Source organism: Bidens hawaiensis, unplaced genomic scaffold (genome assembly GCF_021521415.1).
Source record: "Bidens hawaiensis isolate Kalapana, Puna unplaced genomic scaffold, B.hawaiensis_p1.1 tig00031526_1, whole genome shotgun sequence".
NCBI lineage: Eukaryota > Viridiplantae > Streptophyta > Magnoliopsida > Asterales > Asteraceae > Bidens > Bidens hawaiensis.
This window is the reverse complement of record NW_027495335.1, coordinates 13,093-85,181: the sequence shown is the minus strand read 5'-3', so window position 1 is coordinate 85,181 and position 72,089 is coordinate 13,093. Positions and strand designations below refer to the sequence as shown.

The following is a 72,089-nucleotide window of genomic DNA, read 5'->3' as shown; positions in this document are numbered from 1 at the left end:
TTCTTTTGATGCGTTCGGTTGTCAAGAAATTGGAATTGGAATTGGAATTAGAATTCAATTCCTTCAAATTCCTTTAAATGAAGGAAGAGATTCTAAATCCTTCCGAAATGTGGAGGATTTCTCAAGTGAATTCGTTGGAATCTTTTCTCAAGTGGTTTTTTTTAACGAGAACAACGAATAAAATATTTTGGTTTTTTTTATCTTTTTTGTTTTCGATTTATATTTTAAGTGATGAATTTTTTATTATTATTTTTGAATATTATTTTGAGGGGTTTTTTATCTTAATAGAAAACCCCTAAATAAATTTAAAAAAATAATAAAAAAATCATAACAAAAAATATAAATAAAAAACAAAAAAGCTAAAATGTTTCCACCGTTATCCTCGTTAAAAAAAAAAACTTGATTCCAATTCATTTGTCAAACGAACACATCAAGAATGGAATTGGATTTCACTTCCTTCAAATTCCAATTCCTATTGGAATGTTCAGATTCCAAATCCAATTTCTTTTCAAATTCCAAATCCTAGGCAAATTCCAATTTCAATTACATTCTGTGAAACGAACACACCCTAAGTGTAAATAATCTAGAATTCTAGACATGAGATTTTAGGAACTAATATAAGATGGCTTAGTTAGCATTAACTTGAAATATTATAGCCTCTAGTACTCTTTAACTTCTTACACAACGCTGGTTATCATACAACTTCTTCTAAACTAATATATTAATAATAGGGATTTTTACGTATATCCCCTCCTTAAATATTTAAATTACATATATTTCCTCTTATAATATCTAATTACTTCTATTACAACACCTACATCCAAACTCTAGAAAAACCATCCGTTCCGCCTGAACTTCATTAACCCAAACGAGAATGACAGCCTCCTTGGTGTTTGATTCTTCTCCGGTTACTGTTCCATACTTCTCTATATGTTTGATCTAACTGTGGGCTAGGAAACCTTTGAAGATTGAAGATATATAAATATAATACAATGGCAGAAATATGATTTATATCAATATAAAGATTATGAAAATGATGAGAGGAAGGTGGTGAATATGAAGAAGATGAGGAAGAGGAACGAATGGCTACACAGGAAGAGATGGACTATCTTGAATCCAAGCTTTGACCTATGAAATTCACAGCAAAAAAAAGGAATAAATCCCTATGACAAGTTAGTATGATCATCGTTTTTCTTTTTGATATTTACATGGATAATTATGATCAATTACTCACTCCTGGTATATGACTAGTTAGCATATGAAAACTCAATATATGTTTGCAGTAACTTAACTGATTGAGCATATTGAGGTTTATAGTGTTTACCATTATATGAATACATAATTGTTTGTGTTGGTATATATAGGTATTGCTAATTAATTCAAATATAAGATAATGTGACCACATGAATTTAGTACAAAAGGAAGCTGATGTGCAGTTGTGCACCATGGCCAGAACCAAACGCAATTGCCTAGATAATGTACGTCTCATGTGAAAGTTGAAGCTTGGCCAACCTCCTACTACTTTGAAAGTTGCAGCGAAGACTTTAGTTATTAAGCAAAGAGGACGGAAAGAGACGAAAAGTAAAAGAGGATGAAAAGAGGAAGATTTAACAAGCAAAAGACGACGATAAGAGATTACAAGTAAAAGAGAAAGAAAAGATCATGGAAGTAATTAATCAAAGTGGAGGAATTGATTTTTTTTATATTGTTAGTGTTTAAAACTTTGGCAATTACGTTTTTATATCTGGAGATGTAACTTCGATTATCGGTTTGAAATGAAGTTTAACACTTTAATCATCGGTCGACAAGGAGGCATGCTTGATCATTTTAGCGTCATTGCTCGTTACTTTAGGTTCAACATATACATGACAAAAGAAACATGGTAGATTGATCATGAATAAATTAATTTTAATTAAACGGATATAAATATGTAATATATATAAGTTTTAAAATGGGGAAATATGTAAAAAAAACAACTTTAGTAAAGATAAGGGTAAAATTGTCATTTATTAAGTTAATTTTAATGAAATGGGAATATATGTAATACATATAGTTTAAGAATGGGATATATGTAATTAATTTTAAAGGCTGGGTAAATATGTAATAAACAATCTTAGTAAGGGGATATATGTAAATGCCTCTTAAAACTAAAAGCGATTACAATAAAGTGGCAGACAAACGCGCAACAAGCTACGCCACAACTCCCTTTTGAATAGCAAAATCAATCATACTAAAAACGAGACGTTAGGACTTAGGAGCCGAAAAAGTACCATGTACAACTCGTCGAACCCTGCTTAGAAAATTCACAGCCTCCGAGGCCAGAAACCCAGATGTATCAAAAGTCAAAGGGAGAAACACATGTTGATTCTTTAAACAGGCTTTCTCGTAACTTTGTCCAATTCGACCTTCAACACAGCCTGACCCACAACAAACTCACGGTCCCTAAGTTGTTATCTTCTATTAAAGAGTTTCAAAAGGTAACAATGGTGTAATGAGTCATGGAGGTTTTCCCTAACGGTTACCTCAGGGTAGTCATGTATTCGAGTCCCGTGACTAGGAGTGTTTGTTGTTCAAAAAGAAAAAAGCAAAGCAAATGGTGTAATGATTGCTTAGAGTTCAAACCATTGATGACCTAAATCCTGCAATGAATAGATGCCCGAAATCTCCCTCTTCATAGCCATATGTTGTATAAAGCTAGTACACATAGGGACCCTATTAAGTAGTCCCCAGCTACAACCAAATAAAGGCCAAACATCATAAAGTTCCCAATTAAGATAACATGTCCAAAAAAGTTAATACGTCGGTCCGCGAAACCTACCTAGGTCGATCGGGAACTTATTCCTTTAGTTGAGGACTTAAGGGTACTGCCGTTTAAACCGCGCTCGATGCTTGAACTTGCTCACCGCTCGCTCGGCAAATGCTCGCTCGTTTGTTCGCTAGGTTGTAAACGAGCCGCTCTGCTCGGTTCGGTTTGTAAACGAGCCAAGCAATGAGCAATGTCTGCTCGGTTCAGTCGGCTTGAATATCTTTAATTTATTTTATATATGAACAAATATATAAATATATAGACAACACACATCAATATAAGTATTCAATTTTTAAACCCTTTCAAATTTTTCCTATTCCGTCAATTTTATAGTTTTATTAATTTGATTCAAGTTTTTAGAATACTAAAAGTTTGTTTACATGTTCATTATATCTCATTTCAAACTTATTTCTCCTAAAAAATTACAACCTATTATACGTTTATCTAAAAACTACTAATTTAATTGTTTACAAAATATATTATTTACAGCCTTTAAACTTGTTTCTTATTGAAAATTTTAAAGTGAAAAAGATATAAAAAAATACTCAAAATCGCTTGATGTTCGATCAAAAAATGCCTGGTTCAATTTTGGCTCGTTTCGTTTTTCGCTCAGTTCGAATTTCAGCTGTTCGATTCAGTTCGTTTGTAAACGAGCCAAGCAACGAACAAGGATTCGCTCGGTTCGGCTTGGCTCGTGAGCAGCCCTACTTAAGGGTATATATTATTAAACGAGGCTAATTTCCTGACTTTTCTACGAGTCATCAACCACATTTCTCATTTTTGAAAATAGTATGAGGGAAACATGATTAGTAGAATTATGTTTTCAAGTTCTTTGGATATTTAGTACCTAATTTACCGAAGATATTAATACCATAGAGTAGATTGCCTTGTGTTTATAAATTGACAAATGCTTAAATTAAATTATATTAAAGATTGGATTGATAACAAAATCAATGCATACACGTACATATAGATGCATCATGCATCTTTTGTAAAAAGAAAAAATGAAGAAAAAAATACAGTAATATGAAAAAAACAAACTATTTTCTTTACTAACGACTCAAACCTATTTACTTCTTACTCCTAAAGACCTAAAGTACCGCATGAAATTATTCTACATCCATGTCAGGATGTAACATGATCTTCTTCCTAAAAGACAAGAGTCGTTACCCAATAACCAAGGCTAGAATGTCAACTAAACCAAGCTTAATGACGATTATAACTCAAAAGTGAAATGTGACTATTTTGGTGAAAACATGTAACTATTTAAGTCATATGGTGACTTTCCTGTAATAGCAGCGCATGCATAGTAAGGTTACAAAGTTAAATGTTGACCTAACAAATTTATTCCATCCCATCCATAAAAAATGTTAAATGTTTTGACCAAACGACCAGGAAACAAGAACAGAAAATTAGTACATCTAGTAGTAAATATAATCAGGACACTCCTACCTATCAGTTTCATTACGAAGGGTAATCACAATTATATCACTACAAAACAAATGAGTATCACTGACATCTGTCGTTGAAAGGTGTCGACAGAAATCTGTCAGTTAAGGACAATCGTAGGGTAATCTCACTTGCGACAGATAGTGGCAAACATACACCACAGAGGGATCATTGACTGAATACCATGCCGATGGATCACCAACAACTTTTATAAGATTATCCAAATAAAACTAGCTAGTCTTTTCCGACTGATTCAGTGATGAACAATCCATATGCCAACGGGATATTAAAATGCTACCGATGGAATCTCCCTCGATAAAATCATAAGTAAAATTTTTAGCCATATAGCAACATTGTTTAAATGAGATTATCACCGCATGTAAAATGGTATGCGTGACAATGTTCGCATAATACGTAAGATTTGAAAAAAAAAAAACTCATTTAAATTTAAAAAAAAAATAAATTATGTATATATATATATATTATATGCCGAATTTCATTAAACATTAAAGAGAAAAAATACTCAATTTTATGGTATATTGAAATGTTGAAGCACATAAATGTTACTTGAGTTTAAAATTTGATGAATTGGCACTTAAAAAAAAAGTCAAGACTATTTTTTACCATTTCTTCAGTAACTTTCAACTAATTACAAAGTGTCACAAAATGTAGCATCTTAAAAATTTCGGTTCAAATTTAACAATTTAGAAATATAAAAAACTAAAAATAATTCTAAAATATATTATGGAAAATATGATATAAAAAATAGGAATATCCCACTTTGAAGAAATAAGAATATGGGTTTGTCCCAAATCGGTGAAAGAAGAAAATGGAGTTATCCACATGGGTATAAATAAGAAAAGAGAACTTTTCCCACGTTGTTAGAAAGAAAACTTGTAAGCTCTTTGTAAGGAATATAGCTCACATAAAACTCAATGGCCTTAGCGAGGGTGCGTAGCACCCAACGCGCAGGGGAACAAGCGAAGTGTGATGGGCGCAATGTGGCTCTTTGATGACGAATGCTTGCATCGCAGCGAGCTGCTTGAGAGCCCCCTTAGTATTTTTGGTGGAAAACAAAATTTTTATTCCCATTACACTAGGCGATGGATGGAGATAGACCTCGTGGTGATATGCGAAGAGTTATAGATATCCGGAAAATTTTGGTATTCATCACGCTACGCGACGAACATTTTGATGACCCATTGCTATACGCAGCGTGGAGGCTACTCAGCCGTGACACGTGGCATATCTAGAGCTAACTCAGTAGACCTATATGGTCGTCGTGCTACGCGATGACCTTATGTTAAGGCCGTCATGATACGCAACAGATCTAAAAAAATCAACTATAAAAGGGAGGTGATCTAGCTTTCATTCTTCGCTCATTTCCATTTGTTCTCTCACACTTTCTTTATAGTATAAGTGTTGGTATAATACCTTGAGTAGCTACAACAATACCTTGTTCGATTGATCGAGACTTTAGTACACGAATCCAAATCTCGGCCTTGACAAGGTGAGACTTTGTGCCATCGTGTAAAGTTTTTAATCTCGTGATTATCGTTAAAACTTTTCGATTTATACTAATATATATGTACTACACTAGGTGCTTAATACCAGAAAGCTAATAAACAGTAAACTAGCTAGCAAGGTGAGACATTCGAGTTTTTGTACAACTTATATTTGTGTGAGACAACAAGTTTTCCAATACTGTCATGGTAGATAATCCAATGCTTTCAAAAATTTTAATTACATTACAGTGATTAAGTGTTTGTAGACTTACGGGATGGTTAATACTGGTATTGTGGGATTTTGTATACAAGGCTTTCCTAATGAACTATTACACATTACTTGTTGGATAAGTGTTAACCAATAATATAATATGACCATAGTCACTGATACGGTCGAGTGAGAAGTACCTTTCAGTAATTTGTAAGCAGACATGTGTAAAAATATCTTAATGATGTAACTGTAAAAATGTGTCATTTACAAATGAATGTATTACCAGTATTTCTTGCTGATCAAATATTTTTTTAAATATGTTTCAATTGACTTGTTAAAGATAAAGGAATGATGTCTGCGGGTTTTTTGTCACACCCCGACTAGCACAATGTGGAAGCATAAAACGGGAATGTAACAGACACCTCTGATATCAACACATTGTTTATAAAGAAACATTACAAACCAATTTACAATATATTACATTTCCTTGTTCTATCATTGTTTAACAGTCTAGGCGATACAAACAAAACTAGTTCGTTAATTATACACTCTTACTACTATCGCCCTTGCTTCTATTCACGTAGCATCAACCACACACTTCAGGCAAGTAACAGGTCACCAAATCATTCCAATTTAGGTACACCTGAAAAGCAGTTTAAGACGGGTCAACTACTAGAGTTGGTGAGTTTCACGAGTTTCAAGAAATCAGTAATGAGTATTCACAAGTCAACACTTGTAATCATGAAACAAGTATGTATGTATGTAAATGATGTATGTGATGTAATTATGCTAAGCTACAGTGAAGCCTGGACTATTCGTGCTGCGTGCCTCCATTTCCCACGCTCAATCAACCACTGTGGCTCCCCTTCCGCCCACTACATGCCCCGGCAGCTATGTCTAACACCACATAGCCTGTTTGTTTAAATATGGTCATGTGCAAACGGCGCTATGTGACACGGCAACCAGGCCGATTCCGTTTGGGTTTGTCAAACCAATAGTACTATTCACAAGCCACCGGCTCGAAGTTAATCACTGTGATTGTGGGGACTTTCGTGTGTTAGCACTTAGATAATTCACATCAGTACATGTTTTCAGGTATGTATATGTAATCTAACATGCTTTTCACCCCAAAAGTTCGTAAAACAGTTTAAAAGTGGGGATCATGAAACTCACGGTTTTGTAGATATTTCGTATTGTATCAACTCGTGGTTTGTTCAGTCCGCTATCAGTAGTTCCTATAATCAATATTATAATAATATTAATATTTTAATATTATTATAATCTCAATACTAAAATGGGCTGTATAACTAATCTGGGTGTAGCTGGAACGCCTAGAAAGTGGCAATAGGCTTAGGTTGTGATGTTGTTCAATGTCTAATACTTAAAATCGAACTTGGCTCATACTCCCGTTTTCCCAGATGGGCAAAGTTGCTCGTTTACGCGTTCAGAAAACAGTTATGGGAAAATAAGCTTGGGTAAATGTATTGGTTAACAAAATGATTAAGTTATAAAGAAAGATCACATATTGGGGTCCCGGATTAGCCACGGGGCCCGTTTCCGTTTATTCAGTTTGATTTGAGAAGAAACGCGCACAATCCACCCGGATTGTCCAGGTTTCTCATAGAAAAGTTCGTTTTTACTTAATTAGTCCAAAAATATCATTTTTGATCACTCTTGGTGTTTTGATACTCCCGCGGATTCACTAGTCGCGAACTTGCCGGTTGTTGTAAAAACTGAATTTGTTTAATATTCAGATTAGCATAATTAATTAACCGTTAATCATTAAACTATGAAAATTTGACCACTTATCAATTAAAATATGTATATTTTTATAAAAATATTTCTGGAATTTATTTACTGATTTATTAATTTATAAAAATTCATTTTTTCAGCTATATTTCGCCTGAAAATCGTCCGTTTACCCCAAACAATTTCCAAAAATTCACCAAAAATTCCTGAATACTCAAATCATGTCCCAAAATAACCTATATCAATTCCAGAATGTAAAAAGCTCATGCAATATTCTTTTCGGCCCAAATTCGGCTGTAAAAATTCACACGAACGCAAATAAACAAAACACCTTTAAACTTCTCAAAATGATCCCAAAATTCATATGTGATCAAAATATATCAAATATGAGTTCCCAGAAAAATTTCATAATTTTTGAAGTACTTTAGCCATTTTTCCCAAATAAACGTCCCAATTCGGTAATAAATTCGCCAAATATTCTCGGATGGTCGAAAAATTACCAACTTTGAACAGGGACTTATTGACATGGTCCCTGATTTTCCTGCAAAATTTCAAGTCCTAACAATATGCACATCATAACCTTAACCTAAATAGCCCGTAAGCGAGTGTTTCGGCATTACCTTAGCGGGTTTGGCTCGTTTCCGACCTTTTAATCAAGTTTTCAGGTTCTTGTGCTTCTAATCAAGCTAGGTACAAGTCCTATATCACAAACCAAGCAATATTTCATCAACATAACAGCCCTTAAGTTAGGGTTTCGGCTAGTGCACAAAAACGAACTTTTGAACCGTAAAAACGTCGTTTCAACCCTTTAATCCGTGTTTATGGCCAAAAAATTATCAAAACAGGTTCCTTACCATGTGTATGATCAAAACATGTTTATGGACCATTTTTAGGATTTTTACACGGCTAGGAATGATTTTTAGTAACCAAGACATGTTTTTATGGTATTAAACAAGTTTAAACAAGTTCCAAAGCTACTTATTTAAGCTCTTACCTTAGGGTTTTGGAAGTTTTCTGGCTGAAACAGAAGTGGTGTCCAGAGTTTTCCAAGAAATGATGTTAAAAATGGCTTGAACCTAGTTTAAATATGAAAGAATAAACAAGGGGGTGGCGGCTGCGATCGGACCATCATGGGCCCCCTTTGGGCCCATTTTGGCCCAAGTTTCTGATTTCTCAAGCCCAAATACGAAAATCCCGGTCCAAATTTAGTTCGGGTTCGGTTTTTGACGCGAAAAACTTATCGGGTGCGTTAAACAACGCGAAAACGAGTGTTTTTCGGCTAGTTTTGTGTGAAATTATAAAAACATACTATATGTTTGTAAAAATCAAAAATATTTTCACGGATCGCCTAAAACATTTCAAATAAGTGTTTGGTAAGTCTTTTTCGGCTTAACGGATGATACAATGCTTGGTTTGTAACTATCTTTCGCGTTTAAATCTATAGCGGGTAGTTAAACGAGCATGTTTTCGTTTAACTTGTTTGCTATTAAACTAAGGCCATATTTCTAATATTTTAGCTTATATAGATCGTATATATCTTATAAATGGCCCCCCGAGATATCTGGGTCATAACCCGACCCGTTCGGTTAATCGTTCGTTTGTTACGCAAAAGGCGTTTATTTACTTAAACGGTAAATACGAGCTGAGGTGTACCTCGTTTTGGCTCAAATGTCACATTTTTCAACTTAAATAAGTGGCTCATTATCAGAATAAAGAAACATGCTTTGTAAATTAGTGTTTCCCTACAAACCTTAGTACACATAAATGTGGATTTTATCCCGGTTTATAAAACAAAAATTAGGGTGTTTTACACTCTGATAAATTTTTTTAACTACGGTTTTAATGAATTTTCCGCTGTCAAATATTTTAATAAACACTGATACTACTATTTGCGTTCACGGCTCCCCTCCCGAGATATAGGGTCGGGGTTTGTGACACAAAATCAGTTTTAACCATTAAACTAATTTGAATACGGGTCTAGATTGTTTCTTTTTATGAAGTTACAAAACTAAAGTTGATAGAAGTTCTCTAGTTGATTTTTATCTATTTGGAAGTGACCATGGATTGGAATTTGATGATGAGAGGGAGAGGCGAAAGAAAGAAAGCATTATTGATAGGTAGGAATATTCCATGTGATAGGCTCCATATAAACTTGGACTACTGAACCAACAGGACAAAAGAGTATAACCAGACGGCAATTCATCTTACAGCCTATGACCCAACCTGTTCACTTTAAACTAGGCCATGTAATAATAATATCATGGAATGGAAATAAAAACTAATAATAATAAATTAATTAATTAACTTTAAAATCAAATCACGAAAGTAACATTTGAATTTTATTTAAACCATTGACTGGCCTGGCCTTAAAAGACCTTATAGAAGAGCTTTTAGAGCATCGTTTGTAAATAGATCAAAAAGAGAAGAGAGAGAGAAAGAGGAGAGAAGGCATGGCTCAAAATCCACCGATTTTGCCATTCCCCGTTGCTCATTCTCTTAGATTGCAACATACATGATGCGGACACTCTATAAGACGTACAACTTCCTTATCATATGTATTGGCGAAGTCATGTCAAATGTCACACCCCAACCTAAGGCGGAAATGTCGGAGCGTGATCTGATTGATCACAGCTCGAAGATACTATCATATATATAAATAACAATATCTAATTAATTATTTCATTCAAATAATACACACAATATCCAAATATAACAAAACAATTCAAATACACAAATATGAGCTCAAATAACGATTACCTTGATTATATCATAAGGTCTTGTCTACATGTCCAAACTTCAATCTTCAAATACAAGCAACCTGCATATGCGTAGAAAATGGAGTTTGTCAACAACACATGTTGAGTGAGATGATCACCAATTTTGACACAACAAATAATAATATATATAAATAGATAATTGATAAACGATAAGTGATAAATACGCAAATCAACCATGTGATAATAATCAATCAAATCATAACAAAACATGTATATAACCAAATCGCGCTAGTTTGCCAATGAATCATTGCCATGCGTATCGGGCATTGATTACAATGACTAAAATAGTCGGTTTACCTTTGCCAAGCTGACGTAGGTCGTCGCGGTCTACTCAAAAACAATTAATTAAATACTTAAATACCTATAACTACTACGGATAAGTAAGGTCGTCTCCACAGGAACTCAAGGAAAGTGCTAATTTAATATTACTAAATTAATTATTAAACTAAGGCGGACAGACGATGTCAAGCGGTTTTTAGAAAAAAGATTAAAACTAACAATTACTTAAAAACGATTTGTAAACAATATTAATTAAAAGTATTCATTCTAGGTTCGGGTTATGTGTTCCATACGTCAATCACATATTCTCTAGTCTTTGGTTTTGTAATAATTGTTAGTCCTATGGTTTGATTTATGATGACAAACGATACCCTAACCGAATTGTTGACACAAATGAACCCGGACTTCACAATTGCCAAATCTATGTCTAGGACAACTAACTCAATGATAAGGTTTGATGATTCTAGTTCAATGACACAAGAGCTTAAACCCTAAATGTTGATGAACAACCAAACAAACGTTACACAGATCAATAATCGCAAACACAAACTTTAATCAACCAAACAATCAACTAAGCAAGACAAATTCATATAAAATCAATCAAGCTATATTCATAAAGCACAAGAATCTGATCATAACAGTATATTACACAAAACCTTAGCCTAGAATGAACACACATGACTAGCTGGACATCGACATAATCGTTAAAGCACTTATCTTGATGAACATACGATCGTAGGACAAACCGGAAGCTTAGGGATGGCTGAAAGTCGCCTAGAACACCTCTTCTGCCTCTGGAAGTCGATATATGCCGAAAAGGGTCGAAAAATCGTTTATATAGTGAAAAACCCTAATTTTTGCCGACATTGAGCATCTTCGCGTATCGCGAAGTTGCATGTTCTGCATCTTCGCGATATGCCAATATGCAACTGACTTCAAATTCAGATTCCTCTTGTTGAGAAACATGAAATTCATATATTATGAATTCCGTAACTCATTTTCTAGGCCGAGATATGCCCGTTTTACTAAAAGACACTTTCCTGGTAACCCATCTTGTTCAGTTTTCACGTTGACTTCAGGTTTTTCATCCAATCCTTTCCCGAATCCTTCTTAACCCTCAATATATGTTTCCCAATCCTTCCATCTTCTCGAGGCTTGCTTAATCTTCATTTGGATGGCTCTGAATTAGCTCGTTTAAGCTCCTTAACTTCCAATGTCCTAAAAACACATAACAATGCTTGAAGTTCCAATGTTCATTCGTTTATTAACCTAAATATAACTAATTAATATATAATAATAACTAACTTTTACCCAACCATCACATCCCCACACTTATCCTTTTTCATTCCAAAAAAGACTTTGCAATGGAATCAGAATCAGGGATTATCTTTACAAAATACTTCATAGATTATCTTAATTAAGCACAAAGAACACAAAAAACCACGATTGCGACCCACGCCTTAATACTTACCGGGAAAAATAAGGTGCGACGGTTTTATTAATTTATATCATTAAAATGGAACCCACACCTCAAAGCCCTGAAGCCGTCTTACCATGCTTCATTATAGTTTTACCTAACAGACCACCCCAACTTGACTTAAACCTTAAGACTAGACGATCAAAATTTTGCACATTTGTACAATTTTTCAAGCCCATATGTAATAGCTAAGACAATCTTGGATATTTTATCGAAACCAAAACCCAAACTTAAATATTAAAGTCTACCAAAATGGCCATTAGATACGATTAAGGTGCAATTAGGTAACCAACTAGTAAATAGCACCCACTACATGACATACCCCCATTATCAAACAATACCCCGAAGTCCATCACCATACGTGAGTAGGCACGAATTCATCTATAAGGCTTACATATGACGTGTCCCATGTGGTCCGTTTCTTAATGGTAATGAGACGCGAGCACTGGGACCCCATATGACTAACAGCGTGGATGATCAAGTCAGTAGTGAATTTTTACTTTTAAAGCACTTTTTGTGATCATGTTTATTGACTTATAAATTGGCAGATAAACTGCGGGTTTGCTCTTTTTAAGCTTTTTTAATATGAATAAATCCACTTAGGATTTATGCATACCAGATGATAAACCGCATACCGACCCATGGTCTCCGTTCCCCATGGCATCCCATCAATACAGGATTTAAGACCATAAAACCATACGCCTATGAAGTGTTAGCCACTTAACTAGCAGTTTTTTCATTTATGTTTATATCACAAGCCATTTAGCATACTCTAATGTTAAGCCTATCCAACCATTGTACTATAGACTATTCATATTAAAATATACTTTTGGTGATCAAATCTAATAGTAAGGCTTGAGTATGGCCTAATCTTTCATTCCAGTCCTTACACAGGCTTGGCTAAACAAACAAAACCCTGAAGGCGTTTCTCACTAAAAATCAAGCATTTAAAGTTCAATTAAGTCAACAACCAAATTATCCTTTAATTCTCAAAGCTGAGCCTACCAATACATCTCAAATTACGTGTGCTCCCATTTTATTTATCTCTTATTATATAATAATTTTGAAAAATAACCCCCGATTTTCCGATCATTTCCCATTATTGTGCAAAAATATTAATTCAAGGAACATTAAAAACTTTTATATTTTCAATTTCTCCCCCATCCCTACACTTAAGGCAAACATTGTCCTCAATGTTTAAAACTATGACAACTAAAATAGGGACGGGGTTAAAATTTACTTTGACAATTTTAAAACTGGGCTACGGCGCCATTTTGACGTTGGTTGTCGCGGTCTACTCAAAAACAATTAATTAAAGACTTAAATACCTATAACTAGTACGGGTAAGTAAGGTCGTCTCCACAGGAACTCAAGGAAAGTGCTAATTTAATATTACTAAATTAATTATTAAACTAAGGCTGACAGACGATGTCAAGTGGTTTTTAAAAAAAGATTAAAACTAACAATTACTTAAAAACGATTTGTAAACAATATTAATTAAAAGTATTCATTCTAGATTCGGGTTATGTGTTCCATACGTCAATCACAGATTCTCTAGCCTTTGGTTTTGTAATAATTGCTAGTCCTATGGTTTGATTTATGATGACAAACGATACCCTAACCGAATTGTTGACACAAATGAACCCGGACTCCACAATTGTCAAATCTATGTCTAGGACAACTAACTCAATGATAAGGTTTGATGATTCTAGTTCAATGACACAAGAGCTTAAACCCTAAATGTTGATGAACAACCAAACAAACGTTACACAAATCAATAATCGCTAACACAAACTGTAATCAACAAACAATCAACTAAGCAAGACAAATTCCTATAAAATCAATCAAGCTATATTCATGAAGCACAAGAATCTGATCATAACAGTATATTACACAAAACCTTAGGCTAGAACGAACACACACGACTAGCCGGACATCGACATAATCGTTAAAGCACTTATCTTGATGAACATACGATCGTAGGACAAACCGAATGCTTCGGGATGGCTGAAATTCGCCCTAGAACACCTCTTCTGCCTCTGGAAGTCAATATATGCCGAAAAGGGTCGAAAAATCGTTTACATAATGAAAAACCCTAATTTTTGCCGACATTGAGCATCTTCGTGTATCACGAAGTTGCATGTGCTGCATCTTCGCGATATGCCAATATGCAACTGACTTCAAATTCAGATTCCTCTCGTTGAGAAAAATGAAATTCATATATTATGGATTCCGTAACTCATTTTCTAGGCCGAGATATGCCCGTTTTACTAAAAGACACTTTCCTGGTAACCCATCTTGTTCAGTTTTCACTTTGACTTTAGGTTTTTCATCCAATCCTTTCCCGAATCCTTCTTAACCCTCAATATATGTTTCCCAATCCTTCCATCTTCTCGAGGCTTGCTTAATCTTCATCTGGATGGCTCTGAATTAGCTCGTTTAAGCTCCTTAATTTCCAATGTCCTGAAAACACATAGCAATGCTTGAAGTTCCAATGTTCATTCATTTATTAACCTAAATATAACTAATTAATATATAATAATAACTAACTTTTACCCAACCATCACAAGCGAATCGGGTTCCGGTTACTAAGACGGTCGTATGATCATACTAATGAGAATCTCCAAATGTTGTCAAGTAAACAATTAAACATGTAGCAATTAGCAAATAGCATTCAATTGATATTCACAAAATGATTATGTTTGCGATTTTGTGTATATATATATAGGATAGAAAATATGAGTAAGTACGCATATGTCCCAAAAACATTTGAAAATAGTGTATAAAAAAGGAAATGATCAAACTCACCTTAGATCAATGATAAGTGATTAATAAATGTGATTAAACGAGCTATGGAATAAGCGAGTTGTCCACTACAGGTCAAATGTTATAAATGATCAGAATATGAATCTGTGAGATATGATAATACAATTAAAAACAAACTCGTGGCCGCTGGAATCAATCCAAACGGACATTTAGAACTCAAGTTATGTTATATTTAAGATTTAAGCGAGCCGGTACTGACTAGAATCCGAACAACGAGTAGGGAGTCGGGTTTTGGTCAATAGCCTTAAATTTCGTTTCGAGAATAAAAATATTCTGGATCGAACGTTGAATCCGACTAGAAGTGTGAGAAAACGATAAGTCAAAGTTGTTGACTATTTTACCCTTTATCTGGTTTTAAAGCAATTGACAAGTCAATACCCTTCAATCTTAGAAATTGATTGAAGGTTATCGACTAGGGAATGTTTATGAATGAAAACTCAGTTTACAACTTACCCAGAAAATGAACGAACAAAGAGATATATCGAGTCAACGGTCCTTAGACTTGCAAAGTCAACCGTTTTATGAACGGTTCTTCAACAAAACACCAAAAACCGAGAGGATTCGAGATGGCAGAGGTTAATGACGGCTGAGGACTGCTCGTTAGGGTTTATGTAAAGTTTTATGGCAGAGGTTTAAGGGTTGTTTATATAAGAAAAGCTAAATTGAACTATTTATGGCTTTTTGGCCCGTTTAAGCAAGTAAATATGTATTTTATGACAAAATCAACGAAATAAACACAAAGATTCATTCTTGGGCAGTAAATAACGAATTAGGACTTGTATCTTGACTATAATACGTTTACTTGGTCCTTACTTCTCGCGATTCATGCTTAAAATAACCGATTTTATGCCAAAACGAGCTAATAAACGAAAACGAACTAGGATTCTGCCAAGCTAGGCCCAACAGGTGGACTAGCCACCGCGCGGCACCGCGGGTGTCCAAGAGACAGGTTTCACAAATTTACAACTTTAGTCCCTTTAGTTTGTATCTTGATCTTTTAATGAACTTTTGTTGAGATAATTGAGAATAAACACTATATAAAACATGAGGCACTTAAATTGAACATATGAAAACTTGATCATTCATAAATACAAAGCATCATTATGGTTTAGGATTCGAATAAAGCTCGTAACATGATAAAATGAAACCGATACGACAACGGTAAAACCCGAAATATTACATCAAAGAGTGAAAACCAAACTAATGGATGATTACAATGACATATATATACAACTTCTTTGTTTTTTTCTTCCTTTTGTTTATTTAATTGTTTTCAAGTCCAATTTAAGTTTTATGATTAGTGAAAGCGAGTATGGACATGACTTCCTCATTTGCATGATTGGTAACTCTATATAGTAGCCCCCCAAAAGCTTCCTTTGCATCCTTACCAGACATAGAAAAATATGTTTGGTGAATGATGTGTTGGAATCAACACACGTTTTTATAAGTAATTAATCTCATATTTTACTATGTTTTGCTGTAAATCTTATATAAATAAGTAATGTTTTATTTTGAGTAATTTATGTGTATTGATGGAAAAGAAAGTGAATTGGGCTACGAACATCAAGAATAAAATGATCGAGTTGAACCGAAGAAGTAGACCAAGTTTTAGACATATAAGGTCCTTGCACAAATGTGTAAGGCTCATGCCTTAATTGATGATAACGTGACAAGAAAGTTTTTGGTGGGCCCTTGGATTTGTACATTCCATGCACAGTAAAGCTCTCACTAACCGTGCAAACAAAAAAAAAAATAGGGAAAGCTCCTTTTAAACCGTAAGTCATCGTGGTGAAGAGGAGAGACCGAAAGACTTTTGAGGAGACTGTGCAGGCGAAATACGACTTCTAAACCTGAATGTTATAGATATCCTTGAACTGCTATTTTTCCTTTTTTTTTTTTTTGCTTTTATTTAGGATGTTAGGCTAAAAGCCATAGTAACTATCTAGACGAGATGATTCATGGTTGATTCGATTATTATGGATGTTTGATTTATCTATGTAGGCTTGATTTCAATGGTTTGTTATGATAATCTTGTGATGTGTATGATTGCATGATATTAGAGTTTGTTCTATTGAGTTATGTGAATTAGATATGTCTTTCAACGAACTTATGCTAGTTAGATTCGATCTATTTATCTCTAGGTTATATTGACGTATGTTAATCTAGGGCTTAAAACATAACTCGTAACATACAACACGGTAAAATAATCGGTAAAACATTTGAGCTACCTATAGAAAATATCTAAATAAAATGATTTGGAAACCCGTTAGTGTTTTCTTTTAGCTAATCTTATATAGGTCTTAAGCCGCGTCTGGTTAAAAGACTTAAGCCGTTGATATGCATGAGGATAGTTTGATAAATTCTAAATCACAAGCGTTCATGTTCTAAATCTTAAGTTTTTGTAACAAACCTAGTACAATTCAAGATATAAAAAACCTATCTTGTTGCTCGTTTGCTTTCCGATTCAACGTGACGACTACCTTTAAATCTACCTATACTATTAATGCAACACAATATTTCCACGTGTCATTCAATTAGACTCTCCATATAGGCTGCTAAGTGTACAAGTTTCTATTTTTACAATTTTCCCTTCATGAATGATAAAATGAAAAATATGTTGTTGGTTGGAATCAAACTCACAGCCTTGCTTTTAAAATGTTTGTGGCTTACCAACTCAACTAGAATGAACTGATGTTAACCTTCTCTTTTTCTTAATCATTATAGATTCACAACATTCCATTTTACTTTATTTTTTTAATCACCCGTATATCACACGGACCCCGTCTTAGTAAAGATATATTATAGGTATATAAGGTTTTGGATCCCCATATATTTAAGTAACAAATTTAAATCAGATCTCTATACACCCCAACAAAGAGATAAATCTTAAAGCTGCAAAAAAGCATATACATTTCATCATCTTCTCAATTCCCAATGTGTGAGTTTCCGTGTAATCAAAATATTAAATAATAATTATTATTATTATCCAATCGGAGTATGGGAAGAAGAGAGTGGTTGTCCAAGGCTTCCGGCGGCGTAGACGGTGGTACTGGTGGTCGGAGATCACCATCGGCACCGGCTACTAAACCCATGAACAGAAAAACGATTAAAGATAAAAACACTTCTGGTTGCATGAGTGTTATCTTCAACATGTTTGATGTTCAACACCACCAGTTTCGGTTTCATCATCCATCTTTCTTGTCATCAAAAGTTAAAGAAGAAACTGACTTAAACTTACCAGTAAGTTGATTTTTATTTTTATTTTTTGAATATTAGATCTTTTATCGAATTATAGTAAGATTGGTTGGTGTGTGATGGTTTTCAAAAAGTTAATATTTTTGAGAAAAAAGGTTAAATTTTTAGACAAATGTGTATATAATATTTTTTTAAGTGGTTGCATATTTAAGTCTCATGATAGATTGATAGATATGGCATTGTAAGATTTAATTAGTTGGTGTGTGATGTGATCATTTTCAAAAAGAAAAGAGAAAACACACTTGGAGCAAAAAATTTAAAATTTTAGACATGTGTATGTAGTGGTGTTTAAGTGGTTGTGGATTTAAATCTTACCATAATTAAAGACATAAAAATATAAATATGATAGTAAGATTAGTTGGTGTTTGATCAATTTTTTAAAAAAAGGGATTTTTTTTAAACGAAAGGTTTAAATTTTTAGATAAAAGTGAATGATGTTTATTTTTAAGTGACGGAGGGTTTTAGTTTTACGATAATTTTGACGTGAAAATCTTAATATAGATGGGTAAAATCCAAATCAAGACGAAACGAATGACTTTCACCGACGAATTATCAGAAAGTAGCAGCTCACCGGGTACTAAAACACCTAATCTCGTCGCAAGATTAATGGGACTCGATATTCTCCCGGAATATTCCTCCCCAAGACTATCCACTCCCGCGACTACCCACCACCACACTCGTTCATTACCCACGACTCCCAGAATGTCAGCTGTCAGCCGGCGGTCGACAGACAACACCGATCACCACCACCACCGGCTTTCTCTCCAAATCAACAAAGAGAACCGAAACAACAACAACAATAACAGCAACAATAGCAATAATAATATGATGCAACGTCGGTCGGATAATATGGTCAACCGACAAGTTGACCATTTGAAAACTCAATATGCAAAGGAGATTACAAACCAAGTGAGGGAAAGAATCAGCCGGAGATTAGATACGGACATTACAAACACATTGTCACCGATGACAAGTAATAATGATCGGAGAAGAGACTCCGATCTTGTTTTGCTTAAACCGAATAAATCTCCAACAGTAAAACTATCAAAACCGGTTAAAGATGAAAAGATTAAGAGAATCGCAAGTGAAATTAGATATGATTTGAGGTTAAAGAACACAACAAAGAAGAAGTCAACGGCATTGCCTAAACATGTGAAGAACACAACAAAGGTTGGTTGTTACAAAAGAGAGATGACATCATCTAGTTCAACAAGATCATCTCAGTTGAAGGTACTTTAATTTGGTTGTACATTAGTTCTGTTAGTTCTGATGTCATTCGTTATATTCCTAATACTGTTAGGGTTGGGATAAGTACCTAAATGTGTTAGAAATATGTATTTGACCAATCAATTTTTAAACGTATATTTAAAAACTCATTGACTCGGTTACCTTTTAATAATTACATGTGATTTTTAAACGATCAGGTTCTGTGACTTCTGTCATGTGTCATAAAATAGTCGGTCGCTGGTTTATTTAGATAAAATCGTCGAAGCCGACGAGATTTATTTTGACGCTTGACAAGATTTAATTTGGCATCCTATATGAGATTTACATACTTTGGCTTCTGACGAGATTTTATGGCTTCTACGAAGTTTTTCTTTTTCTTCTTTTTATTTATTTATTTTCTTTGCTTCCGACGAACGAGAACTTTTGAACAAATGGCAGAAGCTTGCTGGTTAAAATTCTGGTTAATTTAAAAACGATCAAGTCGACAAATTTTAGAGAGGAAATTATAATAATTAACAAGATAAATAGACATTTTTTCTCCATATTTGCGGTAAATGGATATTTTGGTTATTGTTTCAAGTCTTACGGCCGTTAACAAACTGAGTTATACGGCGGGGACCGACACTATTGGTTTAATTTAAGTTTGTGGGAATATTTGATTTTTTTGCAGGTGTCCTTACCTAGTAAACTAAACTCATCGTACAAAGATGTCACTCACAAGCCCACAACATCCACCGTCACCACCACCACCTCCTTCGCTAAAGGCGTTTCAATCTTACAACGATTGATCGAGGGAGATATGGAGAGGAGTACACGTAGGTTGTTGGCGACGGCGTTTGCGGCCGAGGCGGAGGATATAGTGAAAGAGGTGGAGAATGAGATCATGGAGAGTTTGGTGCATGAGATTGCGACGGAAACGGTGGTGTGACATGTTGAGGTGTTCATGTGATCAAATGCTAAATTATTTGGCACAAATGGCACGTATGGAAAGTCACCTTTCATCATGTGACAAAGTGAACAACATTGGGTTGTACAAGCACATGATTATCATAGTTATTTAGTTGTTTTTTTTGTTAAATATTTTCTTGTATAAATATATGTGTATGTTAATTGATATATGGAGAATATAATATGTTTAAATATATTTTAAACAAAAATGGTATCAATAGTCTTTTGTGTAAAGTCATGTGTGCTACAACATGCATGTTTATGTGTATATGTGATGTTTATGCATTTAGGAAAGAGGAAATGAAATTAAGAAAAACAGTGAATTAAGTTAAAAGAATATGAATTATATTTTATTTTTTTAATTTAACCGTTGCGTAAACATGGTTATGCCGTATGCGACTCTCGTGGTTCTCTATACAACATTGATTGTGAATAATTTAACAAGCTTGCATCAATAATATAAGTAGCTTAGATTGAAATCTTCCGGCTAAGGGCACGTCGCACATCTATCTAGACGTCACGCATCATGTTGTCCCCACCAACCATAAAATAAAAGTAGTTTAGGTTACTTGTCATGAAGATATTTCTAAGACTTGTATTTTCAAATTTATAACCTACCAAAGTAAAAGCTTGAAAGGTGGTGTTTCCAATTTAAATAAGAGAGCCATCTTCTCCATTTACCTTTCATGATTCAACTAAAATGGAAGCCTATTAATGCCTACAGATGAAAGTGGATGTCTAATAGCATACAAATAACTTGCATCATTATTATTTTTCAAATTGAAATAGTATGGCTCTCTTTCAACTTCTAATTTTCCCAAAGTAATACAGCACAACCACACATAGAGGTATATATATGCATAACCTTTTAAATATATAAGTTAACATTTTTTTCCATAAGTTTATAGTGACATGATTTTGTTTCGTTTTTATTTTTATAGTTTTGGATTTAGTAATTTGATAACTTACTTTTAATTTAATATACTATATATATTTCCTTTGAATTTTAATTAACTTTTTACAAAAATTCTTTGTTCATATCATATGTAATTTTTATGTATTTAGAAAAAAAAGCTAAGCGGAAATGAAATCAAAGAAACAGTTATGGTAACGGAAATGTATTAAAGTTTATCTTTTTCATTTAACCGAGGCATAAACGTCTTTATATGACTCATGCTATTCTCAATGTAATATTGATTGTGAATAATTCAATAAATTTGTATCAACAATACAAGTAGTTTAGGCTCATTGTCGAAAATAACTTTCTAGGATTTGTATTTTCAAATTTAAAAAATACAAAAGTAAAAACAAACTTGAGAGGTGTTGTTACCATTTTTCTTTTCGAACTGTAAACTTTTAAACTAATGGAGAAAACCGAACAAGACCCCCAACCCCCTCCACAACCCGGAAAGACCTAAACACATTAGATTTGAGTCAGCTTCTCCCTTTACCTTTTATAAATATTCAGCAAAAATAGAAGCCTATTAATGTCTACAGATGAAAGTGGATGTTAATAGCATTACAAATAACTTTTTCAACTTTTAAATTTTCCCAAAATAAAACAGCCCACCCACTGGCCACTCACACATAGAGGTATATCATATATATCATATATGTATAACCTTTCAAACAATATTATTTAACAGTCTCTCTATTTTTTTACATAAGTTTTAAAATAAATGTTTGTTTTAATTTTCATTTTATAGTTTTGGATTTAGTAATTTTCATAGCTTTTAAATATAATATATAAGAGTTCCTTAAAAAAAAAAAAAAACTCTTTGTCCAAATGTCACCTGAAATGATTATCAAGGAGCGTGATTCCATAGGCTGATTCACTACCACAGCAAGAATTCAAAAACTCAAGAATCTAATTCAGAGAGGGACAGTGATGACCTGACCCCATGATGAAAGCCCACTTCAACAAAACCCATGTGGGTAATGAAATACATGTATGCATAATTTAGGGCCGATCAAACTCGCTCGCTGCTTGTTCGGAAATTGCTCGGAAAATGCTCACTCGTTTTTTCACTCGATTGTAAACGAGCCACTCTGCTCAGTTCGGTTTGTAAACGAGCCAAGCAACGAGCAAATGTATGCTCGGTTCGGTTCTGCTTGAATATTTTTAATTTATTTTATATATAATTATATATGAACAAATATATAAAAATATGTAGACAAACACATAAAATATAAGTATACATTTTTTAAACACTTTAAAATTTTTCCTATTCCGTCAATATTATGGTATCATTAGTTCGATTCAAGTTTTCATAATACTAAAAGTCTGTTTACATGTTCATTATATCTCACTTTAAACTTCTTTCATCTAAAAAATTAAAACATGTTACACGTTTGTCTAAAAACTACTAATTTGTTTACAAAATATATTATTTACAGCCTTCAAACTTGTTTCTTATTGAAATTTTTAAAGTGAAAAAGAAATAAATAATACTTGAAAATCGTTTGACGTTCGATCGAAAAATGCTCGATTCGATTTTGGCTCGTTTCGATTTTCGCTCGGTTCAAATTTCAGCCATTCGGTTCGGTTCGGTTGTAAACGAGCCAAGAAACGAGCAAGCCTTCACTCGGTTCGGCTCGGCTCGTGAACAGCCCTAGCATAATTTCATCATGTTATGTTTATGGTCTAATAAGTGTGACGAAAAAGTGTTGTCACGTATGCGTCACTTAGGCAAGATTTGAGATCAGAATCACAGTCACTAAAGTATATAATGGTAATTAACGAGCGTGGCGATTTTTCTAATAATCTCATGATGAGCGGATTGCGAAGATAAGCGAGCAAATAAGACGGCCATGGACATGAGAATAAGTTTATGGCCTTTTAAATGAGTGTTTTGTTTGTCTTAGGTTTTATACTTGGGACCCTAGTTTTAAATTACTTGGATTACGATAATGTCCATGCATGCATCAACAAGGGTTTTTGAGTCGTAGTCTATCTAGAAGCAGCCTCTCTAATTGTCATGATATAGAAAAGGTTTGCTCTAATCCCACTCTCCCGAACTGGTAAGCTTTGTTATGAGTAAAGATTTATGTTTGTTTGTAATCTATGAGAAACAAGCGAAGCTTCTTAGCTACAAATATTTAGGCAGACTGGCAAAATGGATCTCTCTAACAATTCCATGAAGCAAATATTTTCATTCAAAGGGGATCGACTTGATTATCGGTGGATTGGTGGAATGGTCAGCTATTTCATCATCAGTTACGAATATGATTAAACGCAACGATGAGACAACAAGTGATGGTGGTCGTCGTACGATTGAGTAAAGGGCGTGCTATTGGTCGTCTGAAATCATCATCATGCCTAAATCTGGGTCGGGTGGTCGCCGATTTTATCATCAATTTGAGAGGAAAATAACATGGAAGATTTTAACATTTTTTTTTTTAATTTTAAAATCAAGGGTCAACCCAATGATCAAATGCATGATGACTTAACAAACAATAGAGACGATATACATAACGTGTTACACCTAAAGACGAAAATTGAATTTCCAACAGACGACAACTATAAAAGCTATAAAATTATCTCTTTCGACTCACCTATTTTTATCCTTTGATCTAAGTATCAGGCTTAACTGATCTGACCTGACCCGACCCGACCCAAATCATACACCACTCGAAAACCGCAAAATAATATCTAAATGGTCCAACTAAATAAATGAATATTAAGGGCCCAACCCTGTGATCCTATGTTTCAAGCGCCAATTTTTCAATTCAAATAATATCCTCTCACTCAAAATCATTCATGAAATCATCCCAAAACTTATTACACAACGCAAACAATCAAAACTTGCCTACAAAGAGCAAAACAAAGCATCAAAACAATATATGTTTTCATTACCAACAGTGTTGATATATCGGAAAATAGTACAAATTCGATTTATGTCTAGAAAACGTCATACAAATCACCAAAACAGACCCCCCCCCCTTCAACGTACAACTAAAACCGCCACCGACGCAGATACCACTTGTACATTGCAGGGTTTGAACTTTGATTCAAATAAAACCTTTTTTTACCGCTCACTTTATTAACATCACCCCGACTTATTCCTCAACCGTCACATTTCAAGATTTTGTAAACTTCGTCGCGTGTAGGCATTGCTGGAATCGCTCCTTTTTTTGTCACGGTTATGGCCCCACACGCGTTTGCAAATAGAAGTGCTTCTCTTAGTTTCGTTTCATCCTACATTTACAATAATAAAATATATTATTGTGGGCCCCAAGAACTTATAAAACAGTTAATATTGTACCTTATAAAACAGTTAATATTGTACCTTGTAAAGATTTGTATCTGAAGCTAAAACGCTTAGTATTCCACCGACAAACGCATCTCCCGCACCAGTGGTGTCAACGGGCTTTACTTTCACACCCGGCACTCTTCCCTTAAATTGCTGCACAAAACATAAATAACACCCGTTTAATATGTCACTTCGTGGGTCCCAAAAATTACAGGTGGTAACGGGTCGTGTTTGCGGGTTGATGGGTCCAAACTGGCACGAACCAGAAAATCGTGTGACCCAAACATGACACGAACACAATCCGTTTACCTGAAGTTGTTTTATTTTTCATTATGTTCACCTGTTAATACCTTAAAATTACAATTTTTACAGCAAAAAACTACACATGTATATAAAAAATTATTTTTTTATAATATCTTGTTTTTTAATTTTAAGTTTTAGATTTATTCAACCAATATTAACTTATGATGTAAAACACATTTAAAAATAGTAAAACAAAAATTAAAATGGGTTAAACGGGTCAATCTGCGAACCTGTCGGGTAAACAGGTTTGCAGGTTCTACCCGAACCCATTTATACTAAGCCCAGCCCCATAAAATAAATATAAAACTATAAAAAAAATACAAACAAAACCTTAAAAAAACAAGAATCCTTGCCTGCGTATAATATCTACACCCATCGGGCCCTTCACTTACAAGCAAAAGCTTAAGATTGGGACGAAAAAGCTTATTCAACACCACATTATCATCATAAGGATCGTCACCTCGGGTCAAAAACGTAATTTCATCCTCGCTTACCTGATAATATACACATACAGATTCACCATTAGTTTGATTAAAAAAAGGGGTTAACTCGTGTATTTACATTTATGCCCTCGGTACCTTGATGACATCAGCTTGATCCCAAATGCTCATTATACCATCTCGAGCTGCATCTTCTGAGGGCCATAATGGTAATCTTAAATTCACATCATACGAGAGAATGCTACCCGATTTCTTTGCGATCACCATTGCAGCTAAATGTGTTGATTTGCACGGTTCTTCTATTAAACTAATAGAACCATAGTGGAATATACTTGCCTGTTAAAAAATATCATACATTAGATCATTATCTGATTATTATATGAAATGTGTAAAAGAATCATATTAATTAGAGTGAAATAATATGTTCACAAGAATGACTATTTTCTGTATTTATGTATATATCTTAAATATTATGATTTTCCGAACACTTACACAATTAATTATCTGATTAGTACAAACTTAAATATCAAACTTAAATATCAAAGTTACCTGTTTAATAAGATTGACATCAAGTTCTGATTCATGAAGAAGCATGTCAGCACTTGGATTACGAAAAAACATAAATTCTCGTTCGCCATCGGATCTAAGAGTAACGAAAGCAAGAGCGGTTCTTGCTTTTTGGTCAAATCGCATGCCCGAGTTGTTGACTTTGTTTTCCTTTAAAATGTCAGCTAACATATGTCCAAACTCATCATCACCCACCTAAAAAAATATAAATATTAATCAAAAGTAATATATTTTATTTTAAATTTTTTTTTTGAATCATTATACCTTGCCTATGAAAGCAGATGAACCACCTAATCTTGAAATACCAACAGCCACATTAGCAGGGGCCCCACCGGGGGCTTTTTGGAAGGCGGGTGCTTCTGCAAGTGACACCCCGGAAACTGAAGGCACGAAATCGATTAACATTTCCCCAAAACATACAACGAGTGAACCGTTTGTTTCCGGGCTTCCGTTTGAATACACAGGTAAGTGTTTTGAACCATCTGAGTACACGAAAGTTTGTCCCGATTAGTACAAGCAGAAAACTTTTGGCCCGTTTACTTGTGGTTGGGTCAAATGGGGTCATCACTTTATTTATAACGGATCAAAAGGGTTGAAACTAGACCAAAGTTTTTTTTTTATTAAAGTGCTATAGTTATATTGCCATTTTATTTGACACACTAAACAGCTATGAAAAAATTTAAATTTTGACAAAAACTGGCGAGTGTCATCCAGCCTGCCCTGAATGGTACCAAAATATAAAAAATTACTCATTTTTGACCCATTAAGGTTATGTTAAAAGAGATGCCAATTTTGGCCCGTTTACTTATGACTAGATCAATCAGCTTCATCATTTATATTTCTAATGGGTCAAATAGGTTGACTAGTCAAACAGATCAAAACTAGACCAAAGTGTATTTTTATAAAGTATTATGGTTATTATCATTCAACATGACACTAAATATTTATGAAAAAAGTAACTTTTAGACAAAAACCGACACGGGTCATCCCAATCCGCCCCGAATGGTACAAAAAACCAAATATAACTCCCGTTACGCAACCCGTTTAGCCCGTCATATCGCCACATTTTGATTAGTTGCTTAAAAGGGTCAATCCTGATTCTTGAAGCAAATATTAAGATCATGTTATAAGAGATGGAAATTTGGTTCAATATTTTATTTCTAACAGGCCAAATGGGTTGACTCGTCAAACGGGTCAAAAGTTCATTTTTATAGAAATAGGTTATACTTATTCCGTTATTGTCATTCTACTTGGCACACTAAACATTTATGAAAAAATGAAAAAAAAATAATTTTTAGACAAAAACTAACACGGGTCATCCCGATCCACCCCAAACGGTACCAAAAATGACTTGTTTTGACGCGAGCCAATTTTGACCTGTTACACAACCCGTTTAGACCGCCATATCGCCAAATCTAGCTAGGCTTGACAATTGCTACACATACAACTATATACACAAAATCAATAACCGAATCTACCGATCTACTTAGTTAAACAAATTATTTTCTTGAAAAAATTACTAAAAAGCCGAAACCAATCCAAATCATAACAAGAATTACACAAGCTGTTAACTGAATTCACAACAAAAAACAACCATTAACAATCACCTATCCATAACTAATTTCAATCAGCATGAATGAAACAGGATGTGTGTTCAGTTTTAACCAAGAAATTAGATCATACACTCACACACGCAATCAAGAACAGATCTGATCCAGAAACAAAAGACACCCAAATAGAAAAGACCAATAAATGATGAAACAAAAAGGCAAACAGTACATAACCTGAAGTGGGTGTGTCGGCCATGTGGGTGTGAGTACCTGAAAACAGAGTAATATTGAAATTAATGAATTGGGTAATTACAGTTAAGGGTAATGAATATGATCTTGATCTTGATTTGAAGAATAATAATAATAATAATATGTACCAAAATAGTGGAGAAGAAGAGGGTTTGTAATTGTAAGTGTGAAAATGAAGAGAAAATGTCTGCGGGTAATAATATTGAAATGGAAATGTGTCAAAGATGATGATGGTGGTGGTCTTAGATTGACTCGCTTGATTCGATTTTTCCTCTAGATTTCAGTTGTATTACGGAGACTACGAGCACATAGATCGCACGCTTGCTTGCTTGCTTGCTTGCATACATACATATAATACATACACCCCTTGTTTTTCTCTTTTATTATTATTTTTAAATTAGTTTTCTACCCGGCAGAGCAGCTAACAAAATCCCAGCATTGAAGCATGTGCCTTGGTAAAATCCAAGCGTTACGACGATGTGTTGACACGAATTTGGTCAGTACCAACTTAAGGTACCATAATTAAAACAAAAGGGTCAGTAAAACTCGGGAGTCGCGGCGTGAGTTGTTAAAACCTTAGCGTTGTTGGTCTCGGGATTTGTGACACTAAGTCGACACAAATTTAATTTGTTTCAATTGCGTTTATTACGATACCAAAACTATGAAACAAAAGAAAATATACAAAAAAAAAACTTTGTTTAATGTCGGTCCGCCACGTGGACCAATAAGGTGCTAGCAGCACCAAACTTTCAATTTATATATATTAGCTAATTACTCATAATTTTTTTTATTTTTATTTTTATAACGGCGACTTTCTTGTATTTATCTCACTCTGGCTGGACTATGTTGTCTTAACCGGGTTTATGCTGGCTTTGTAGTTTGGTTTGGGTGTTCCCCCGAGAAACCATACCGCCGACTGCCACTTAACAATCGTTGTGCCATCATAAGAGTAGAGCTCTCTGATGTAACATGTGGTGGGATGAAAACCCGGGTGGGCTTAGGGTTCGAACTAACAACCGTTACACAAGGTCTGGCTTAAATCCTTTATTGACAGTATCCACCTGAAAGTGACACAAATGGGATTCGAACTCGAGGCTCCATGGGAGAACCCAACTCATAAGTCATATCACATGTTTTGATGTTAGATATTTTTTTTTTTTTTTTTTTTTTGAGATCTTAGCGCTTCCGTTATCTCATAGTCATGTAAGTTGTAACCTTCATGTGAGGGGTATTACTGTCTTTTCAAGTATAAAAAATAATCTATGTCATTGTTTTGGTGTGCACCCTCGGCTAAGTCATAACATTAGCCGTTAAATTCAGCTAAGTAACTCCACAGCTTCGGACGCGAGGAAATCAAAAGTGTCAAAAACAAAAGGTAAAAATACTTGTTGGTTGTCAAGATACGTCTTTTCATGTTTAGTCCCATTGCAAGAAATAGCTTTAAATCATATCACATGTTTGATTTTTCTTTTCTTTGTAATGTTTTGAGTCATCATCATATCACGTGTTTGACTAAATCATATCACATTTTCTTGATAGTGTTTTGGGTCATCAATATATCATTTTTTTTAACATTTTTCGTTTTTAATTATTCTGTTATCTCACAGTCATGTAAGTTGTAACCTACTAACCCTCCATGTGAGGGGTATTGTTGTCTTTTTAAGTCTAAAAATCATCTCTGTCTGTGTTCTAGTCTAAGAAGTAAGAACCGTAATTGTTCATCCCAAAACGGTCGCGCTTCATCTTCGTCGGTGTGTTTAGTCAGGGTGTTCTTGATTTCACTATGAGGGTACCAAACCTTGATTGTCGCTGCCACAATTGAAACTTAGATCAGAAGAGATCAGCTAACTTCCATCTTTCAAGAAGGACGGAAAGGGTTAAAAGGTTGTTCCCCTTTTTCATGGGTCTAGTTAGCTAGTTAGTAGATGTGTCGATCCTTTTGTAGGGCAAAAGGGAGATCGATATCCCATTAACCTAAGTGGTTTGTTTGTTAGTTTGTATGACTTGATATACATGACCCAACTAAGTTTCCCGCAACAAATGAAAGCTTGAAATAACAATGTTTCACGAGAGGGTGGGTATAAACGAAATGCTTACCAATAGATGACATCGTTTTTTAAAAAGTCAATTTAGTTATTTCACACACATACATACATACATATTTTCAATTTACACACACATAAAACTTTATATTGAAAAGTCGAAAAGCGACATAAAACTATTATAATATCTTTGTATACTTTAAACTTATATTTGTCTAAAACTAGCGCGTCGTCGTGAATTATCACTAGCTAGGTTTTCTGTAACTTGAGAGACAACTATCCATCAAAATACTAGTTTTGAAAAGAGTTTTGAGACAACATACCATCTATTAAAAATCCATTAAAAAAGAAAAAAGTAGTAAACAAATATGACACGAGACAAACAAATACTTGAAATAATAGTACAAAAATTCTATATTAAATACATGTAAACACTAGAAGCCAAAAAGGGCAATGGAATTTGCTATGGAAGGCACCATGGTGAGAACCGACCTTAAAGATGGCATGACTTTTGGATGGTCTCAAATAATAATTATAGCTATTATATTAAATCTAATTTTGTTTGATACTTTTGAGGTTAATTTTTTTTATAGTTTTTAAGCCTATTTTTTGTTTGATACTTTAATGCTAATTGCTTTGTAGTTTTCAAAAAACCTTGTTTTATTGTTTTAAATCATATTTTGGCATGTCTTCACATGTAATTATTTTGTTATCGTTGTGTCGTATAACCATTTTAAAGAGGTAGAAAAAGGCATGTCACCATACGTGTTCATGAGAGGCAGAACAAGGGTTCGAGTCAAGGGTCCGCTAACCCTAGCCACCTGAATTCGTCATTTTGTTTTTTACACTACACATCCATGCATGACATAATCGTGCGTAGGGGTGTGGATCCATGCATTTACTTGACCCTAAGTGGTCTTATTCATTTTCGAACCTTATTGGGGGGTTAAGCAAATCGAACGTTATAATCTGAATAGGTTGTCAGTGGTACGCAGTGGAGCTTATGGAGGTTTACCAGCTGGATGTGAGTTGAGTGTACAAAATTTTATTGAACGAGCGAACACATCAACATATTTTTTAACAAGTTTTATTATTGTTGTTTATGGTTAAAGTGGTTAATTATACATGCTTTTATTGAAACATATTAGCATGTTTTTTAGTAGTATGTTAATATTTCTAATTAGTATTAACGAGTGATGTGGAATAACATGCATCCTGTCTTCTATGATAGTTAATTAGCATGTATCCAAAATGTTATTGTGTTTGTTATTTTATATAAAATAGATGTCTTACTTTTTATGATATCTAGTCACGCTAAGTGTGTGTTGTTTGTTAGTTAAAGTTGTTAAAAATTGGATAATTAACTATGTTTACTCCTACTTTTAACTTTTAATATCTGTTTTTGTCAATAGCCAGGTGGGTAGAACTTTTTTCTTACCTGTCATACTAGTACTATATATGTACTGATGTGTAAATTTGATAATTTTAGAAGGAGATTCAACGAATACATTGATAAGAGACATGAAGGAAAAAATCATATGAAGATGGCAACAAGATTTGATTATAGTCTTGTTCATTTATGGATTTTCACAGATGAAAAGTTAGGACTAAGGTTAGGCTATCGATGCAGTTTGATGTCCGTTTGTCTTCTATTTTGATGTTTGATGTAAACGTTATACTCCTTAATGAATGAATATTTGTTACACCTAAAAAAAATAGACCAATGTTAATTAAATAGTAAGTTGCATAATGGTTGTTTTGTTAATAAAAGCATAGGAGTCCTCCCAAATTATCCCATTTTTTATCATTTTATCTAGCATGTTACGTCACGTTTGCTCTTTTTTCTTTCTATTTTTCCCTAGACATCACGGTGTCGTCCCACATTCCTCAATTTCTTCCAAAAGCCCAAAAATCACTCAAAATAGAACTGAGATAAACCGGCTTATACAACCTAGATTTCGTGGAAAAATATCGGGGAGAACCCAGGGGGATGGGGTTCCCGTTCGGAATTCCTTTTCTGCTCCACGAGTCCACTCTATATGCTCTAATAGTATAATCACATGAAGTCTAGTATTTTATTTTGCATACTTAATGAATAAAGAGTGGCTTGATTTCTTCCTTCCATCACTCTAAATTCCAAACTTGCTATAATGTTTTTTATGTTCTCATTCCTTGATTAACAAGCACATGTTTCAGGAATGTTGTTTTAGCGTTTGCTATCTAGACGACCTAGTTGCATCGTTTGTAATATCTTTTGCCATAATGAAAGTTATTTAATAAAAACTTCTTATAGATTCATTCTCCATTGTTACGTAATTCTTTTATCATCATAAATTTACATAATAAAACTGAACTATTAATTTTATAAAATTATTTTATGAATTGTTGCTTAAGTGTCTTGTTCCTTAAGCACATGTAAAATTATCTATTAATGTTTTAATCTTGCACAAGTAAAAGTTTGTTGAATGTTTCTATCCTGCACAAGTGAAAATTTGTTGGATTATATGCATTGTGCACACTAATGTGGTGACAGTTGTGACATATTGCCTATGCCATAAGACTAAAGTGTTACACATGAACACTTATCATGTGACTATAGCTCCCGACACTTATCATGTGACAATAGCTTTCTCTTTTGGGAGTATTTATTAAAATAGGTTAGTATTTTTTTTATGTTATTAAGATGATAGTTAGGCCAGTACGAATGTATTTACTTATGAGATGAATGCCGAAATCGTTTTAGTAGCAAATTTGGTGTATAGACAAACTCGAGAATGCCAAAAGTATCCTGTTTCGGTTGGATCTATGGATTAATGAAATATCTCTATCTACAAAACTTCCATAACATTTAAGTTTGAAAAGAAAAAAAAAAATAAACGTTGCATGATTGAGGTTAGGATTAATAATACAAGTACTCGAAATGGTGGGTTTTGTTGGTTTCAGAAAAGGGAAATGCTAGTTTTGGTGGAACAAAAGGAAATCTTGATTGTATTTCGATTCTTGGACATGGCTTGGTAGTGTAGGCAACCGGTCGGTTAACATCTTTAGTTTCAGGCGATCAAGAGATTCAGTGGAACAAATGTGTCCCCCTAAAAATGAATGTTTTTGCTTAGAGAGCGGAAATGGGGCATATTATTACCACCGATGTGTTAGGGCGCAAAAATTTATCTGTTGGAGGAATGCTATGCCTACTGGGTTGGTTGCCATTATTTGACACGCAATGAGTCATTGGTGTAGAATTTCTCAAAGCTATACTTTCTCGTTCAAGGATGTGAAGATTACACACAACGGTGAGTAATTGAAATACAAGAAGGAGAAAGATGACCCATGTGGTTATTCTGATGGCTTGTTGGTGTACTTGGAAGCCAAGAAATGATAGCATTTAAAAAAAAAAAAAAAACCACATCCTAATAGAATTATTGAAGATATATTGATATAATGAGTTCATGTTCTACGTGGACCAAACACAGGGCTAATCAGGATTTTTTGTAATGGAAGGATTTGCGCGCTTTTAAACTGTAATTCTTTGCACGAGGGACAAGCGGATAACAAAGCCAATCCTTGCCGATACTTTTTGGAACTGAAATTTATGAAAAGTCAGAGGAACCCACGTTCTGATCAACCATTACTCGACACATGTCCCAAACAAGCTAAATTTAGCTTACAACTCCAATTTATTAGCCATTTGCATATAGGCTAAAATGAGTCAAGCCGGCGTCCTTTCTTTTTAGCCTACTTTAAGTTGGCTAAAAAGCTAGATTTGTAAGCTAAATCTAGCCTGTCAGGGACACGTGTCGAGCAATGGTCAGTCAGAAGGTGGGTTTCACTGACTTTTTATCAATTTCAGCGTCTAAAAAGTAAAAAGTGACGGCTAAGATTGACTTTCTCTGGCCGCTACACCTACGTAGCGAATCATAATTTTTTTTGAACAACCAACAAATATAAAATGCCTAGGCATTCCGTACCAGATGACCAAATAGCAAAAGACCACCACCAGCTGAGTCAACTCATTCCGTACACTCCAAGTTATCTTCAGGTCCAGGAAAGCGTGATCTCCTCAAAAGACATACTCTTTGATGACACGCATGCTTCCCACGTGAACAGCCCAGTCCAGTCCAATTACCGAACCGTGATCTCGGCGCCAGCAAACCCATTCCACCTATCACATCCCGCCATGTAACCTCACGTCAACACCCGATAAGCTTTTCGTCGAACATGTGGCAGGCATCCCATTTTCAAATCCAAAACACTTCACTCCACTCCACTCACTCCACCGGACCAATGGCGCACACGGCCGCCGGAGCAACCGCCTCTCTCCTCTCTCTCCACCGCCTCACTACCGCCGGTTCAACCGCCAATTCATTCTCATCTCTCCGTCGTTGCCGTCACTCTTCTCCACACGATTGCGCTCCGTAATCCGACCGGAATTGACATCGATTAGAGCTTCTTCGTCTACGACGTTCACCGAGTCTCAGGATCTGAAGGTACGGTCCGTACGGATAATTAGGCTTTTGAAATTATGATTTAGTAACATCATGTAGTGAAACTGTGCTCAGTTTTGAATTTATGAACGTTTTTTTATGTATAATCAGGTTTTTGAAATTGTAATTTATTAACATTATGAACGTTATGTAGTGAAACTGTGCTTCTGATTTGCGCTTATGAACGTTTTATGTGTAATTAGGTACGGATAATTAGCTCTGAATTTATAAATATTATGTAGTGCAGCTGTGCTTCAGATTTGAATTTATGAACGTTTTATGTATAATTAGGTACGGATAATTTTTGAACTGATGATTTATAAACATTATGTAGTGAAGCTGTGCTCAGTTTTGAATTTATGAACGTTTTTTTGTATAATTAGGACTGAATTTAATCAATTTATAATTATTATGTTGTGAAAACCTGCTCAGATTTTAGTTTATGAACGTTTTATGTATTATTAGGTATGGATAATTAGGTTTTTGAAATTATGATTTTATATACATTTATGTAGTGAAACTGTGCTCAGATTTGAATTTATGAACGTTTTTTTTGTATAATTAGGTCTGAATTTAATCAATTTATAAATATTATGTAGTGAAAACGTGCTCAGATTTGAGTTTATGAACGCTTTATGTTTAATTAGGTACGGATAATTAGGTTTTTTAAATTATGATTTATAAACATTATGTAGTGAAAACGTGCTCAGTTTTGAATTTATGAACGTTTTATGTATAATCAGGTATGGATAATAGGTCCGTATTTAACCAATTTATAAATATTAATTAGTGAAAACGTGTCCAGATTTGAGTTTATGAATGTTTTATGTGTAATCAGGTACGGATAATTAGGTTCGAATTTAATCAATTTATAAATATAATGTAGTGAAACTGTGCTTCAGATTTGAGTTTATGAACGTTTTTTTTGTATAATTAGGTTCGGATAATTAGGTTTGAATTTAATCAATTTATAAATATAATATAGTGAAAACGTGCTTCAGATTTGAGTTTATGAACGTTTATGTGTAATTAGGTACGAATAATTAGGCCTGAGTTTAATCAATTTATAAATATAATGTAGTGAAAATGTGCTCAGATTTGAGTTTATGAACGTGTTTTGTGTAATTAGGTTAATACGATTCCTACGAAGCCGATTGAAGGTCAGAAAACCGGAACGAGTGGTCTCTGGAAGAAGGTTTGTGTTCTGTTTCGTTTTGTTATGATTTTGTGTTATTATTCGATGTGAATTGATGTTTTCGTGTTGATTTTGGTTAGGTTAAAGTGTTTATGCAAGAGAATTATCTTGCAAACTGGATTCAGGTTTGAATTTATGTGGCTTAAACCGGTGAAACTGATCAATTTGTTAGGGTTTTGTGATTTAAGTGTGATTGATTATGTGTTTGTGATTAGGCGTTGTTTAATTCGTTACCCGCCGGAGGATTATAAGGATGCGTTGCTAGTGTTAGGAGGTGATGGTAGATATTTTAATAAAGAAGCTGCACAGGTATTTAACATTATGCTTCATGAACTGAATCGCTGATTAGTATGCCTGATTTTGCTAGTTGATTAACTGATTGTAAATATGTAGTTGATTATCAAAATTGCAGCTGGGAATGGAGTTGGTAAAATTTTGGTTGGCAAGTGAGTTTGTTGATACTTTATTAAAGTTATGTTTTATTGTTGATGAATCATGATTCATGATCTTATAATACTGTCATTGAAGGGAAGGTATTTTGTCAACACCTGCTGTATCTGCAATTATAAGGAAGAGAAAGGCAAGTTTCCATTTATGGTTATGGTTTTTGTATAATAGGAACTGAAGTTAAACGACATTCATAAGTTCCATTGCATTTTGCAGGCAAATGGTGGTTTTATAATGAGTGCAAGTCATAATCCTGGTGGTCCTGAATATGACTGGGGCATCAAGGTGAATATTTAGTGTTTTATTCCTCATATTTATACAGTTGGCATCACTTTTGAAGTTCATGGTTGATTGGTTTCATTCATATGGTGTTTGAATTTGGTATATTAACTTAATATGACTGATTGTTCTAGCTTCATTAGTAAGTATTTTCTGACAAAGGCTGTTGACTTTTGGGATGATGACCAGGGTTCAAATCCTGGCATGGGGTAAATTATTTCGCTTGGTGTAAATTGTAATTTGGGAGTAGGAAATAGATGGGTGTGTGAGTCTCCGTTCAAAAAAAGTATTTTCTGACACAAATTGTTGTTACTTATGCAGTTCAATTACAGCAGTGGGCAACCTGCTCCCGAGTCCATCACTGATAAGATTTATGGAAACACACTTTCGGTATGTTCTCTCTTTCCTCTATACGTATTCATTTTGTTTATGATTTGTGTTTTTGAGTATAAGCATGTAGTTGTGTAGTATATGGCTTGGCGTAGTGTGCTAGATTGGACAATTTTTTGTGGCATTAGGTAAAAAAGAAAGTTTGTTAGGATTGATGAGAAAGGTTGTTTTAAGTTTGATAAATCCAAATTTTGGAATATGAGTTATTATGATCTTAAACAAATCCGTGACAACTTTGATATCATTGCTTTATTATATGAGGATGAGGATAATCAAACTGTAAAAATTTTTATCTTTTACTCCATTTTGTCCAAAGGATGTTTGATTTCTTACTTTATAGAAGCACATTTAACTCTGGTCAACCTAGCAAAGAAAAGAAGAGAGAAAAAGGGGGGGGGGGGTATGATACCTGTATGCAATTATATGGATTTTTCAGTGATACATCTCAACCATAATTTAATGAAACAAAAATTGCCCAGATGAATCCTAAAGCCTCACATATTATAATCAACAAACAGTGCACACATCTATTGTTGTCACTCTCTTGTCTTTATTTGCTCAAATCTTCTCTTGAAAGAGGTTTAATAGAGTTTCTCGAATCCAACTCCCAAAATTGAGAAATTTGACTGAGAACACGAACAACTAATGATTGGTAGGATGAGAAAAAAAATCACTTTTTTAGACGAGAAAAAATGGAAAATCTTTTATGTGACGGCCAACAAAAAAAAAAGAAGCTTAGGCTAATGTGATAAGAAGACAGGTAAAATTAAGCCAAGCTTGTTCTTAAGAAAATAAGCACGACAAGGATAGAAATTAATATAGGAAGAGAAATTTGCAAGCTTTCCAAATTCTAAACCCTTCGTTCTCTTATATTTCTTTTATGGAATGAATTTCTCAAATTTGTTTTCCCCCTTTTGGTGTTTCTCTATGTTATGTGGGTGTATCACTACGTTTTAGAAGTTTTCAAAATACATACTCTATCTCATTGGATATACTAACCGAGCCTAGGGGTAAGGGGTTGTACTCGTAGTCGACTAGTCGTACACGAGACAGACTGAAAACTGTGCTACACACGTGAACCTGAACACGACATGAATTTTTGCGGGTTGCCACGTACACTACCCTTTTAACTCGAAATGTTTTTTTGGCATATTAATACTCTACAATTACATTTCACAACCAAAAATAAAATTATTACGTTGAGACTATAATACCTAGTACTCATTTCTCTTTTAAATTTTGGCATAAATTACCCAATCTGTGTAAGTTAAGACATAAAATACACATGTATTTATATACAATTAAGCAGGTTAAACGCAGCCACGAGGGCGATCTCAACACGATCTGTTCAGCTAAATGTGTTTGCGGATCAACCAGAACCTGACCCGAACCTGTTTGGCTAATCCTAAACCCACAAATCTTGTGTTATGTCTGTATTGTGTCAGAATATCACATCTCTAATAGGGCCCAAACAAGGATGTTGGTATTCCAAATCGATTTCTTTTATATCCATAGCGGTCTTTTAAAACACTCGAGCTGCATGCATGATTCTCAACTACTTTAGAATTGGTTTAACATTTAGGGTTGTGAGCATGCGGATTGATCTGCATATCCAATTTGTACCTTTGATATTGAATTCATATCAATATCCATAACCGGCAGATGTATATCCATAATCATTCATACATCAGAATTGATTGCACATTTATGATTGGAATATCTTTCTTATCTTGGATTTTCAACAGTCACAAAAGTTTCTGCTAAACAAATTTTCGTTGAACAGTTTGTTGTGCCCATACTTACATTTCTGCTCAATTTACCACGTGGACTTTTAATATTATGATAATATTAAGTTTGTATTGCATTGGCTCTTAAAGAATTTAATTCTCATACTTCCGCAACTAGATATTAATTTCTATACCTGCTCTGCAGATATCTGAGATAAAGTTAGCTGATATTCCAGATGTGGATCTTTCTAGTGTTGGCGTTACACAATATGGAAACTTCAGTGTGGAAATAGTTGACCCCGTCTCTGATTATTTAAATCTAATGGAGGTAATAAAATTTTTTAACTATAATAGTTTAATAAATACAATATTCACCATTCAATTTTGCTTCATTTATCTTTTGTGCTTTTGCAGGAGGTCTTTGATTTTTCACTAATCAAAAGTCTAGTTTCTCGTCCAGACTTCAGGTTAAAACAATAATGTTATCCTCTAGCATGTGAAATTTTTTACTCTATATACATATATTTTTAATTTAATGTTTATTTTTATTTTTTATTTTTTCAGGCTCACATTTGATGCAATGCATGCGGTTACAGGTGCTTATGCAAGTCCAATTTTTGTAGATAAGCTTGGAGCTAGTCCGGTATGTTACAAAAGTGTAATATCATATAATTATGTAATAGCATATATTATAAAAGTCAGTATCTTATAGATTGTAAACATAGGATTCAATATGTAATGGAGTGCCTCTAGAAGATTTTGGTCATGGTCATCCCGATCCTAATCTAACGTAAGGGATTTATATATTTAAGACATTAGAACTTTATATATATATTAGAAAGTAAGCTTTTGTATTTTATAGATATGCAAAGGATTTGGTCAACATTATGTATAGTGACAATGGGCCTGATTTTGGAGCTGCAAGTGACGGTTAGCTTACAGTGATAAATCTTATATTAATAACAGTATTCGTTGACTTAATTCTACAATTTTCATTTCAAATTATATTTTCTGGAGATGGTGATAGAAATATGATTCTTGGTAGACAATTTTTTGTGACACCTTCAGATTCTGTTGCTATTATTGCAGCAAATGCACAAGAATCTATTCCGTATTTTAAAAGTGGGCCAAAGGTAAATGGTTTTACAGTTTCATTGATCTTCATGTGATTCTTTAAATACTTTTAGCTGTAATATAGCCTGTAAATGAATCTTACGGTCAGTGAACCGTTCGACGGGAATTTAATAAAGAAATGAACATTTTGTTCATTTAGTTGAATGAACAAACATGAACATCTGTCTCTTTCGTTCATTTATGTTTGTGAACATACGTTCATTTAAATTTGTTTGTGTTCATTCTTCATTCACTAATATATTCATTTAAGTTTTTAGGCCTATTACAATTTAGTCTAGTTTTAGTAAGTTTTTAGGCCCAACACATTGTTGTTTACTTGTTCACATTTACTTTTAATGATTCTAGCTCAGTTATGTTCGATCATCTATGTTCAGTTATGTTTGTTTGCTTACGTTAGCGAACCATTCATTTATAGTGTTAACGAACATACATAAATGAAAATGAGCACGTTCACTCTCTTAATGAACGGGCACGAACAAGAAAACTTCGTTCGTTTAATTGCTTGTGTCCGATTGTTTATGAACATGATCCCTTTGTGTTTGTTTGGTTCATTTACATGCGTAGCTGTAATATATGTAGGGTTTAGCTCGATCTATGCCAACAAGCGGTGCTCTTGATTGTGTAGCTGAGAAACTGAATCTCCCTTTCTTTGAGGTTCTTTCTATATTCATTTTCTTTTTATATATTTTAAACATATTTGTGACTTCAACTAATTATTTTTTAGAAAAATTCGGGTTTTACTGTTTTCAGGTTCCTACTGGATGGAAATTCTTTGGAAACTTAATGGATGCTGGAACCTTATCAATTTGTGGGGAAGAAAGTTTTGGAACGGGTTCTGATCACATTCGTGAGAAGGATGGTATATGGTATGCGTTTTACTTAATTTAACTCATTTATTAATTATTTTAAAGCTAATTAAATTGTATTATATATTGCGATTTACAGGGCTGTGTTAGCATGGTTGCCCATAATTGCATACAGAAATAAAGACAAGAAACCAGGAGAGAAGTTAGTCTCGGTTTCCGATATTGTAGAAGAGCACTGGGCTACTTATGGCAGAAACTACTTCTCTAGATATGATTATGAAGTAATCATCATTATTATTAATTTCGGAAAACATTTGTTTTCATGTTACATGCTGACATTCTCAATGGTGGGCCCAGGAATGCGAGTCGGAAGGAGCTAATGAAATGATTGATTATCTTAGAGACTTGATTTCTAAAAGCAAGCAAGGAGACAAATACGGTTAATTTAACTTTTTAATTTTCTCATTTTTGTAAAATTTTGAAATTCGCGTTTGATCTAAGTAGTGATATACTATTACAGGCGATTATACTCTTCAACTTGCTGATGACTTCAAATATACCGATCCAGTAAGTTGGTGTCTTTATAAATTTAAAAATTTTGTAAATTCACACTAGTTGATTTTTTTTAAAGATCTTGAAATATATTAGGTAGACGGGAGCGTAGCTACAAAACAAGGTGTTCGCTTTGTCTTCACAGACGGTTCAAGAATCATATTCCGTTTATCGGTATGCACCCACCCACCCACCCAGGCTTGTACGCGAACTGAACGTTCGGTGAACCGGAGTTTGTTTGTGTTTGTTTTCTAATAAACAATCGAGCATGAATAAAAGGTTGTGTTCATTAGATTTAAACGAACAAACATGAACACATGTCTCGTTCGTTCATTTATGTTGATGAACTGTTTGTTTAGATATTAATGAACGATTATAGACAAACATGAACACAAAAACGTTCATTTTTTCAATGAACGAACATGAACTAGACGATATGTTCGTGTTTGTTTGTTTGATCGGCTGAAGTTAGAACGGACGAACATGAACAAGCCTCATTCTTGTTCTTGTTCACTTGTGTTCTTTTTTTGATAAGCAAATGAACAGGAACAAAAATTTGTGTTCATTAATTTAAACAAACGAACATGAACAAAAAGTGTGTTTGTAAATTTAAACGAACAAACATGAACACATGTCTTGTTCGTTCATCTATGTTTGTGAACGTTCGCTTATGTTAGCTCGTTTACGTTCGTGAACCGTTCGTTTTGATATTAATGACCGAGTATAGACGGACACGAAATCGAAAACAGACAAGTTCATTTTCTAAATGAACGAACATGAACAAGAAAATGTGTTCACGTTTGTTTGGCTAAAGTTAAACGAGCAAACACGATCAAGCCTCATTCGTGATTGTTCTTTTATGTTCTCTTTTTTATAAACTGATGAACATGAACAAACATTTGTGTTCATAAATTTAAGCAAACAAAAACATGAACAAATGTTTTGCTCGTTCATTTATGTTTGTGAACGTTTGCTCAATTTATGTTAACCTTGATATTAATGAATTAACATAAACGGACATGAACAAGAACACACTCATTTTCTCACCGAATGGACATGAACAAGAAAATGTGTCCGTGTTCTTTCGTTTATTCAGATAAAGTCAAACGAACGAACACGAACATGGACCTACCGACCAACGTACTAATTTCTTTTTACACATCTTCATGCCTTTTTATTTGCCAAAAAAAATAATTTAGTAAATTTATCATAAACTAGGGGACTGGATCGGCGGGTGCAACAGTTAGAATCTACATAGAACAGTTTGAACCAGATGTTTCAAAACATGACTTGGATGCCCAAGCGGCACTGAAACCCTTGATAGGTTTGTAACTTTGTATAGTCTGTTCATATCTAGTTACTTTGATTATGTTGTGTTGTCTTGCTCCTATTGGTTCATTACTTTATGTTGTCATGTTGTCAGATCTGGCACTAACTGTCTCCAAGTTGAAGGATTTCACTGGTAGGGAAAAGCCTACAGTAATCACATAAGTTCAGATCTTCCAAGGTTAAAAAGACTCTTCCTTGCACTTCCTCATACATTATTATCCTATTTATATATTTTTTTGTTGAGCTTTTTATTCAATAAATAAGAATCTAGTTATACTACACTATGACTACAACGAGGACGATGCATATTGTAAATTTCTATTTAATAATTTTTAGCTAGTGCCATAGAAGGTTTACGTGACGAGCGATGAGAATAAGCTCCTGCCGTTTACCTAGCCATGCTGGTTAGACTGCTATAGGGGTGTACTCATTTCGCTTCCCTCTACTCTTTGCCATGTTTTCGTTACGTCGTCACACTGTATTCTCTCCACCGTATTAAGGAAATACTCTACTTCCTGCTTCTCTCATTTTTCAAATAATTAATAGTTTTAGGTTTTAATAATATGCAAAAAAAAAATCAAAATAAACATCAAATAGTTGTATTAGGTTTTTAATAATATTGATATAACTAAAATATAACATCAAATAACAATACGGGGAGGGTTAATGTACAAATGAAATTAACGTGCTAAACATGAGAATCAAGTAGAGTAATTATATATACAAGTAGAGTAATTACGTAATTACTCTATGATGTAATTACATAATTACTCTACTTGTATATATAATTATAATTACTCTACTTGATTCTCACGTTTAGCACGTTAATTTCATTTGTATTTGATCCAAACCCTAACAATACTAGGTTTTTTTTAATAATATTTAATTAAAATGAAACCTAAACTAATAATTTTAGGCTTTATCTTTGGGAGGTCGTGGGTTCAGGTATGGTTTATAACAAAATTTCATGTGCGAGCTAGGGATTTTACCATAGTGGGCCTTCGGGGGGGCGATGGTTTTCCCTTGAAATTGGTGGTGGTTGACGTTACCGGTGCTGTCTATGATTGTGGGAGAGGTGGCTTTTTGCTAATGGGTGTACTGAGTGGCTGGGCTTTGTTGGTCGTCCAAAAAAAGAAAGGCTTTAAACATACAGCCATCGCCCATCTTCCTCTCCCTCTTTGCAATTCACTACACTCACAATTTTTGTTAGTTTGTTTATCTTTTTCCCTAAAAGAAAAGGCTTTAAAGCTTTCACCAGCGGTGAAGTATGGAATTAAGATTCCCAACAACTGATCTTTCCGGGTGGCCCCGATTTAAGGGGCATGGTGTTGGTGAGCGGCACCACTGGTTATGTTGTCACCACATCCACTGGACAATCTGGCAGAGTATTGGTGAGGCCCGTTCATGTTGTCATCACATCCACTGGACAATCTGGCAAAGTACTGGTGAGGCCCGTGAGTTTTCCCTATAAAGAATAAAACTTAATTAGTGACTTAGGTGTTGTTTGCTTTTGAAAACGAAAACTGTCTGCAATCTGATTTCATCTGATTTTATGTCTGCAACTGAAGATGTGGTTTGAAGGTTTGCAACCTGAAAATATAATACTGTTTATTTTATAAACTGGGTATCGTCTGCATCTGAAAATTAGTTACATATAATACATATTACAGTAGATATAAGTCATTTAACATCTGTAGACCGGTAAAATAGTTGGTGGCGGACGGTGGGTGGTGGTGGTGGACGGTGATGGTGGTGGGTGGTGGACGGTGTTGGTGGCGGATGGTCAGTGGTGGACGGTGGTGATGGCGGACGGTGGGTGGTGGTGGACGGTGGTGATGGCGGACGATGGGGTGGTGGTAGTGGACGATGGTTGTGGCTGACGGGTAGGTGGTGGTGGTGGTGGACGGTGGGTGGTGGTGGTGATGGACAGTGGTGGTGACGGACGGTGGGTGGTGGTGGTGATGGACGATGGTGGTGACGGACTGTGGATGGTGGTGGTGAACGGTGGTGGTGGGTGGTGGTAGTGGACGGTGGTTGTGGCAGACGGTGGGTGGTGGTGGTGATGGACGGTGGTGGTGGCGGACGGTGGGTGGTGGTGGTGGACTGTGGTGGTGGTGGCGCACGATGGGTGGTGGTGGTGTTGGACATTGGGTGTTGGTAAGATGTTAAGAAGTATGAAAATATGTGAAGAAGTTAAACAATAGCTTATTTTTTAAGACCATAAAAGCAGTTTGCAGATCTTATTTAAAAAAAAAACAGTCTTCAGAAGCTTATGTCTGCGCGCCTGCAGACATAAGCCTCTTGCAGATAGCAAAAACAAACAAAACCTTAGTGTCATTGAAGGTCACTGGTTAGTAAACTGTTCAACACAAGTACTGTTGTTCAAGGTTAACGGCTCTTGTAAAACTTATATATCTTCTTTAGATATAAACTACATGCATATTATCTAGTGAAAGATCATGAAAATGGACAGGCTAGACCCCAACAAAATCACCAAAATGAAGATTTGACTTTTTTCATCAATAAAACAATTGTACATGACCCTATTGTGTCCAAAGGTTTCATGCATGTGTTGTTATTTCACTGGTTGAAATAATCAATCTTCATTTTGGTGATTTTCTCTTTACAAAGGGGCATAAGGGTAACCTTTTTCTGGATGTTTCTTAAGTCTGTGTCATCAGTTTTCTCTAGAGTTTATGCCAATCATTCATTCATGATGGTGCATGTTGACACACACCCAAGTAATGCTTGTAATCGACGTGACAACAACGATAATGATAACAATGATGTTTAGCCGAGGTTGAGTAACTATCTTGTATTATCAAAAGATAAAACAAACGGCTAGGCAAAAAATACTATAAACATGTTTCTCCCCAAATAGTTTTTAACAACCACTAGATTAGATCGAGTTGTATCGTATAAAATCCAAAACCGATATCAGTGAGGATTTGTTTGTTCCCCATTTGTACTGTAAGCTTGACCCACCAAAACATAATGGTGTAGTTGAGAAAGTAAACTATCTTTATGCGGATAAAGTGAGATCCTAGTTTGTTGGGCATATGATGTTGTTTGTGTCTCACTTTATATCTGCAAAACAATGTGATATGTGACCATTCCACCATCATGTTAGTGATGGACCTTCAAGTCTGTCCCCATGTAACTGTGTCTTGTACTAAATCACATGGAGTTTATAATTAATTATTATTTGCTTTTGCTTTTGCTTTTGAGACATGACAACTTTAGCCACTCAACACCACTTCGTGCACATACATGCCTTCAGCTCATTCTCTTACTATTTTGTAGGATAACTCTACAAAACATACTAATATGATTTTAATTATATATGGTTTTGTTGATCATAAACCGGGTTTGATATCAGTTTTGGGTAATCCGGTCAGGTTGGTGACCACTTGAACCTGTGAAATATCTACATATAACGCCAACTTGCCGGTCATTTTCAGTTTTTGGTAAGGTTCACTTTTTTTTTTTTTTTGGGTATGAAAATCCATATAGTAAGTGTAAAACTAATTTTGTATGTGATGTAGAACAAGAGCAAGAATAAAACAAACTTATCCAATAAAATCTTACTTATAGCTACGCTATTTGTAGGGTCTGGGGGGGAGGGTTTGTCGGTGAGAAACCTTCGGCTGATCCTCGTGAGACACCCCCTGATATCAAAGCGTCTTTTTTTTTCTTTTTATGTGTACAATATAGGATAGTATAAAACTCTAGAATAGCATAACAGATAGAAAACACTAATATATAGCTGAGAGAATTAGGGTAGGCAACCATACAAGAGTACTAATAATACATGATATAAAGTATGATGCCATATAGTGATAAGTAAACTACGATACAGAAGAAAAAGTAAATAGACATGCAAAAGAAGCACTAATCACTATTTCAAGTATCTACACACTCCAGTAAAAGGATTTACGCCCAAACGAACAATAGGGCAAGGCTCAAGCTTAGGCAAGCAAGAGTATACAAAAAGCTTGTAATCGTTGAAAACGATAGCATAGAAAGAAAAGAAGAAATGAAGCACTGAAAGGAATTTTATTAACTTAGAATGAAAATTATATCAAAACAACAAAAAAGAAACCATATACACGGGCGCATATGTCATACGACGTGTAAGTTACACACCGTATAACATATACGGCGTAATCAAGCGTATAAGAGTTATACGCTGACCCCCCCCCCCCCCCCCCCCCGTTGGAGGTTGAGAAAACCCCAACTTGCATAGAAGTTCATGAAAATGAGACCATGGTAAGCTCTTTGTAAAAATGTCAGCAAGCTGATCTTTTGTGTTCATATGCACCAAAGTCACGAGGCCTTCTTGTAACTTCTCGCGGACAAAATGATAATTGATTTCAATGTGCTTAGTCCGCTCATGAAAGACAGGATTCTTTGCAATATAGATTGCGGCCTGAAATTATGATTCTCATTCAAATGTAAATGTGATTACAAATTAGTATTTATAGACAAGAAAATAAAGAATGAACTAATCCTAACTAATTGATAACAAACTCTATCTAACTAATATGAACTAATTCTAACTAATGAAAATAAACTCCAACATCCCCCGCAAGTTGGAGTGCTTCAAATACAATTTGAAGATATTTGACCATCGTGCAAGTATGATATCCGGCGTATAAGATAAACACTCACAAAGCTAAGGCCTCCAAGCAAATCTAAGCCATATCAATCCTATCCCTAAAGGCCCGTAACCCTAATACGAGGTAAGAACTATCATCCTTGTTTATATACTTTGAAAGGTGCAAGTCTAGCAAATCTTGTCCAATGCACTCAGCCTATGCTAGTTTGGATACGCCATTGTTTCTACTCCGGTTTCCACTATTCTCATGGGAGGAGTTAGCTACCTCCTTTCCAGATGGACAAGCCATCTCAATTTTCCGTCCCTTGTATTCTGTGATACATGCCACCCCCAAAATTTCCCAAAAGAACTTAATTTCTTATTAGGTTCATTCTTGTATGCTCACACATTCTCCTATGTATGCTATTGTTGGTCGAACTACAACCCCTTAAGAAAATTTCTTTAATCTCGCGCTAGGAATCTCATCATACAAGACTTTTACAGTTTCTCTCTACTTGTACCAACCTGCATGAACACGATGGGCTATGTAACTCTCAATGTCCTTGACTTCTCGACACTTTGGACACACACTCCTAAATATTGAACCTGGTTGTTTGTGGAACGACTAGGGCTTCAATACTAGTTTAAGTGTCCTTCTTAATGTTTGTACCACTAAAGTTGTGGTAAAGGTATTGAGTTTTAGAGCGACTTATCTTTTAACCTTTATGTTCTAATGTTGTTCGACATTCTTCTAGCCTCTCTTTACTTTACCATACTAACACAATATCATCAACGAAAAGCAAGCACTGCTAAATTGACTCTAGGATCAAACTGAACAACTAATGTAAGACTACTTAAAAAAGGAAAAGACGCAATGCGGTTCCTTGGTGAAGTCTCGCCTCAATTGTGGATTCTTGGTGAGCCCCTCTTCTTCTAAGAGAATTGAAAAAAATGCGCTCTGATGCTTGTTTTGGCACCAACATACACTTTCTTAATTATCTCTACTTACCAACATACACTTTCTTAATGTCTTCTTAAGGTCAATGAACACCATATGTAAATCCCGTATTATTCTTGTATCAATTGCCGCTTCCCTCAGTTTTATTCTTGTATCAATTACCGATTCCCTCAGTTTTATAGAACGGCTTAAAAGCTTAATCCCCATAGAATAACATTGGGCGTCTCCTTTGTTCTTTAGAGAGGAACCAAGCCACTACACCTCGGTTGGTCTGACATCTTTCTATTTTTGAAAATAGTGTTGAACAAATGTGTTAACCACTGAACTCCTTCCTCACCCAAACACTTTCATACCTTTCCGGACAACTGCCTTACAGGGCATTACATCAAGCATATTTTATGGGGTAAATCTAAATTCGCAAATCTAAATGCGTTAACCTATTTACACATGATCGTGCCTGTTGATACGTTTTCGTTCATTACTTATGATGATGCAACTCTAGACCTAGTTCAATTATGAATATTAGGTGTAGCAAGTTCCTATAGTAATTGAGAATTTGAGATTTTTATGTTAGTAAATGAAATTCTTTTTACAAAAAGCATTGTGTTTGCTGTATCGAACTTGCAATAAAGGCGAATCAACTTTCTGTCAGGTCTTATCTTGTCACAGTTTAAAGATAACTCGTGGGTTTTCTATTTCTAGTTGAATATGGTTAGTGGAACGTTTCTGTTGACACTAGGTTTGCTTGTTTTTGTCTAATAATGCATGAATTTCACTATCAGTATTCACTATTAATTTTGTCTTGTCTTTTCAGACCATGATTCGGTCGTTTTGTGTTAACATCTTACCCGGAAACACTATTCGCTTGTAGTTTCTCCTTTTAGACTGTGATTCTTAACTCATTATTTATTAACGTTTAACCTAAAAACAATACTCGCTAGTAGTTTCTCCTTTATACCTGATTCTTAGCCTATTATACGTTAACTCACACACCCTCTAAACTTCTTCTAAATCTACGCACACCAAAGCCAACCATGGGACCAGAAACCTCAACCGCTTGAAAAAAAAAACATTTACTACACACGTTGATAGCGGTAGCTACAAGCCTTTTGGTATTTGCTAATAATTTATCTTCTTAAAATATTATTCTTAACCGGTTATGGATTTTAGACTACGACCAACTATTAGAGCATCCACATTAGGGTGTTTTTGAGTTTACGTGGAGGAATGAGAAGGCGTCATGTGGAGCAGTTAGAGTGAGGATGAGCGTTCTTGTGAAAACGGGTTATGTAAGAGAGGAGCTAGGAGAGTGCGCAATTTTGGAGCCTTTTTGGTTGTGAGAGGGCAAAGTTAAGAAGATACTGTTTTAGTCCTATTTTGGATGCTAAAAGGACAAGTTATATATTAAATTTGGAGGTCTGTATTTGTTTATCTACCTGTGAATGTTTTGGCTTTGTAGGCACTAGGTTGTGGTTCATCTAATCTGTGCATTTGGAGGGTCCATGGCCCGGTTTTATGTTAGTTTATGATTCTTAAGTAGCCTACGACGATAAAGTGGGTCATAGCTTCAACAACAATCAAGGAAAAACATGTCATGACTAATAAAGAAACGATCGATGCCACTAATGTTTTCTCCACCTATAACAAGTTGTTATAGAATGGAAATGAAGTAAAAGTTTGGTACATCAAACGATAAAAATGTAGGTCATGTGAGAAAAACATAAAGTTTATTACGAGAGGGAATAAGAGCATCAACAACGCTTATTGCTGCAATGAGTGATGTAGAGCGCCAGTAGGCATAAAATCAAGGGAAGTATAACTTAAAAACTTTTTGAAGATTGTCTTATGTTTTATCTCCTCGTAATTATAATATCGCGTAGATAAGTAGATTATTTACAGAATTTTAGCTAGCTTTAGCTTAGATTATCGCACATGAAAACAATTTAAGCGTGATCAAACTGTAACATTCATTCACCAGTTAATTGACTTGGCAATATATTCTGAATTACTTTTGTGTTCATCTTGATCTCAACATTGAAAATACTTGAGTTCACATGATAGAATTTGCTGTGGCATTTGTATAGTGAGCTCAGACTCCATGCCGAACATAGGGCCGGGGCTGCTAGATCATAAAAATGAGCTAGGTGTAGGGTCTAAGAAAATGGTTGCTTATGCATGATCAACAACATATCATGTCCCAGTAGAAGCCACCAAATATTGGCTGTCTATATCCACCACATATTGTCTCACCAAATCAATTTCTTTCTCTCCATAACTACACATATATACCCTTATCACAATCCCACCTATAGCCCACCAAAACCCGAACCGTACGTAACACTAGCTTATCATAAACTTCTCTTATTGCATTATTATTTGAAATTGTAAGAAACATTAAAGAAAGATGCTTTTGTAAGGTTGTTTGGGTCATGTCCGGGTTACTTGAGTTTTTCGGTCCATGCGTATTCATTGGGAACCGAACTAAATTATTCCAAATTTGAGTATTGCTCAATTTTGGTCTTGACCTGAAAATCTAAATCCAAATTTTGAACATTCAAGATTCTAGGTATTGAGAAATTTCAAAAACTGGAATTTGACTAAAGGCAAAGCAACCCTTTGCAAGTAAATTTAATTAGTAACGCGCGGCTTGCAAATCGATCACAACTCACAACACTGGTATAGTCAAAAGACTCAAAACAAACCTTTAGCTAGAATCTTTGATTTTATGAGAAGAGGGACAAAAATATAAAATAAGATGGCTAGGATATGCTAGGACTTGAGACCTCAATAAGACTTTGCAGCTGCGCACACGCTAGTCAAGTCAAGTTCTGTTGGCATTACATACTTATCAACGGTGATGATGTGTACAAAGCTGGCATCGCGTATTTAACATCTTATTTAAATTATGTTAGTAGAGTTAGTTAGCAGTTAGTCTGTTAATGAGGATTTAGCTAATCTGTATATAATGAGATGTTTTCATTCTATTAGTAGGGTTGGGTTTGCTATCCAAAAGGGGGTTGCGACGCAGCTTGTTTCCCGCTTACCTGTCACTTTATTGTAAATCATTTGGCTGTTTTTGATTATTAATGAAAAACATTTCAGATTAAAAAAAAAAAATTGAGATGAATAATGAGAAATAAATTGTTCATCAATCTCTTTCTCTGATTAAAATATTTTCATGGTATCAAAACGGTGATTTCGATCGTTTGCTCGCTTCAGTCACTATCCCGCTCAGTGGATTTCTCTCTTCAATTGTTCAGTAGTTTTTCTCATTTTGCCCCAAATCATGCCCGCTTCCACAAATTCGGAAAGTACGGCTGGTAATCAAATATATTCGTCCAATCCTTTGTTTATTCATCCTTCAGATCATCCCGGTATGCTGTTGGTTTCCAAATGGTTTGACGGATCTGGATTTGGAAGAACTTAACGATCGACATGGTCAAGCTAATGAAGCCAAACTATATCGATTACAAAAGAATTTATGTGAAATTTCAATGTAAGTTTTACACCAATTTAAAATTTGGATAAAACTTATCTCTTTAAGTTTTTTTTAGTTGATGTCCAATAAAATAAAAATGTTTAAAAGGTGGGATTTCTAGCTGGAATATTCTCAGTTGAAATTATTAATGGTCAACTGTACAAATATGGGATTATTAAAATCCAATTTTTTTTATGTTGTATTTTTTTACGCTTTAAAGTCCCATTGCTAGAATGCCAGGTGTAAAGGTATAGGTTATCTTGTAACTATACACCTTGCAGTTTCTAAAACATCAGGGTTGCTTGATCAAACTACAGGAAGCTTAATGGTAAAAAAAAAGTCAGCTAAGCAAATGGAACCATTTAGTAGGCAACCACTAAAGCAACTGAAAATTATAGAGACATAATAAATCTTACTAAAGTAGCATTATGGGCAAACATGATGGTGTAACATCAATGCTTATGCCCAAAGGGCCCTATCTTGCCAAGTCAAAATCTTTTCTGTCTTTAACATCAACATATCTAACTTATTATTAAAAGCTTCAATATTACTTACACAGTAAAAAAAAAGTAAATAATTACATAACACAATGTTGTTAACACTTCATAATATTTATAAAATAGTATTGGTCCTTCATGACAATACCTAATTATGAATGCAAGGCATTATCCATATTAAAGATTAAACATGTTCACGATATTATCACTACTAGAAAATCGGATCGTTTTCAATGACAATATTCGTCAAAAATATGTTAGAGGCAACCTTTAGCCAAAGATTTTCCGACAAAAATAATTTACGGGAAAAATTTTCAAATGAAACTTTTTCTAACGAATTTCCGACAATATTTCTTACAACATTTATGGAACATACTTTTCCTACACGTTTTTTCTTTATAATTTTGATACACACGTACACATGTAAATACCAAGAATAAAGCTAAAAGTAATAATGATGAACAGTAATCATAATCGAAATAATAATAGGGGAAAGTGAATGTGGGCTGTCATACATTTAACATAGATGTGAAACCCATCAAATTAAATCTAATTAAATCCATTATTTAACCCTTCTCCTTGGTTACCTTGTTCTATAGGAGAAAAATTACGACCATGGTTAGTGTCAATCCAATTCCATTTACATATAGGAATTGATCATAAATCATACTTATCTGCTTTTAAGTATTCTTAAAATCCATTGGAGGTCATCCTAGAATGAATTATCCAAATTGTTTCAACCCTCCTACCTACGAATTTGCAGTTATTTGTTCTTTAAATCCATTGCAGCTTTTAATAACCTTTGGTAATCATTCTGATTCATTGGTAGTCATTCAATAATTTGTTTTTTATTTGAATAAATCTTTCTTTTAGTTCATTATCAATTTCTGGATCCATGTTCTAAATTTCAAAGAAACAATGATTGTCTTGTACTACAAACCAGAAAAGAATTAAATAAAATAAACAGTTTTACTAATAGCTAGCCAGTGGCAAAATCAATTGTAAGACAAGAATTACCTCCTCACATAAAAGATCAATGGTGAAATTAGGGTTACGTAATTGATAGAGTTAACAGAATTATTAAGCGAAATAAGGGATTTAATTATATTTAATCAAAATTATGTACTTTTGATGAGTTTCACATTTAAGTTAGATATATAACAACCTCATATTCACTTTCTTCATGATAATAATGATAAAATTATTGAAAGGCAGTCTTTTAAGATTTCGAGTGTCCAAAATAAGTATAAATAATAGACCTTACGTAATTTCCCCTCCCAATTTTCACTTGTTACTAGGCCTGTTTTGACCCAATTAAATATAATCAGACTAAACTAGACCATTTTTCAGTTATTTTGGTCTAATTTTATTTATTATTAGACCAATTTTTTTTTTCAGTTTTATTGACCGAATCAAATATTAAGAGATTAAATCATGCCTTTTTTATAGTTTATTTGGCTCAATTTCATTTCAAAATTTTCCAAACATTCTTATATATATATGTATAATGGTTTATTTTGTGCCCTGGACCAAAACAGTGCCCTAAATGGTTGCCGAGCCCATACTGTAACATTTGTCAATTTCCGCACCCGAAACCTGGCATGTTTAAACTTTTGGATTCTCATTCGTGTTCGTTATGTTAGTTTTATTAAATTATGTTTATTTATATTTTTGGAACATTTTACAAACTCAAATTTCATGTATTTTATGCCATAATTGCATTTAAATAAGCTCCAAGGGTCAAAAATGTCAAATTCAAATTATGATTTCTTTTTCGTCCTTAGCGCTACACGAAGCCCACAAGGGTTTCCCCGACTCATAATGTTCTCCCTCCTCCTGTTACTATGAAATCTCGTCATACCATGTTCAATCCTTAAGGAGAGAGGATTAAAAATAAAACCGTGGGACTTCTTAAGGAAATTCCCAAAATAAAATAACAAAATCTAGGGTTGTGAACATGATTTTGAAAAATGAGGCATAGCCTTATAATTGTGTGTGCTGTGTGTTCAATAATATGAATAAACAATTTAATAATTAAGCTATGAACAAAAATTAAACAAGTAGGGCACACATATAAACACATAAGCATGCTATTAGGTCATTACGTCTAACAACCTATCCTACAGCTTTTGGCTTTGATACCAATCTGTCACACTCCAACCTAACGGCTTAACATGTCGGGGAGCTGCATAATTCGTATCATAACTCAAAAGACACTAAAAAAATGGTGACATTAACTAATTAATTTATTTCAATCATCATACACAAGAGTTTCACAATTCAAAATCATTCAAAACTATTACATCAAACTAATCATATAAAATTGTTCTTTATTTTTATAAAACCTAAACTCCAACTAATTCTTCATATTTCACTTCACTTCATGTAATATCCTACAATATGTGTAAAAATGAAAAGGTTTGTCAACATAAAGTTGAGCAAGTAATCATCGGCTCAATAATAATAATAATAATAATAATACAAGAAAAACCGCAAATCAATATCATGAGTATCAACAGCTAAATATAGACAAATAAATGGGGTCGCTTGACCATGCCTCACGAACACGGGCTATGGTACTAAGACGACTTAAAACAATTAAATACAGATAATGGTGTTGGTTGGCCATGTTTAAACGAACACAATTGATGGCTACTAAGACGAAGTATAATCATAGTTCAATACGATTTTCAAGTTATGATAAAAACAAGATTTAAACGCCCTGATGGGGGTCATAATCTGAACAGTGAATCAGGGTTCGGGTTCTAGTACAACACATGTAAAAAGTAAAAACAAAACTAAAACTCTTCTGGAAGGAAAACTAATTTTGATCAGAAGATAACTTAATTGAAAAAAATACAGTTTTGACTTTTTATTAACCATAAACGGGTCAAAGTAAAATTAACTAGAAAAACCTGTCTGATTAATAAAATTACTAGAGGGCTTTTGTCAATTAGATAAAAATACATAACTTTCATGTAGGCAATTTACCTGGAAAACGAATGGAGATAGGAGAACCATGAAAAAAAAGACCAACAACGTTGACTTTTGAAGGCCAAAGAAGGAAGAACACTTTATTTCTTGCTTAGATTTCGATTTAGATGCATGTAGACCACTAAATTTAAAGTGTGGCAAAGGTATTAGGGTATGGGCTATCAATGAATTGATATAGGGTTCATGTTTAAACAATAGGGTTAGGTTATAATAGGAAGTACGGTTTTCGCAGAAAGGATAAGAAGTAATATTGCTTATTAATTTTGGACATGAATGCTTGATATTAGTTTATGGATTAAAACAATTGTTATATAAGGGGAGGGCATAACAGGAATAATACATTTGTTAACTTTCTCTCCCCACATGCAAAACACATGTCAATTCTCCCCATCATTTTAAAACATTCATAACTTTTTTATACAATATTTTTTAAAAAATAAAATGCCATAATAACGAGTGTTTTTTTTATCTTTTATATAAGTAACGTATTGCTATATAATAATAAAAAAAATAAGTGAGGTTTTTTACAAATCATGTATTACAAAATTGTGTTATACAATTGTGTTTTTCCATCATGTTTTTTACATTGTGTTTTTTCGTAATGTTTTCCATTGTGCTTTCTCCAACGACTATTTTCCAGAAAAATTTTCCGGAAAAAATTCCTAGTGACTTTCCGGCGAAAATTCCGAAAACTTTTCCGGCGAGGTGGTGGTGGTGGGTGGTGGAGTGGTGGTGGTTGTTGGAGATGGGTGAAGATATAAATGGGTGGTTTTCGAGATTAAAATAGTAGACCAAAATGCTCTTTTCTAGCCTTCCTAGAAAAATCAAACGTATTATTGAACTCAACCCTTAAACAATATATTGACTAAGATTTGGGTTAAATGGGCTTTTTATAAAAAATAACTCTAATAATCAATTAAATCATGAACTTGTGGGATAAGTTATGGAATTAAGTTAGAGATAATATTTAATTATAATAAATTGAATAATCTAGAAAATACGCGAAAACGGGCCTCCGAATCAACCAAAAAAACAAACAAACAAACTACCTGGTCTGAACACCCGTCGCGGGAAGACCTGCGAAGTGGTCGTGATGCGTGACAACACTAAAGGAAATTTTTTTTTTAAAAGTTACAGTTTTGACCCTGAACTTTATAAAATGCGATATAAACATAAAATAAGCGATTTTAAGTGTGAAAAAGGATCAAAGATACCTAATTAATATAAATGAATAATTTTTTTTTATCATAAATGGACATAAAATAATATTTAAAAATTTAAACGGGTCGAGTTCTTAGATTTAAAAAATAGCAAACGTTACACTATCAATGTGAATAGTTTAGTTTTAGTTTCTTGCAAACTTACCAAAACACTTTACCAATTTTCATATTGATCACGCTTATTTAGGGGTGGAAAATGGGTTAGGTTGGGTCAAAACGTGTCATGGGTCAAAACGGGGTTAGGGTCGGAATGAATCAATTTAAAAAAAAAGGTTGTTTTGGTTCAGGCCGGAATGGGTCAGGATCAACAGGTTCATTTTAGAATGGGTCCACATCGAAACGGGTCAAAACGGGTTTCAAGCTAGTTTTTTATTTTATTTATTTATTTGTTTATTTATTTGGTTAAACGAGGACAATAGAGGAAACATTTTGATTTTTTTACTTTTTTTGTTTTTAATTTATAGTTTTAAGTTATGATTTTTTTATTATTTTTTTTGAATTTTTTAAGGGTTTTTGATCTTAATAAAAACCCCTAAAAATAAAAATAATAATAATAATAAAAAAATCATAACTCAAACTTTAAATCAAAAACAAAAAAAAGTAAAAAAACCAAAAATGTTTCCTCCATTGTCCTAGTTCATAATAATAATAATAATAATAATAATAACCTGACACTGAAGTGAAACCGAAAAAATCGTTGAAAATGAAACAAAAAGCCGAAACCGAACTAATTGAAACCGGAAAAATCTATCAGCACGAAACTAAAAAACTAAAACAGAACAGGAATGAAACTGAAAAAACCGTCCAAAACGAAACAAAAAACCGAAAATAATTCCGAAATCGACCAAAAAGAAACAAAAGAAACCAAAACTGAAACCCAACCCGTCTTGTGTGAAAACTCATTTCAGCTCAGTACCTGATTCGAGCCAAAACCTAAACCTAACTCATTCCAATCCAAAACCCGTTTTGTGCCAAAACCTATTTCGTGTGGAATATGTGCCACTCCAAAACCCGTTTCGACCTAAACCTGCCAAATTTCCTTAGTATACTTACTCACATTGACCCATTTATTTAAATTTGTCGACCCATTTTAACTCGAAAATAAGGTGGAATTTCAAGTAACCAATTTTGACTCTTTTAGTTAACATATTTGACTCAAATCAACCCATATAATTTTCATATCAACCCAAAATTGACCAATTTGAAAGGATTTGAGTCAAGATTGTCACCTCTACGTTTATTGTCTTTTGTACTATTTACACATAAAACCTTGAATTATGTCTGATTTACACTTAAGCCCCTAAATTTTCATAAAGTTTTTTCTTTTCTTTTAATCAATTTACATTACAGTCTTGAAACTTTAATAAAGTTTCATTTACACCTTCGGTATTTCTTTCCCCTTTTACCAACCACGTACCAGCGTGGCTTCCGCGCAATTGTTCTTTATTTCTCAAATAGATTTAATAATGAAGTTGTTTTTTATAAAATTCTGAATATAACACGTCTATATAGTTATTTTTATGCTTATTTTCATTTTTAGCTAAGTGTTAAAAAACACTAATGAATCAACATTGTGCCGAGATACGTATTGGCATATTACAACTTTATTTTTGGGTTTTTCACTTTCTATTGTATTGAAAGATCTCCATGATATTGACTACGTTCTAGGCATTGAAATTACATTGTCTCCACGAGCATCTCCCAAGTCTTATCTCTTGGAGACAACCCTCTATTCTCTTAACCGGACTAGTATCAACAACTTATTGGCACACTCCAATGTATTACTATCTCAAAGCTAGACATTGTCTTTGCAGTCAACAAAGTGTGCTAGTATACGCATGTGCTGACAGAAAATCACTGGTCTGCAATCAAAAGAATACCATTTTATCTAAAGGGCACCATGGAATCATGGATCATTGCCTGCTCATTCCCCACAACTATGATACCAAATTACAGGTCTTCACCGAATTTCACTGTGTGCTCAGATGACCATCGACCCACAGAGGGATTTGCTATATATTTGGGTTTTAACCTTATCTCACGAACAACACGAAAACAGAAAATCATTTCAAGGTCATTAATATAGTGAGTTAGAATATATTGCTCTAGGTAATACAATTACAAAATCAACATGGCTACAAGCTCTTCTTCAAGAATTTGGGATAAATACAAAATCTACTCCCACTCTATGGGGAGATGATCTGGTCTCCTTGCGGCTAGTGCGGTCTTTTATGCTCGAATATAGCACGTTGAAATTGATTTCACTTTGTTCGCAAAAAATACTACAAGAGAAACAAGGTGCGCTGTTTATATTGAGGGAGAATCAAAATGCATTCATCTTTACAAATGAGTTGTCGACTCAAAGATTCACATTTTACGCTCTAAGCTACAATCGCTCTTCACCCTTAGCTCGCGAAGGAATATCGTGTCATGTTGTAATTAACAATATTAAGATGTGGTATTATGTAAATGCGTTGTCTTATATGACTTCATTATTGACCGTAATCAACTTACAATTATCAATGTAATTTACATTTGCACACACTTAAGGTTTATCTCTGGGTAGGTAAGTTTGTATTCTCATTGGTTACACATTTTCTTATGGATACTCTTTAGTTCCTTAGGTAGGTCCAAATGATAAGCGACATTTCCTACACGTGTAAACCTATACTAATCCTACTCGACCTCAAAACTTAATTAAATATACAAAAGTAATCAAACTACTAAACCTAAACAAATTCAAATAATATATTAAACAAAATAATCTTATATCTAATTTATCTCCATATTCAAATAATTATTTTCTTCTGTTGATCTTTATCTTTGAATCGGCCCTTATTGAGACCTATCTATATTACTCTTCACCAATATTTCTTGAGTTTGCTTATATATGCTAATTTATCCCATATTGATTCAATGCAAATGCTTTTAGGTCGCAGGGTATTGTGATTCCAATGTAACTAGATTGTTTGTAGGTTACTCGCATGTTAAATCTTAGAAATTTAAATGTTAATTACTCATTTTTAATTTGATAATAGTGGACAATTTCCAAATATGAAATATAATCTCACAATTTTCTAATGCATCTTGAAGATATCACAACAATTGGGATGAGCCCAATTCTATTTATATATATATATATTTTAAATAAGGTAGATTCCTTTCTAGCGAGAAAAAAAGCAGAAAAAGGGACAAAAGGTAGGGTGAAAGGTAGGATGACTCAGAATTTTGATGACAGAGATGTATATTAATTAACCATTCATTGATGGAGAAATCTTGAAAGAAATAATGAGAAAAAAATATGTCAGTTTAAGCTACACATGCTCCAATACGTATTGCATATTGTTGTCTCTTGGAGTTTTATGGGGTTTGTGTGCGTGCACATCCTAAATCCATGATCTTGCAAGCAATTAGCGGACCAAAGTCTATGTATGCAGCTTTGAAATTGGAACAACCATTAAGGGGACACTTGGTAGCCTCTTAAATGAAATCTGAATCGTTTTGAGATAAAGTGTGCTTGCTTCACTTAAAAGACACATCCTAATGGTTCATGAAGCCTTTAATGGGCAAGTTATATAAGCATACTGGCTGATTCAGAGTCTACCTCTTAAACGGTCAAGCCTCTTAATGGCTTAACATAAAGTTGCCAAACATAAATTAGACTCGAGCCAGCCACCATACAGGTTACTTGATCATATCTTTGAAATATTTGGAGTTCATACTGTTAAGCTGTTTTTTAGGCCAAGGTTGACTAGATTAACTACGGACCCCCTCCACCCTCCTATCTCTCTCTCTCTCACATACACAAAACACACTTAGCAACCTTTTATGACAGGGGGTTTAAAGACAGAAATGCCCATTTCTTTTGTGGCTCCCACATCTTCCAACAATGCACATATCAACCAAGTCATTGATTCATCTATATTCTAATATATATATGAAGTCCTAGTGGTTTTTAAAGATGTTAATTGTTGGGCTGACAAAAAGATTTAAGTCTTACGAAGAATTTATCATATTAACATCCATGACATGATAGCACCTAATCCCCCACCCCAACTCACACTGCTCTTAGTGGCACATTGACTGCCAATACAAGTAGGTATTATGGACTTCATTGTCAACGTTAGGTCACAATTAAGTTTAATCAGTACTTAAGTAGAAATAGATGCCATAACTAAAAGTCATCGCCTTACCACTGATTTATATGGAGGGGGAAGATCGATAGTGCGCGGAAACTACTTGGCAATTGATTGATAATGTATGTACGATTCCACCAATCATACTCATAGTTCCTGATAGAGATATATTCTCCATTGTAGTAATGTTGGTTGTGGAACTTGGCTTCACCATTGGGCAAAGGATTTTATTTTACTATTAGCTAGCATGATCAAGATCGAGATCAAAAGTGTTGTTGGCCAATAGGAAGATGAAATTGAGTGGATAGTACATCATAATTTCAATGAGATATCGAGAGAATCATGTCTGTCTTCCACAAAAAGTGTCTTTATTGGTGTTATGCATGTAACCAAAGTCTTTCATTCCACACATTATAATGTCATAACTTTCTTGGATTTGTATATAGATATTGTAATAGCTTTTAGCTTCACTGTTATTGATCTTATTGTATCATAAGCTCATATATGCACTATATATCTTGAATTAATACAAACTCCAATAGCATTTTTAATTTTGTATTCAAAATTTAAAAAAGAAAAAACTATATAATGATAAGATATATACCTGCATCCCACCTTCCCAACTCTACTAATAATATTGTTATTGGCGGGATATTTCTAGGTATTGTTGTATTAACATGGATAACATATTAACATAAATATATGATACTTAAGTAAGGTTAGAATGAGTACTGAGAACTATTACTCTTTATTACTCTTTATTTTGAAATATATATTTCAAAATATACCATAATAGATTAATAGTGATTTGAACAATAATTTTAAGAGCAATGAAAAGAAGATCAAACCCCGGCTAAAGTTGCTTTTTTAGATGATTGAACTCCATTACTTTGGTGATCAAAGCCCCTCCATTTTATCCCTAATGGTGGACCCTCCCCCACCCCACCCCACCCCTCTTCAAGTTCAAACTCCAGACAGAACAATGGGAAATTGAAAATAGAGTTTTACAGTGGTAAAAAAACAGGATTGAAGTACCAAAAGAAACGCCAAAAGTCCATCGGGAAGTGTTTTCCTGTCAATATTACAAAAGACAAAAGAGGTTTAATATATGCCTGCAATTTGTGTTAACTAGAGGCCCTTCTTTGCAACACCAAAATTTACCTATATATAAAAATTTTCTTAAGTTTTCGGACAAGAACATAAAATTTACACAACTGCATAAAAAAAATGAGTTGGGAACGTTTTTTAACCCAAAAGACCTGTTTTTTTACACATTTTGAATCAAAATGTGTAAAAAAACAGGTCTTTTGGGTTAAAAAAGTTCACGCAACTACCCTAATCCATGACTACAACCCTCACACCACTACCCTAATAGCAAGGGCTTGTGTGCCCTAAGCTAGAGGGTACCTTACCCGATTTCCGTACCCATATGGTGGCCTTCCTAGGCCCTAATATATAATTCGACTATAATCATATTAGCATATTAGCAAGAGTTTTTTGATTGTATATTTATTAAATGTTTGTTGCATCTATTAACATTGAAATATATATTATTTTGACACACTTAAATCTCTAGTTTATATTTTTCCAATTAACATCTTCTTTTATAAAAGAAAAAGAAGGAAAAAACAAGGGTCTTTTAACAATTGATTGATGTTGCAATAATTTAATTACATATTTTGTTTGTTCTGTGAATGAATATTATTTTGCACTATGCATAGAGAGGGGCCTGTAATAAGATTCCAAACAGGGAGGTTCACCGATTATCCATATAAACGGCCTTGGCGTTTCTTTTATCACACCTCTCATACTCAATCTACCCTTCATCAGTTCTTTCCTTTCCATCTCTCTATTTACTAAAACAAACATAACTAATTAATGCAATGGCTATAGATTGCATGATCAAGAATCCATCAACCATGTCTTCCCTCAAAGAAGACCAACAAAGGTCACTCGTTTTCGATGCATCGGTCCTGCGGCACGAAGCCAGCATACCCCAACAGTTCATATGGCCCGATCATGAGAAACCGAACTCCCAAAAATCAAAGAAACTTGAGGTTCCTTTGATAGACTTAGGAGGCTTCCTTTCTGGACAGTCATGTTCAACTAAGGAAGCTTCCAACCTTGTTGGCGAGGCGTGTCGGAAACATGGGTTTTTCCTGGTGATCAATCATGGAGTTGATGCAAACCTAATATTAGACGCCCACCGGTATATGGACTTGTTCTTTGAGCTCCCACTTTCAGAAAAGCAAAGAGCTCAAAGAAAAGCTGGTGAGAGCTGCGGATATGCCAGCAGCTTCACTGGACGGTTCTCATCTAAATTGCCTTGGAAAGAGACACTCTCTTTCCAATTCGCAGACGATGAGAACTCATCAGACATAGTCAAGGACTATTTTAAGAATAAAATGGGAGAAGAATTTGTACGGCTTGGGTATGTTTAATTCTAGTTATATGCATCTCCCTTTTTATTTGAATAAACTAGTCTTAATATATACTTTACTACCATATGCTAAATGATTTGATTATTATCACAGGAAGGTGTATCAAGAGTATTGCAATGCCATGAGTAGACTTTCGCTTGGGATCATGGAATTACTTGGGATGAGCCTCGGTGTGAGCCGCGCTCACTACAAGGAGTTCTTCGAAGAAAATAACTCAATTATGAGACTAAACTACTATCCACCATGTCAAAAGCCAGAACTTACCTTAGGGACAGGGCCTCATTGTGATCCAACATCTTTGACAATCCTACACCAAGATAACGTTGGTGGACTAGAAGTGTTTGTGGACGACGAGTGGCGTTCCATTGCACCCAATTCACACGCTTTTGTTGTCAACATCGGCGACACATTCATGGTAATCAATTTGTTCATGATTATGTTTTCTTTGTAATTATATATTACGGATATATAGTATAGGGTGGAACCTAATTGGATTCTTTTTTTCTTTTTTCCTTTGGTCTTGCATTGTTTTTGTTTTTATTTGTTGTTTTGGCTTTTTTTCCAGCACTACTTAACTGTTCTTTGTAGTTGGTTGTATTTTAATCTGATTACCTGTAATTTTCAGGCACTTTCAAATGGAAGATATAAAAGTTGCTTACATAGGGCTGTGGTAAATAGCAAAACTCCTAGAAAGTCACTAGCTTTCTTTCTATGTCCAAAGAAAGATAAGGTGGTGAGCCCTCCAGAACAATTGGTGGATGAAAAAAACCCTAGGATATATCCAGATTTTACATGGTCTACCTTTCTTGAGTTCACTCAGAAGCATTACAGAGCTGACATGAATACCCTCAAAGCTTTCTCAAATTGGATTCAACAAATACCAAGTTGAACTTTATGTACTCTTTCTTTCTTTCTTTAAAATGCTATTTAAGAAAGAAGACATTGAAAACTGTAACAAGATTCCAAGAGGATGCATGAAGATCTATGCATGCTTTAAACTTTCCCTTTTTTGTTTCTTTATGGTCAAAAATTGAAGGAGGAAAATGTGCAAGATTTAAATCTTCATGGGGCTAAACTAGGAATAAAGAGAAGCATATAAATGAGCCAATTTTGTTATTTTTCTTTTGGACTATATGTAGAAAAGTTTATGCACTTATCACGTTTACTTTAGTTCCTTAGCTTCTACTTGTATGTGTATATATAAATGTCAAAAAATGATTGAAATAAAAAATCAGATTGGTAAAATAATTGGGCATACACACACACACACATATATATATATATAACTCAATTCTAGGCCACACATTTAATTAAATGGATTGAAATATGTGGTTGAGATTAAATCTGACAAAAAAGTCAAAGTAGGAGAGAGAATAAAGATGTAAGTGGTTACACTAACTTTTACGTCCATTACACATGTGTAAAAAGTCGACTCGGTGCGTAAAAAATTATGTAATTTTTTTACGTGTATGTAACCTACATATATTACGCATGTGTAAAAAAAAATTCGAACAAAAAAATCGATACACTAAGTTCTTTCGAGTTCTTAAAACTAAAAGGGTTCTCATTTGAGAGAGAGAGAGAGGGGGGTTCAAATAAAAAGAAATAGTATTCTAAAAATGGTAAGAAAAACATAAAATTTAAAATTAGAAAACTATGTAAGCTTGAAATTATGTATAGTATGAAGTTTCTTTTTAGTATACATTAGTGATTCAAGTCATTTCAAGTTACACGAATTTAACCGAAGAAGACATAAGGTGGTGAAGCTAGATAGGAATCATAGATAATATGTCGTTGAAGTTTCGTAGGGAAACTAAGTGTCGATAAAGACTTCATCGGCTAATATTATTGACATATCACCCCAGGGTATCACTTATGCATCTTTTACAACGCGCACACCGCCAATACACAATGGATGTTACTGGAGGTAAATCATGATGAGTTATCATTGCTTATCAGTCTTTCAATTCATTTGCAATAGACTCAAACTCCTTGTAAGAAGTTCCTCGTATATAAGCCAATATTATGCACCCATCAACTTTTATTGAGGATGCTACTAGCATCCATTTACATATTATTTTTAATTCGCCCAAAAATTAAGTTCTTTGTTTGATTCGTGTACCCATATGTTGGCTAAGAAATAAAGAAAATGACATTAAAAAATACATATAATCAGGGTAAGTAAATTTAAAATTGGTATACTTGTGTGCTGGTCTAAGCGAGTTAGCGAGCATTTCCACCAAGAGAAATGCGAGTATTACCAATTGATAAGATCCGTTGATAATTATCTGTAAGGCCCTGTTCTTGGGTGCCCTACATTCGTGCGAGTTGGATTTACTCATTCATATAATTCAAAAATCATAGTTAATTAAAACAAATTACGGAATAATAAGTCAATCATTCTTACATGACATAAGTATTGGTTTTAATCAAAATAACATAAGTCTTTAACATTTAACATAGATAGCGTGTGAATCTTCTTCTTAACGATGACGGTCTTCATCTTATTAACACGTGTCTTCATCAAGCAACCTGCCTCATTCTATTCACCTGCATGCATACTAAAAGTCAACTACGCTGAGTGAGTTCTAATTAATCAATTAACATACAATACATTTATAACCTTACTTATACGTATCCGGAGATACGCATTTCATACTTTACTTACTAACATTTCTTTTATACGTACTTGCGTGCATTCATGCATACTTATATATTTTCTTTCATATTATATACTAGGTTAGAGCTCGTATTCCGCACGGGTGAAAAATATAATAAAAATGAAAAATTGTTATGTGACATTCGTCAATTTCGGGTCACTTTTGTTATGTAAACCCGACCCGTTTGTAACCCGAACATTTCAAATATATAAAATATTGGATCTTGTCATTTAAAATATATAAAATATTGTTATTTTTATATTATGCATTGTTTGACCAATTAAACATACCCATTTTTATGCAAACCATAAAAGAATCTTTATACCCAACCCTTCACTCCTTCCCTATATATACACACCCATCTTCTTCATTTTACTCTTGCTACATCTCCAAAAAACCCTCTCAAACTCCATAGATTCAAGGTTGTTATTTCTTATGTATTTTTTTGAAGTTTTGACTTCTCAAGTCAAACTAACTATAGTCTTTCATTCTAACTTGTTCATCTAACATTACTAACTCTTGAATATGGTGGTACAACATATAGATAATACACACCCCTTGTTTCCTTTATTTATTACTTCACCGACTTTGGTTGGTTAAGTTTCGAATGTCATAAGGCAAGGCTTCATGGAGGACTTCGTGTTCTTGATATATATTTACACACACATAACTTATTATACATATCACTTATGACTAACTTCTAACCCTTTAGTTTGTTCATCTTATTTACAAGTTCCATGGTGTGGGTTTGTATAAGACTAACCTCGGTTTAACCGAAACTAGTCCAAACCGGAAACCAAACTTTTGTTTACTAGTTTTGTTAAAATAGTTGTTTAAACATGTTTATTGCTAGATTTGAGTTTCAAAAATCATTTTTACAAGTTCTTTGATATTAGGCATATGGAATCCATCTATGAACTCGTTGGGAGATGGAAACCGAACTAAACCAAAACTTTTGCTTAAAAGACTTGTAGTTAACTTTTTTTGTAGTAAAATTTAAGTTTTCTTCATTTATAAACCAATATACAAGTTCTATGATATTTGGGCATGTAGAAACCATCTATGAACTATTTGTGAGATGGAGACCGAACTATACCGACTTTTACTCGCTTAAGACACACAAGTGTGTTTTTAGTTATCAAGACTTGTATATTTCTTTAAAAAAATAGTTTACAAACTGATTTTAATTATTTTTCTTAAGTACTTGGAATAGTTGGATCCAACTTGATCTCATAACATAGTTTGGACCGACAAAACCGAACACACTCGCTTAACGTGCGTTGTTAGTTCTAAACAATAGATCTACGTACTTGGTTAAGTGTTAGTATGTTTTAATGAGTTATCTCATAACAATTAATATTTTGGAAAGTTGACTTTGGGTTCGACCATTTGTCAAGACCCGAACCGACAACCCGAACACTCGTTAAAAACCCGTTTTAGTATCTTTGGCCTAATGGAACTTGCATTTTAGCATTTTCTCCACCTTATTACTTAACATTGGTTAAGTAAATATTAAGATTAGATACTTTAACCCGGTTTTGAGCAAACTTACATTTTTTAAAAGGGTTATTATTATAAATTCTTAAATAGTTACATTTTAAACCTTGAACTTTAATTGATTAGTTTTTGCAACAATTATTTTATTTAAAGATCTTCAAGACAACCTTTCTAAATCCAAGACTTTCTTTTATTTAGGCTTCATACGTTAAACTCGTCGTTCCGGCAAATCTCCAAATAATCAATCTTTCAAGTTTATTACTTGAACGTGAGTAACTTCATACCCCGTTTTCTATCTTTTATTTTGGGGGTGACATTTCAACTTATCTAAACTAAATGTTTTATACTTGGGGTCTTAAACCACAAACGTTGTTGTATACCTTACTTGAATAATTGCTCGATTTGGTGTTCTATGCTTATTTGACTATGTGTTTATCGCTTTTGGATGGTGGAACTATAAATCCTAGACCATTTGGCAACCCCTCATGGCAAGGTGTCGTTAACGTAATGCAATTAACGATAACTATAAAATCCTAAACTATTTGGCAACCCCTTATAGTTGGGTGTCGCTAACTTGTTAGCAATAACTATTTATTCAAGTTTATAGCTATTATTTATGGTTTTGTATACTAGTTTTGTGGCTTTTCATACTATATATCTATTGTTCAAACTTATGAATTGCTCACCAACCTTTGTGTTGATAAACTTTATTTTATGAAATGTTACAGATTTGCATCTAGGTTGATTATGGAGTTCGGTGAAGAAAACATCACAAATACCGTTAGGATATTAGCAAAAATGAACAATATTTGATTTGCTATATTTTGTTATATTTTGTTGTATTTGAGTTATGAATATTTGGTTATGTGACATTTTCGATGTTGTGAAATGAAATGAGTTTGTTAAATATTGTCGCTTTAAATAGTGTCATGCGCTTATGAGCAATCGTTGCACCCCGGCATGTTCCGCCGTCTTTGGTCGGGGTGTGACATGTTATATGTAATACATTAATTATAAGTGAATTAACAATATATCATTTAGAAGTTAAGAAATTCAACACAATACCTACTTAAGTGGAGTTGGTAATCATCTTTGGTTTGAAACATGAGGTCTTGGGTTTGACACTTGCATCACACAATAAATTTTTTTTAAAAAATTTACAAAATGTTATCATCATATGAAGATTTGGAAGAAGAGATGATTAAATAGAAAACTGCTCACATGGCATCTATGTGGCATCCTATGTGGAAGCCCTAGAATGATGCCATGTGAAAAAATCATTTTGCTTTAATATATATGTAGGTTCCCTGGACGGATCACACGAGATATCTCGGTCTACTCAGGTGCGGAATCCCTGCGTAGATCGTTACGAGCGTAGAAAGCAAAACAAACAAACACACACGAATAAACCGAAACACGTTATATATTAATAACTGAACTCACGTGATATGAATCACTGATACAGACTCTCGTCCTCACGTTACAATGAACTCAAACTCAGCTTAGATCAACTCGATTCACTTCAACAACTAACCCGTAACCTAGTATAAATACACTACAACTTCGCCTGATATGTTCAGGCGAAGTTGTCCATAACTTCGCTTGTTCAACAAGTTCGCCTAGGCGAACTTGTTAACAACTTCGCTTAAACAAAAACATAAATAACATTACAGACTCGATTACAGACACTAGACTATGAACTACTGACATTTATGCACCAACAATATAGTTAGATATATAACGTCTTTCTTTATACTTCTATACTTATATTACTTTCATATTACCACTACGTTTTAAGAGCATTTCGCCCTACATATCTCGAATATTATAGAGGTCAGGTACCCTACATAACTCGGAAATTATAAGGGTCCGGCGCCCTAAATACCTCGGAAATTTTAAGGGTCCGGCACCCTACATACCTTGGAAATTATAAGGGTCCGGCACCCTACGAACCTCAGATATTATTAGGGTTCGGCTCCCTTCATCGTACCATACAACCGTACAACCAAACAGCCATACATTCTTTACATAAATATATAAACTACGTGCATACTAATTAATCATTCTATATTGTTCACATACATACACAAACATATATCTAATATACACTTACCACTTAAGGTAAGCGAATTATCTAACACATCGTAGTATGCACACAGCCCCGGAAACATAACATAGATTGGGGCTAGTACTCACCTGTAGAGGATTCCTCTCCGAGTTTATCAAAATACCCTTCTTCAGTTGAGCATGGCTAACTGTTTAATAACGTATAAGTATTAAATTTCTATTTTAATATCTCATATTCTTAAGTTAATGGTTTTAACTTACAAGTTAGCGAAACCGAACTTCATCGGTAAACAAACAGTTTTTAAGGAAATCATACTTTACTAATTTAATGAAACTTAACTTTATTAGTTAGCGTTTCCATAACGACATGTGGCTTTAGCAAATTCGGACTTGTAAGTTTAACAAAAACGAACTTTCTATCTTAATGAAACCGACACCAAATTTGTTGGTTACGATCTTTATAAGTTAGGAACCGATCCCTTGGGTTAACGATTTCTTAACGAGTTCATAAGTTAATGGTTCTTATTGAAACGGGTCTCGGGTCTTGGTTTTTGTTCCTGTTACAAGTCGAGTCGACTTTACTTCCTTCATAATTGAATCGAGCCGAGTCCCATTTCCCCTTTACATTCGGCTCTAGTCAACCTTCCCTAATCTTTGTCGATTCGTTTTGGATAGAGTTTACCTTAAACCCAAACGAGTTGAGTCTGGCATCCTACTTAAATCGAACGGCCTGCTCGAGCCGAACCGCCGCTCACTCGACTCGATTTCGAGTGGAGTATGCCTTCTCTATTCGATCCGAATCTTGGCTCGACCCCCTTAAGTCCACTCGAGTGGTGTTTGAATCAACTGCCCCTATGCCACTCGGCTCGAATTCGATTCAAGTCCCTCAAGTCTAGTCGAGTCAATGAGTCTTTGATTCAATAGATTAGATTTTTCGGGTTGAATAGAACTCGAGTGCCGCTCCCCAGGTCGATTCGATTGGATCCAAAACCCCACTCGACTCAATTTTGAGTCGATTCCACTTTGCTATTTGGGCCGTTCTTAATTGAGTGAAACCGGAACCAAGTCTTTCTTTCTCAATCGGTTCGAGTCTAATCCCCACGACCACTACAAGCCATTTGGGTTCGAGTCCTTGGTCCTCTTGAACCGAATTTGGATCCCATTAACCCGTCGAACCAAGTATATTATAATTTATATATACATATGTCAAATCGTTTTAACTGAAATCCAACTCATTACTTGGCTCAAATAAAGTTTATTTAGGTTGGTTCTTACGGGTTCATTTAAGTCGGGTTTGGCTCGGTTCGCTTTGTTTCAAGTCTCATAAATTCATACGCTCATTATTATTTTATGTCCATTAAGAACAAGAAGATGAAGATAGGTGAAAATGATATATCTCTAATACATACATACCTTAAGGATTTAGTTAGATTATGATTCCTTATAATCCTAGATGAATCTTGATCTTGAACAAGTTAACAACTTTAATCTTAAATCTTGGATAATGGAAAGATGAAATGTTTGGGTATGAGCAGAGGGTGTGTACGTGTGTATGATTGTCTGATGATGAGGGAATGTTAAGGATGAGATAACAATTAAGGTTTTAGGGGTTTAAATATGGTAAGCCCAAAGGCTTTAGGCCCATAATCGTTTTTAAGTCCATAACACCCAATACTTATCCTTTCATCTTATCTCAATTTAACTAACTTTAAATAACAACGCACGATAATTAAATAAAGCTTATTTTATTTATTAATTCGAAACGTGGGTGTTACATTATCGACAAACCAGCAACAGATCACATGGAAAACGAACAAATGCAAATGTGCATCGGTTTCCACAACTTTAACCAACGGATTATCGAGGTACCACTTATGTTGGTAAGTCCAAACTTGCTTGTTGTGTGTGAGAACTAGTTTCCAGCATACAATCAGGCGGTAATTCGTCGAAAAAATTAAAGATAAAATTTCAAATATGATGATTGTCCAAATGTCTTTTGTTTGGAATATATTCCTGACGGGCATTCCTTCGATAACTCTTTGATTATAATAAAGATAAGATTTCGAATAGATTTTCTGCCAAGGTACCTCTTTAGTAGTTTTTTGGTGAGGCCATTTGCAACAACAAATCCGTCAATGTTCGTTAGAAAAGGTTGCTATATTTGGAAAGCAAACAACTACTATTTTTTTAATGAATATTTCGTTTGACATCTGTAAACACTCTAGAAGTTTCTTCGTATGCAAACCTAGGAATTTTCACATATGTTACACAAACATCTTTGTTTGGTGGTAACTAACATGGGCGGATCTACATATGATGGTGTGGGTACCCACTGAGTTTCGGATTTTATATAAAACGCCTAGATAAAATATGAAAGTGAACCCATATATATTTTTTGAGTGAAACCATACACAAGCTGGTAAACATCTTGGGTTCCCAATGTTGGGAAGCTTGGTTCGAATCCCACTCTAAGCATATTTTTTTTTATTTCACAATATATAAGTGGTTAACTTATTAGGGTCACATCCACTCTCCATCAAACCCCAACTGAGCCACCCTAGGTATTTTTTTATTTGGTTTTTTGATTCAAACATGTTGAATTTTGTTAAAAAAATTTTGGTTTATTTGGTGTTTTGACTTTTGATTCATATACATATACATATATTTTTTGTTATAATATTATATTTTTATTATGTTAAACCTTAATTAACTCGAACCGTTGAAACAACCCGAATCTTCGAACCGACCCGAACAACTGAACCAACCCAAATAGTGAACCCATTAGAAATAATTTCTGGATCCGCCACTTGTAACTAACTTGTTGGAATTGGTGCTTTTAGAAATAAAGTTAACCGTATGCATCCTAAGGGTGCTCTTAAACCCTCATGTGTGTAAATGGCAACCTCGTTTGTGCCAGACTTATACATGTGTGTTCATGTTTTTAGAAACTGATTTCTCTATGCGTGTATGGTTTCTCATGTGTTTGGAAGATGCAGAGCTCAACAAAACTTGTGGAGTACATATGTTGGTTTCAATTTAGAAATATAATTTAGTATGTACATTGGCGAATCTAGACACAAATCTCAGGGGTAACGTTCAAAATCTCAGTGGTGAGCTTTCCGCTTTCCACCCTTATATGAGTAAGGTCACACATTCCACCCGATTTTACAAATTCATCATCTTCTTTTAAAGTATGATAAAAGGTCGTACGATCACACGAAATACACCCTCTTTCTTCGTAACTAAAATTATTCAGATGCATTTATCTTAGATATATCAAACTTTGAAAAC

At 34.2% G+C, this 72,089-nt stretch overlaps 3 protein-coding genes and 1 pseudogene across 4 annotated transcripts; 3 read left to right on the top strand and 1 right to left on the bottom strand.

Annotated features, from left to right (window-relative positions):
* The first annotated feature begins 18,840 nt into the window (after positions 1 to 18,840).
* Positions 18,841 to 20,615, top strand: LOC143582320 (uncharacterized). Its single transcript, XM_077064918.1, has 2 exons — positions 18,841 to 19,564; positions 20,232 to 20,615. Exons 1-2 carry the CDS (start codon positions 18,866 to 18,868, stop codon positions 20,487 to 20,489), a joined length of 957 nt encoding a protein of 318 aa, XP_076921033.1. The 5' UTR covers positions 18,841 to 18,865; the 3' UTR covers positions 20,490 to 20,615.
* A 3,905-nt stretch (positions 20,616 to 24,520) lies between these two features.
* LOC143582316 (putative fructokinase-7) lies at positions 24,521 to 26,567 on the bottom strand (the record flags this gene model as incomplete). Its single annotated transcript, XM_077064916.1, has 6 exons — positions 24,521 to 24,707; positions 24,799 to 24,915; positions 25,419 to 25,559; positions 25,644 to 25,841; positions 26,055 to 26,267; positions 26,337 to 26,567. Coding segments are annotated over 6 exons (1,032 nt in total), but the record flags the coding sequence as incomplete, so codon positions are not given.
* A 7,627-nt stretch (positions 26,568 to 34,194) lies between these two features.
* Positions 34,195 to 42,441, top strand: LOC143582319 (phosphoglucomutase, chloroplastic-like; annotated as a pseudogene). Its single transcript, XR_013143951.1, has 22 exons — positions 34,195 to 34,397; positions 35,524 to 35,589; positions 35,670 to 35,714; positions 35,805 to 35,898; positions 35,983 to 36,035; positions 36,118 to 36,169; positions 36,253 to 36,321; positions 36,637 to 36,705; positions 38,638 to 38,760; positions 38,847 to 38,899; positions 38,997 to 39,075; positions 39,158 to 39,222; positions 39,295 to 39,362; positions 39,450 to 39,565; positions 40,146 to 40,220; positions 40,317 to 40,432; positions 40,512 to 40,653; positions 40,730 to 40,811; positions 40,893 to 40,939; positions 41,021 to 41,098; positions 42,143 to 42,248; positions 42,348 to 42,441. The product of XR_013143951.1 is annotated as a phosphoglucomutase, chloroplastic-like (transcript).
* A 19,569-nt stretch (positions 42,442 to 62,010) lies between these two features.
* On the top strand, positions 62,011 to 63,728 carry LOC143582318 (gibberellin 20 oxidase 1-D-like). The gene is made up of 3 exons (XM_077064917.1): positions 62,011 to 62,564; positions 62,668 to 62,989; positions 63,200 to 63,728. The coding sequence occupies exons 1-3, from the start codon at positions 62,017 to 62,019 to the stop codon at positions 63,461 to 63,463; spliced, it is 1,134 nt and encodes a 377-aa protein (XP_076921032.1). The 5' UTR covers positions 62,011 to 62,016; the 3' UTR covers positions 63,464 to 63,728.
* Positions 63,729 to 72,089: the final 8,361 nt, after the last annotated feature.

Bases quoted from the DNA above. Each gene is read 5' to 3' on its own strand.
- LOC143582320 (XM_077064918.1), top strand. From the start codon at position 18,866: ATGACTTTCACCGACGAATTATCAGAAAGTAGCAGCTCACCGGGTACT. The intron at 19,565-20,231 runs GTACTTTAATTT...ATTTTTTTGCAG, and splicing joins CAAGATCATCTCAGTTGAAG to GTGTCCTTACCTAGTAAACT.
- LOC143582318 (XM_077064917.1), top strand. From the start codon at position 62,017: ATGGCTATAGATTGCATGATCAAGAATCCATCAACCATGTCTTCCCTC. The intron at 62,565-62,667 runs GTATGTTTAATT...TTATTATCACAG, and splicing joins GAAGAATTTGTACGGCTTGG to GAAGGTGTATCAAGAGTATT. The intron at 62,990-63,199 runs GTAATCAATTTG...TGTAATTTTCAG, and splicing joins ACATCGGCGACACATTCATG to GCACTTTCAAATGGAAGATA.